This window comes from Rattus norvegicus, chromosome X (genome assembly GCF_036323735.1).
Source record: "Rattus norvegicus strain BN/NHsdMcwi chromosome X, GRCr8, whole genome shotgun sequence".
In the NCBI taxonomy this organism is placed as follows: domain Eukaryota; kingdom Metazoa; phylum Chordata; class Mammalia; order Rodentia; family Muridae; genus Rattus; species Rattus norvegicus.
In genome coordinates this window covers 13,595,756-13,667,844 of record NC_086039.1, presented here as the reverse complement: position 1 = coordinate 13,667,844, position 72,089 = coordinate 13,595,756, and the positions used below count along the sequence as shown (strand labels likewise).

General features: G+C 47.3%; 1 long non-coding RNA gene and 1 other non-coding gene across 2 annotated transcripts; both read left to right on the top strand.

Annotated features, from left to right (window-relative positions):
• The first annotated feature begins 22,874 nt into the window (after positions 1-22,874).
• On the top strand, positions 22,875-32,122 carry LOC120099268 (uncharacterized). Its single transcript, XR_005498341.2, has 3 exons — positions 22,875-27,842; positions 27,944-28,280; positions 31,880-32,122. It is a non-coding gene; the product is annotated as an uncharacterized LOC120099268 (long non-coding RNA).
• Positions 32,123-66,883: 34,761 nt separating this feature from the next.
• LOC120099399 (U6 spliceosomal RNA) lies at positions 66,884-66,987 on the top strand. Its single transcript, XR_005498588.1, has one exon. It is a non-coding gene; the product is annotated as a U6 spliceosomal RNA (small nuclear RNA).
• The last annotated feature ends 5,102 nt before the right edge of the window (positions 66,988-72,089 follow it).

Sequence of the window (72,089 nt, the reverse complement as noted above, 5' to 3'; positions counted from 1 at the left end):
AGGAAGGGGAGGAGGAGGGAAGAGGAGGAGAGGAGGGGGGAGGACAAGGGGTAAGGGAAGGAGGGGCAGGAGGGGGAGGGGTAAGGAGAGGAGGGGGAGGAGAAGAAGGAAAAGGAGGAGAGGGGGAGGGGGAGGGGGAGGGACAGGGAGAGAGACAGGGAGAGGGAGAAAGAGAAGAAATGAGTAGACATTGGAAAAGAAAGAAGGAAGCAATGCAGGTATTGGGAAAAAGAGGGAAAGCACACAAAGGGGAAACATCGACAAATAGACTCAGCAGACCCTTAAAGCAGAGCTAACTCCAATGTTCCCCACTGAGCCCTGTAAAACAGAAAGGGAAGGACCGCCACTAGACAGACTAGTTCTATGAAGCCAGCATTACTCCAATATGAAAACCAGATAAGGACTCGATAACACAAAGTCTATAGACCAATGTCCCTGATGAGCATAGATGCAAACAGTCTCAATAAAACTTTTGCAAATGGAATTCAAGAACTCGCTAAGAAAAGCATACACCATGACCCAGCTGGTTTCCTTCCAAGGATGCAAGGTTGGCTCTACAGCTGTAAATCAATGAGTGTAATTTAGTACATAAATAGACTTAAAGACAGCCGTGGCAGGATCACCTCCATACAGTCAATGCCCTGAAGAAGCTGGGACAAGAAAGAATGTGGCTTAACTTGGTAAAGTTAAGTTATATGTGCTATATAGGGCAAACACTACATCCTTAATTAATAACTTCATCTCCAGGGAGGTGGACCAGGCAGTAACACTGTTTTTATTAAAAAGAGAGAAAAGTTGGAAACCAGAGCTATCAACTTTAGTATGCCTCGGCAGAATTCCCAGGACAAGGCACAGGGTCTCGTGTAACCCAAGTAGCTGAGGATGACCTTGTATGTCTGATCCTCCTGCTTTTGCCTCTCAACAGTTGGGATAAAAGGAGTGCTCTACCACAGGCCAAGTTAGGGCTGGGTCATAAACCCATGGCTCCAAGGATGCTGGTAACTGAACCACATCCCTAGATCATTGGACATTTTAAATAAAATCCTCTGTGGTGCTGGTGTCACACTTTGAGACTCACACTTTTAGAAAAATCTCACCATCTTAGTCGAGAAGATGCGGCATAAAAAGCTTTCATTTACTGAGAAAGAATGTCAGGCTGGGTGTGGTTCTTGACATGGCAGCATTCACACCTATGTAAAGGAGCATTCATGGTGTGAATGCTGCCCTGTCAAGAACCAAGTGCCCCAGACTCATGGCAATCACAAGGCCTTCCCCTGGTCTGAGGACAGATGCTGAGAAACATTTGACCTGTAGCTAAAAAACAATATGTACAAAAAGCAACAACTGTCGCAGACCACCCAGGGGAGTGCTAAGTTTATCAAAACTAGGTAGCCACAGTGAAGGACATTCTGCCAGGCTGGGCTACCTGAGTAGCAAGCAGAAGAAGGGGTTCACCTCCTTTTCCAGGGACTGCTGACCAATTCAGTTTAGTCACCCTACCTAAGGATGTCTAGCACCCATGCCTGGCTCGTCAACTTCCCTAGTAGGGGCCTTTTGGAAGGGGTTGATTTTTGAGACTATGTCTCACTATGTGGCCCAGGCTTGCTTCCAACTTCTTTCATAGCCTGGGCTAATCTGGAGCTGCCAATCCCCCTGTCTTTTTTTTTTCTGAGTGTTGGGATTGCAGTTACATGCCACCATACTTAGCCCTTGATAGTTTTTTTCTTCTGCTCATCTCTCTTCTAATTCATCCTTAGCCACTTGTACATCATAGTCCTTTTCTCCATTCCAAATCGAGGTTGGCAGACAAAATCTAGTTATCCATCACACTGTTACTCTGGGGCTATAATCCAGTGGTACAGCACTACTAGCTCACACAAAGCCTTGGGTTCCATCACAAAATAATAAGAATATCTATTTCGGTGGGGAAATTGGTATTGGAATTTCTGCTTTCTAGGGTGGGAAGTTTAAGGAACCCCTAGTTTACAACACAGCCATCACTCTTACTGTAAAGCCTTACTGCCTAGAAAATATATCTTCTAGCATTTCACTGGCATAGAGAGAGAAGTAGCTCAGTTAAGAGTGCTTACCCAGCATGCTCCTGGAAGCCATCCCCGCAAAACACTGCATAATGCAGCTCTGGAGCTGTATGCTTGTAATGTTAGCACTGAAGACATAGAGGCCAGAAGTTCAAGGCCATCCTGAGTGATACAGCAAATGTGAAGACATCCCAAGTGACGTGAGACTCTTGCCTCAGAAAGAGAACATTTAATTGAGACTGACGGAACACATAGGACATACGAAATTCTGACCCAGGGATCTCATTCCTTGGCATAGCCAAGAGAAATTAATTGATTCACTCACACAAGGACATGAACATTCAAAGCACCTTGATTCACCAGAGTCAAAAAGAAAAGAAGGAAGGAAGGAAGGAAGGAAGGAAGGGAGAAAGAGAGAGAAAGAAAGGGAGAAAAGAAAAGGAAAAAAGCCAAAAATTTCATTAGTGGGACAATGGATATTTATATTGTGGTTTTTACCTGGCAATGGAAAGGAAGAAATTATGGATATGGGCCAAAATGTAGGCAGACAGAGCTCAGATATGATAGTTACTGAATGAAGAGAGATACAAAGGAGTCCCTGTCTTCGGATTCCATCTACAGAAAGATCAGTGATAGAACTTAGGGTAGTACTTGTTCTTGTCAAGTTAACACAAACATGGACATATCTGGAGGATGGAATTTGACTGAGGAGTTGCCTCCATCAGATTGGCCTGAAGGCAAGTCTAGTGACCATTTTATCAATTGGTGATTGATGATGGATGTGAGAGGGCCCAGGATTGCCTAAGGATGCAAGCTGAACAAGCCAGTAAGCAGCACTCTTCCACAGTCTCTGCTTCAGTTCCTGCCTCCAGGTTCCTGCCTTGAGCTCCTGTCTGGACCTCCCTTCACGTCACACATAAGGCGTAGGGTGGAATAAACCCTTTCCTTCCCAAGTTTTTTCAGTTATGGTGTTTATCACAGTAATAGAAACCTAATTAAGTTCTTAAAGAAGGGAGAACAACAGTGACTAGGAAAGAGTATAAGGAATCCTCTGGAATAGTGGGAAAGACATAGATCTTGATCTAGGAGGTGATCCCGTGATCTAGATATATGTAAAAACTTATTGAATTATTCCCTTTGAGGACAGTAAGCTTTAAAATACATAAATTACCCTTTAATTAAAAGTTGTTATAATGTAATTGAAAACATCATCTTAAGCCATCTGTTCTTGGATGATATTTTTTTAATACCCATGAATTGAGGTTTAGAAAAGTTTGACAAATGAATTATGCTTTTTTCTTTGAAATGGCCAAAATAAAGAAATGGTTCTTGTCAACTTTACACACACACACACACACACACACACACACACACACACACACACACTCGCTCACATTGGTACATACTGAACTTGTTTGTACCTTAAGCCATGCTCATGGTCAAACACTGTATGCATCTTCTTAAACCCACAATAACCCTGAAATGTGAGGCTGCTATAACAACTGTGTCATGGATAAGCAACTTAAGGTTGGAACAAACTGAGCAGAGGCTAAGAAGGAAACTCAGCACTGTTGCCACCCAGGCTGAACTGCTGTTTCACCCATGAAACAGACTAGGCGGCAAAAGGCATCCTATGCATTTATGGAGACTGATTCTTAAAAAGCCTTTTTACTAATTGTTTTTAAATTTTGTTTATTTGTTTAGTTAGGATGCGTCCACGAGGAGGCCAGAGGCAACATGTGGAACTCAAATCTCTCCTTTCATCCTCTGAGTCACAGGAATCAAACCCAGGTCATCAGACTTGGCAGCAAGGAACTTTACCTACTGCTGACCCTTGGTATCTTTTTTTTGTGCCATGGCTCCTTCATAGACTGGTAAAGCCTGTGGACACACATACCTCCATTCTCAGAATACAGCACTAAATGCATGCAATAAAGCATTGTGCAGGACTGAGCATGATGTTCAGTGATAAGGTATGCATTTAGCATGAGCGAAGCCCTGGGTTCCATTCCCAGCACCAAAAATAAGACAAACCAAAATAAAGCCCATAGAATTGGAAACAAACCAAGTATTTATTTTATTATATTTTGACAGGCATCAAGTATGTGGCTGGTGATACAGTCACTGCGCGTGTGTGTGCGTGCGCGTGTGTGTGCATGTGTGTGTGTGTGTGTGCATGTGTGTGTGTGTGTGTGTGCATTAAATAATGAGTTAAATGAACGGCTCTATTTCAAATGGTCATAACTGTAAGGCATTATAACTATATCTGTGATTTCTCTTGGTGACTGCTGTAGTTTTACTATAATCTCCTCCCTCAAGCTTGGGCTAAAATTTAATCCTACTGTGAGGTTTTGAAAGGGTGGGAATACAAATCGACTATGGTATTTAGAGATGGGGCCTTTGGGAAATGCTTAGGATTAGATCATCAGGGTGGAGACCCATCAATGAATCGTAGTGGCCCTAAAAGAAAAGGACAGGGACTGAAGAGATGGCTCAGAGATTAAGAGGAATAACTGCTGTAGCAGAGACTCTGGATTCAATTCCCAGCACCTACATGGTGGCTCACAACTCTCAGTAACACCGTTTCTAGGAGATCCTTCTAGCCTCTGGCCAAGCATGCATGCAGTGCACAGATATACATGCAAACAAACACTCATCCACATCAATAAAGTAAAGTAAATAGAGAGAGATAGAGATTCGAAAACCCATGTAACACAGCCTCTGCCTCTTTAATAACTTGGGGCTCTACTAGCAATAAATCTATCACCTGGGCACAGTGGCTCACACCTTTAATTGTAACGCTTGAGAGTCTGAAGCAGAAGGACTGTTGTGGGTTTGAGACCAGCCTGGACTAAGAATGAAACCGTGGTGGTGGTGGTGGTGGTGGTGGTGGTGGTGGTGGTGGTGGTGGTGGTGGTGGTGGTGGTGGTGGTGGTAAAAACAAAGATATAGCCCCTAGCACTTGCTTTACCAAAACTATGAACCCAAATAAACTGCCTTTCTTTATGAAGTAGCCTGCCTCCTGTTTTTTTTTTCATTAAAGGTCATGGAAAATGGATTAAAACAGTAACAAACTCACAATCACCATCATCCTGATTTGTTTTCTACTTGGACTAAAGAGAATGTTCCATTTCACTTAGGTTTGGGGGGGGCAGATAAATGTGTCAATGTTTTCTGCCTAAGTTCATAGCCTTCCTCATGTCTATCAATTTAATAATCTTACCTTCCAGGAAGTATCTAAAGGCCATAGAAGGAAGGGGGCAGCTGGCTTGGGCCTCAGGTCACTAGGTGACTTCACTTCCTCTCTGGCTTTGGTCCTCTCCTCTGGAAGGAGATCCATATTAGGTGCTGTTCATAGTCCTTGGCTTAGTACTTGTCCCCCAAAGTTCCTTATTAGCTCCAAGGGCTGTCTTTAGCCAATCAACAAATACGTGTTGTGGACTTTCTTGTGTGTCAGGAAACTCCTGAGTGGGACCCTCAGGTTTCCCCAAGTGCAATGGGATCTCCCCTTCCAACCCAGGGGCCATTAAAACCCTGAAATGAACAACTTCCTGCCCAGGCAGCCTCCCAGAGGAGTGTCTAGTGGCTCTCTGATCACAGCCTTCCTGGTAAACATATGCTAGTGTAGTCTCTGATTTCCACAGAAGACCTGGGAGGACCAGACATTGGTCCCTTCATTTGTAGGCCAGGGCCTTGCATTTCCAAACTCTTGTCTGCAGATTCTAAACCCCAGAGAACCAAGTTAAGAGAGACCAGAGAGTGTCTAACACAGGTCCAAGTCAAAGCTGGAAACCTTGGGGAAGAGGGGTAACACAAGGGTCAAACATGAACCCAGAAAGAAGTGACTATCAACTACCTAGTCTCAAAACCATGCCTGAGAGAGAGACAGAAACACACAGAAAGAGGCAGAGAAAGACAGAGAGAGAGAGAGAGAGAGAGAGAGAGAGAGAGAGAGAGATGAGAGACAGACACACATAGGAAGAGAGAGAGAGAGAGAGAGAGAGAGAGAGAGAGAGAGAGAGAGAGCTGGTGCAGTTTGTCTGTACCACAGTGGACCCCTCAGCAGGGAAGGGTCCATGAGGTCCCATTTATCCCTAAGGGAGTATTGGCAATCACAGGTTGAGATAAATCTTTGGTGGTCTGGTGGACTAATAAGTCCCCCAGGCTCAGGCAAGAAAATCAGTTGGCCACACACAAAAAGAAACCATAAAATTATGAGGGAAACTGGTTGAGACTAGTTCTAGCAGAAGACGGGGAAGGATGGGGGAGGAGTAAAAATGACTAAAATCCATTAAATACATGTACAAATCTTTCAATTTTTTAAAGTTGTGTGAGTTTGTGCATGTTTGCTGGCATGTGTGCAGGTGGGCGTGTGTGTGTGTGTGTGTGTGTGTGTGTGTGTGTGTGTGTGTGTTGCCTTCATGTATATATGTGTACCACACATGTGTCTGGTTCTCTGAAGTCAAGTGACTGTGGGGTCCCCTGGAACTGGAGTTAGTTATAGCTGTGAACAACCATATGAATGCTGGGAACTGAACCCATGTTGTTCTCTAAAACAGAAACAGGTACTTTTAACCTCTCTGCCATTTCTCTAGTCCCTCTAATTTTTTTTAAAGAGGGAGATCTGAGGGGAAGCAAGTGCTGGCCTGTGTCACAAGACTCAGCCAGAGATGGATTTTGAAGGTTGGCAGGACATGAGCTTGTCAAGGCCAAGTTTGGTAGGACAGGCAACACACAATGTAGGGCCTGGTCACTTTTATACCTTGGGCCTTTTTAAGACTATGATGCTTGGGTTCCATGCTAATAAGTTGAGCAAGGTGGGATCCTAGCAAGGGGAAGCTCCTAGAACACCCTCTTGGAATTCTGTTAAAGCCTAGACTGCAGAGCTGAACACCAAGCAGTAAGAACTGGGGGAGGCTTTCAAGTCTGTAGAAGCCTCTGCCCCTGCAGTCTATGGAAAGGTTGCATTATGGCCAAGACAAGGCTGAAAGGCAGAAGCCTACAGAGCAGACTTCTGGATGAAAGGGAGAGGGCCTTGGAAGATGAGTGAGTTGGGTTCATTCTGGGAAGAAAGACTGCCTGGCTTACCTTCGCAGGGTTTAATGGTGTAGACAGCAGCTGTAATGTCTTGTCCTTTCTTTTCCACTCAACAGAAACAGAACAGCTGGCCTCCGAGTTGTGAAGGGCCTAAGGGTTTTGTAGGACCTGGCTTAGCCTAACTTGCTCACCTGCCTAAGCAGAACCATTTTAGAACCTTCAGCCAAATTCTGGAAGGATATGATATCACCCTGGTGATTTACTGGAAACCCTTTGAGAGCAGGTACCAAACCTCCAGCCTCACCTCTAGAATGGGACTTTTGAGACCTTTGCTTATGTGACTTCCAGGGCCCTTGCAAGGTAAAGACTTGCCAGAGTAGGGCCTTGGAGGTGTGGGTGTCCTGTGACAAGAATGGTTCCTGATTTTGCTGTAGCCAATTTTATCATCAAAGTGCCATCCCAGCATTTGCTGCCAGCCCTACACATTCACCAAGCTGGACTGAGCTGGGCATGACATAATCACAGCACTCAGGGACTGAGGCAGGAGGATTAAAAGTTCAATGCCAGCTTTGACTACACAGTATGTTCAAAGCTATCCCAGGATACTTAGTATGATCCTGCCTGAAAAAAATGAGAAAGGTGAAGCTCTGCTATGCTCTAACACTGAACTGGAGACTGGGGTGTAGCAAAAAGCAATTTAAAGCAAATCTCTAGGGCTAGGGATGTATCGTGCTAACATAGTACGCTTGGGGCCCTAGATTCAATTCCGAGTATTTTTTTTTTTGGTTCTTTTTTTTTCGGAGCTGGGGACCGAACCCAGGGCCTTGCGCTTCCTAGGCAAGCGCTCTACCACTGAGCTAAATCCCCAACCCCGCCAATTCCGAGTATTAAAAATTGAGGAGGAGAAAAGAAATAGATAGGTGGATGGATGGATGGATGGATGGATGGATGGATGGATGGATGGACAGACAGACACAAAAAAAATGAAAAATAAAGGAGATGAGTTGGCAGGTAAAGATTCTAGTGCACAAACTTCCTGACTCCTTCTATCCTAAAACCTGATTTAAATGCCATGTGTGGGGGCTATGGTGAGGGTGTGTGGGGGCTGGGGGATGGGGGGGATGGTACAGGTCATGGCACGCCTTTAATCCCAACACTGGGGAGACAGAGGCAGGCAGATCTTTGAGTTCAAGGCCAACCTGGTCTACAGAGTGAGTTCCAGGACAGCCAGGGCTACACAGAGAAACCCTGTCTGGGAAGAGAAGAAAACAAAAGTGAGCAGCCAAAAACCCAGGTGTGACCCCAGAACTCCTAATAGGGATGGGAGGCTGAGAGGGGAGAATCTCATGGGAGGTCTCGGCCAGCTAGCCTGTAGTGTATATATAGCCAGGAGCAGAAACAAGAGACCATTGCCTTCTGAAACTTGTCCTTCAGCCTCTACATGCATGAGAGGACACACACACACACACACACACACACACACACACACACACACAATGTATATATAAATTAAATATAAACAAATGTCTGCCCCTGGGGAGGCTACTGTGCTCGCTGTTAAGAGAGAAAGGTCAGAAATCAGATAATCAAATATACTACATTGTACCTGATGTTCAATAATACCAAGAGGTCTAAGACAGTAAGGAGGACAGGCTAGGGAGAGTTCATGACCTTCCAGAGTTCCAGGCCACTTCCAAAGAGCAGTAGCCTTGCCAATGGGCACTAATTCTGCTATGATTGGGGTAGGAAAGTTTAGGAGGGTTGTTTGGTTGTTGTTTTCTCTTTTTAATTATGCTCATCAATGCTGGGGGCTGTGTATGTGAGTGCAGTGCCTCTAGAGGCCAGAAGAGGGCGTTGGATTTCCCCAGAACTGAAGTCACACATGAGTGTGAGCCACCAGCAATGGGTTCTGGGAAGAAAACTCCGAGTTGTCTGCAAAAGCAGCAAGTGCTCCCTCCAGCCCAGCTTAGATTTCGAGAAGAGGACCTGCCTTGGCAGGGGCATGGTATTGTCCTCACTGGAATTTAGCTTGAGAGAGGGGGAAAGCAAAAGCCACAGAGGACAGCCACCCATAAAAACAGTCTAGAAGTGTTCTTTGCCATGTAGGCCAACAGGGTCTACTAAATCAGTACATGTCACCTACGAAAGAGACAAAGGACAATTAGGGGATAGCAAAGGATGGGCTTTTGGGTGGGAAGTAGCTGTCTACAGAATTGGGGGGGTGAATGAAGAGATGGGAGGCAGGAGATGGCAGGTGGCATTTGAAGGAACTCAGTTGGCTCAGTCATTACCCTTGCCCTCTGCTAGGGAAAATTGAAGTCCCATGCCCATAAGCCCCTAGAAATCCTAGAGACCCTTGTACCTAATGATAACCCACACAGTGGAAGCTTGCTTCTAATAAAAACACTTAAAGATCAAATTTTCCATGTAAATAGTGGGGGGGAATGTACTTGGGACTCAATCTCCCAAAGGACAGTTGAATCAAAACTAAATTGTTGTTGTTGTTGTTGTTGTTGTTGTTGTTGTTGTTGTCGTTGTTGTTGTTTTAATCCCAGGTATTACAGGAACTTAAAATAATTGAGTTCAAGCAAACAGTTAAATTGATAGGGTGTGGTGGTGGTACATACCTGGAATCTTAGCACTCGGGAGGCTGAGGCAAGATAGTATGGGCTACATAGGAAGGTTCAAGCAATGTGCTAGGAAGTTTGATTGGAAATTCAAAGCTTCTCTTTTCCCCTAACCGAATCATCTAGTGACACAACAGTCTGTACTTGACTTACACACCATCATAAAGAGAATAACTCAAAATGCTCAAGGGCTGCGTCAGCTGTTTTCCAAGAGATCTGCTTCTGAAAGCTCCTTTGCCCTCCTGGCTTGTGGATGGGTCCTTCCACTGAGAATAGTGCCAACCCACTCACCATGCCCAAGGCTGGGATGTGGGCCAGGGGAACAGTGCTTGTAGCATTCACAAGGCCCTGGTTCCATTAGTGTTTGGGATAGGGGTAGGGAGGTTGTGAAGCAGACCTACAGTGAATGAATGAATGAATGAATGAATGAATGACTCCTTCTAAGTTGGGAGCAATAGCCAGAACCATTCTCACTGGTTTCAGGAAATTCATTCAGCAGCTTCAGGCCTACATGCCTGCTAGTGTTGGGCTATGACCCTGGAAAGGCCAAGGCAAGATAGATAGATGATGCACCTAGCTGATCAGAAAGGAAGATTATCTGGGTGGGGGCAGATTTTATACAGTTATTTCATTAGTGGCTATTTCTGTACTGTGATAACTTGTCATAGAACCACAGTGACCTAGACAGTAAATGTTTTGAGAAAGATACAGAGACCTGGACCTAGATAGACCCAACCCTCCACTCTGTACTTCAGTTGCAATGTCCACTAAACACCTCCAGGAATTGCCATCTAAGAAAAATAAAGATGGCCGGAAGGTTCCTATCAGGCAATGGCAGTTCTTAACCCCCAAATCTTTCGGACTCGCTCTCTTCGGTCTCCTTTGTGTTGCTGTGTTTTTCTTCAAGGGCCTGACTCAAGAGGTGGAGTATTACCCGCTCAGTGCTCCGCGCCCACAAAGCCACATTTATGTAATCATTCCAAAACTCACAACTCCTGAGAACTTTGAGGAATGTTATTAGGCCCTGGAGGCCAGAAGGGCCGTTTCCAGGGTAACAGCAGCTCCATACAAGGCAGCCAGCAAGGCCTTTCCCTCCCTCCACTCCTTCAGACCATGTTCAGTGACAACCCATGCCTAGAGCTCAGGAGCCACATCTTATAGCCCTCACCCGCCAGACCAGGACTCACCGGAAGGGCCCATCACTAGCCTACGAGCACCATACGGCCACCCCATCCTACTTCAAATATGTTCCTGTGGGTCAGCAGTCTGCAAGGCTGGCTGCGGTTTGGAAAGTTAGAGATGTGAGGTACTCCAGCCAGCATTTGTTTTTTCCACAGTGTAGCCCCAGGCGAGCTGGCTGCCTTTTGTTTTGTGCAGAGGTGGAAATGAGAATTGTCTGTAACAGAGCGAATGCTCTTCCCAAGTGCTGTAGCAACTGCCTCGGGCTGCCTGTGAGACCCACCACCCCTTACCTGGGCTGAGCCTTCTTACTTCAGTGGTTACCCATTGGGTAAAAGAGAGTTGGAAAGGAAGAGGGAGGCAGGTAGGGAGCATTTCACATTGACTTTTCTCCCTATGGTGTGAGGTAGCCTGATAAAGCCTTACAGTACCACTGAGGACCCATAGTTCTCATTCTCTCTCTCTCTCTCTCTCTCTCTCTCTCTCTCTCTCTCTCTCTCTCTGTGTGTGTGTGTGTGTGTGTGTGTGTGTGTGTGTGTGAGTGTGTGTGTGTGTGTGTGTGTGTGTGAGAGAGAGAGAGAGAGAGAGAGAGAGAGAGAGAGAGAGAGAGAGGAACGCATGTACTAACACACTGCACTGCACACACATACCACCATAAACTCGTATCTCATGGAAATCCAAGATTGGAGCTCTATGTTCTCAGGGCCAAGACAGATCATGACCATGGGACATCCAGATGTGTGTTCTCCTATCTCTGGATGCCCCACGGTCTCTGTTCCCACAGTCACAAAGCTCAGTCTTATGTATACTTACAAATTTCTTAAGTGATGCCTGGAAGAAGCAGCTGTTTGCTCCAATGACACCACCCCTGTCTGATTCATATGGAGTCACCCTTCCAGATGACTCCTGCCTCCTGGGAATAGACGTCACTAACAGGAAACCCCTGGGACTGGGAGATTCACCCTTGAGAATGAGAGAACCCAGGAGAGAGTGAAATAGAACTCGAGAACTCAGGAAACAAAAGAGACTAGGATGGTGCCCGGTGGCACTATTTAGGTTCAGTGACAGTGCAGGGAAGGGACAGACTTGGGATAGAGGTAGAGGGTTCAGGAGATGTGCTGAGACTAGCCCTTGGATGAAAGAGATCTGCTGGCACAGAGACGAGTGAACAGCCCGGCCATATGTGAGCAGAGAGGACCACACATAGAACCCAGGTCTGCTTGTTTCGTTCAGAGAATTTTTTGAGCCATCCAACATCTACCTATTATGCATGGCTACTTATTATGGGCAAGGCACCATGGGCAGAACTCCAGGGGACTCGTGGCTAATTAGGCAGGACAAAGGGCCAGAACAAAATGACATATGATCTAAGTTTGGGTGTCACCCCACCACCACCAGCAGCAACAGCAGCAGCAGCAGCAACAGACCCTGAAATAAGCATCTGGGTATAATTTTTTTCTCTTTGTTTTTGTGGTGCTTCGGGTGAAACCTGAAACCTTATACATGCTAGGTATGTGTTGTACCACTCTGCTATACTCCCACCCATAGGGCAACTATTTATCTGGGAAGAGGCAGGGAAAGAATTGGACAGGCTACTGTATTTTGTGTTTGTTTGTTTGTTTTGGGTTTCTCAAGATGGGGTTTCTCTGTGTAGTCCTGGCTTTCCTGGAATTCAGTCTGTAGACCAAGCTGGCCTCGAACTCAGAGATTGACCTGTCTCAGTCTCCTGAGTGCTAGGATTAAAGGGACGCTACCACCACCTGACTGAATAGACTAGTGTTATGGGCAACTAACTGGAACTACTCCAGAGCAAGGGGGTGGGGGTGGGTGGGTTAAGCAACCCCAGTTCCCATCACTCATTGATAGAGGCCTACTCCTGGAGAACATAATTTCCTGAGAGTGCCTGTCTGCTTCCGGTAGTCACAGAGGACTCAGGTGGTCAGAGACGGCCCGAAGGCACAGGGACACAGGTGCTGGCAGCTGTGTGCACAGAAAGGATAACCAAAGGGGGATATAGACAAGGTACCATGGCCTCTCCTCCACATGTGGCTGTGGAAACCCAAAGAAGATAGGGACTTGTATCCTTAGGAAAGAGATCAAGATAGAGATGGGTCCCAGCACACACCTTGGATGACCTAGAGGGGCTTCAGAAGTTGGCATTGGGGAACTAGTTCACTATTTCAAACTGAAGGGAATAACAGGAATAATAGCCAAATAATGGAGCGGCTGAGTCTCAGAACCTGCTTTGCCCGATGAACAGTGGCAATTAAAAGAGAAATCCAGCCACACTATGAAGGACTGACTTTATCCTTCATTCCACAAACAGTGGGGGACCACTGAAGGTGTCTGAGCAAAGATGACATTGAGTTGTGTTGTAGAAACATTAACCCAGTCAAAAACCAAGGGGACAACTTGGAAGTGAGGAAACTAGATTAAAAAAAAAAATCCCCAAGTGAATATTTGTTAGCCATCATGGAGATGATTTTAGCAGGCAGGAAGATGAAGGGGGCACCCTGTTGCTCTGGCCCCAAGGGAAAGGCCCCTGAAAAGAATTGTGTGGGAGCTGCTGAAAAGGGGACCAGTACGTCAGCTGCTTGGCCTGATTGTTCCCTCTGGCAAAGATTTGGGCCCACTCATTTCTCTCCTATTTGCTTTCCTCCCAAACCGCTTTTGGCCTCTGGTTTCCGAAAGCTTTGCTCAGTGCGTTTAAACAGCATTTCACAGCATGGCCGAGCAATAACAAATGGCGCCTGGTGGCTCGCCTGCTGGTGGCTTAAAAAACAATTGATGACTTTTAATCAGCTGAATGAGCATGGGACAAATGACAGCATGGCCTGAATGCGGCCCAGACGTCATCGGCTGACATCAGTGGGGAGGAGGGAAGTGCCCTTCTGGCAAGCTTGGGAACAAACAAGAACAGCCTCAGCAGGTCTCTCTCTCTCCCTCTCCCTCTCCCTCTCCCTCTCCCTCTCCCTCTCCCTCTCCCTCTCCCTCTCCCTCTCCCTCTCCCTCTCCCTCTCTCCTCCCTCCCTCCCTTTCTGTCTCTGTTGTCTGTTTCTGTCTCTGTCTCTCCCTCCCTCCCTCTCTGTTGACTGTCTCTGTGTCTTTCCGTGTGTCTCTCTGTGTGTCTGTCTGTCTCTCTCTCTGTCTGTCTCTCTGTCTGTCTGCCCACCCCCACCCCCCTCAGAGCTACCTCCAGGAGCCAACTTCAAAGCCATCACCTGTACTTTTTTGGTGCGTGGGGGGTTGGAGAGGATGTAGAAGTGCAGCAGAAGCAGCAAGTGTAAACCTCTGGGAAGGCCACCTACCTGCACATCCTGTCATGAAATCTGCCAGGCAGAGGCTGGAGCCCTGCCAGGTCAGACTCCTGTTGTCACCTGGTAACCATGGGCAAGTGGGTTCCCCTACAGGCTTTTCTCGCTTAGGGAAAGGGAGTCCTTAGCCCAGTGGAATGGCGCATGCCTAAGAATCCCAGCATTTGAAAGACCAGACAGGAGGATTGCTTTAAGTTTGAGGCCAGCCTAGACTACAGATGGGAAGCTTGGCCAGCCTGAACTACATAGCAAGACCCCTGTCTCAAAAAAAAAAAAAAAAGAAAGAAAGAAAGAAAATGGAGTTGTTTTTGAAAAGAGTTGTTAAAAATGCTTCCTCCTGGGCAGCAGCTTGCTTAAAACTGGGCAGGACTGACTGGAGCGGACTGAGCTTAGGAGCATCTTTGTTTGCTCACCCTCTTCCATCAGCACTCCCTGCCTCCTGTATCCACAAACCCAGAGAAGACTTGGCAATCAATTCCACTAAAGGAGGAGCACAAAGCAAACCAAAAAAAAAAAAAAAATGGCAGGAAGGAAATCAAGGCACAAGGCAACCTCTGCGGGACTGTAACTCGGTCATAGAGTGCTTGACCAGCAGGCCGGAGCTGCTAGGTTCAATCCCCAGGAGCAGGGACAGGGGAAGAAAGAAAGGAAAAGCAGCTACGTTGTGTTTAAGATGCAGGCGGGTCTCATGCTGGCCGTTTATGCGCATTATCTCATTATCTCCGACTCACGTGTGGATAAAGAAACAGACTCTAGAGGGTTTAGGAATCTGCTTACGGTGCGGTGCTACTGAGGGGGTAGCTCATTTCAAAGTGCCCATTCTCCCTCCCTCCCAGCTCAACCCATGGGCACAGCAGCAACTGAGAGAAGAGGTTGGGGCAAATGAGGCCTGTCTCAGGAACATATCCATTAAATTAAGAAGTGCCAGAAATCTGACTGGGTGGCTAGAAGTGATTCTTTCCAGCCACCATAGAAACCCCCTCCCTCATGAAATCTCCCTGATCACCAATATGGAGACACGAAGAAGCTCTTCCCAGGTTTTTCTTGGTTCGCATCCTGGGTGTGGCCCACAGAACAGGACATTTTCCCCTTAGTACACATCCACATACATGTATATAGAAAAAGGAATCTTTAGCCAGATTCTTACACACACGTGCACACGCGCACGGCAACAGGCTCTCTTTGCCCCTGAGAACCATCACCCCCACCTACCCTGGCTTCCGCTGGGTGTCCCTGGAAAGAGTTGCACTGTACACACCTATCTGTAGATGCTCAGTTGCTGGTGCTCCCTTGAGTACCTGGAAGGGAGGCAGGCAAATAGGAAGGACAGAGCAATTATTAACAGAGGCTTCAGCTGAGCCCACGGACTGTTCTGGAGATACTGAGATGTCAAGAATTGAAGTAAGAGGACAAGTCCTTTCATGTCCCCATATAGACCAGTCACAGAATGGAATGACTTGCCAGAAGTTAGAAGGTCAAGGCAATCCGAGTACTAAGGGCAATTCCAAGTGGGAAATAGAGCACACTTCCCCCAACCTTGCATCCACACCCTGTCCAACAAGACTCCTGCCCATTTTCCAGTGGCAACTGGAAACTGGTCCGTTCTTTTGAGACCCGTAGTCAGGAATGAATACCGTGGGCTCACCACTATTTCTGTGTGGGGAGATGGCCCTGTTTCAGAAACATGGGCTAGCTCCTTCCTGTCTGGGCAATGAGGAGTAGACATTGATCCCTCTTTCCCACCTCAGCCCCAGCCTGTTCCCAGAACACACTGATGTTTCCCCTCAACAGCTGAGTGGATGGATGTTGCCTGGGAGGTGCCCGTAGGCTGGTGGGAATGTTCCAGCAGGCCCATGGGAATGTTGCAGCTTCCACGATTTCCTCTCTATCAGGGCCTCAAAGTGTCTATGGGGCTATACCAATGACAGGCAAGCACAGGAAAAGCTGGCTTCTACAGCCAACCTGGCAACATCTCTTGGGCTCAGGCCAGGAAAGTCCCATCCTTGTTCCCTTTTCTGCCCGTCGTACTGCTTGCTGCATGTCCATTTCTTAGCGACGAGGAGAAGCAACTGCATTTAGAGCCCTCCGTGCCAGGGAAAGCCCAATGCCAACCACACTACATCGCCGTTCTTCTGAAGGAAATTACTATTGATCCCATGGCTCTCCTCCCCATGCTGTTTGCCGGGGACAGCCAAGGATTCCCGTGCCAGCTGGGCTCCCACACGGCTCAACTGTTCCTGTACCAGATGGCCAGACCAACACCCTCTGGCTGCCGCACGCTCCCTGGGAGATGAGGCTCTGACGTCTCTCAGCCTGGCTTTTCATGCGCGAGGACAAGGACGAGGGGTCAGGGCTAACAGGACCAACCAGGTTATTCTAAAATCAGCATTTCCAAACCCCAGTGATTAACGGCATAACCAACAAGGCAGGACAACTTGTTCCACATCCTTCACTTTTGCTGGTCTTTTGACAAGCATAGGTTGAAGGCTTCCTTGGCTTGGCGATGCAAAAGCATAGAACCCACTTCCTACTTCCAAACAAGTTGCAATCTACTGGGTACAGGTTGGGTGACTGCATCTTTTATTGATGATCAGACAAGTGCACTTCTGAGACTGTGAAATGGGTGCTACTCAGAGTTAATCCAGTGTAATGAGCAAACCAAGATGTTTGGTCTTCCCAAATGGTCATAGCATGACCAAGGTGGGGGACTGGGGATGAGGGGTGGGATATGGTACTGTTAGGTGGTGCCACAAGGTGGCGCAATTGAAATGCCAGCTTTGCTTTGCCTTTGTTTTCTACCTTGATGAAAACTGATTTTTTTTTTCTCATGGCCATTCAGCCAATAGAACCCATCCACGTGTGCCAGAGCCAAATGATGCTGGTTTAGAAGAGCCAATCATTAAATTTTCAGAAAACCTGCAACCCAGTTGTTGAACACGCCATTAATAAAAATTAAGATAAATTAAATTAAAATAATTAAAACTTGAAATGGGATAAATCATATTAAGAACAAATTCTCCACATTCACATCTTCCTGCCTTGCCACAGTCTATAATTCTGTCTGCCATGGAGTCTCTCTAGTCTAGACTGTGTGGAAGTGCTGCCTCTTTCATGCCTTCCCCCCTCTGCACCCCCAGCACCACACAGTCAGCACGTTGTGTGGGAAGCTCCAGACTAGCTGTGGTGGGAATATTTACATCAAGGCGATCAGCAGATGCTACAAATCAAGGCTTGGGTGGAGGCAGGGATCCCGTTGTTAAGCATTTACCGTCCCATCACTGGGACCATTATTTAAGCTCCATAATTTATGTGGCTGACTTCATATGCCATGAACAGGTCTATCAGATTCTCAGAGATTAGAGTGTCCCCTTGTCTACTCCCAAACTGAGGAAGTTGAGAAAGGTCTGTCTCTTCCATAACCTCTCTGAATATTCAGAAAAAGGAGAGTCCACGTAGATAAACCAGTTAGTGCTCGGTGACATGGCAAACCTGAGCAAGAGACTTCAAGTCAAGGAGAGAAGACGGAAAACGTATCTCCCACCCTTCACCCTTTACATATGCACAACCAAATAAGAAACTCACAGAAACCTCGTCTGTGATTGGTGAGAGGACCCGCTAGAGGAGGCAGGGATCTGGAATGGATGGCACAGAACAAGAGTCAGTTGAACTTGAAGAAGAGACTATTTACAGAGGTGTGGGTGGGCAGATAAAGAAACACATGGCAGCTTAGGGGAAGCATCATGGGATAAATAGGAAACATCTAAAGACCAGAGCAGCTGGCCCACCTCAGCAGAGAGCTCTAGGTGAAGGTTGGGGTGAACAGGGAGTCGTAGCCACTGGCAAACTTGCTGCCCAGATGGGGAAACAAAAGCTCCAAAATCTAACTCCTCCTACTGGCCTGATGGCCCAATGGTGCCTCCCATTGGCCAAACCCAACAGGAAGCCAATGGCCAAGGTGGTGTGATCCAATTAAGGATCAACCTACTCCACTCAGAACATGGTACAGAACGTAACTGGGGGTGAGGGAAAGTGTTTGCCCAGCCAGCTTGCTTCTGCCCTCAGTCATTAGGATCCAAGAGGACACGCCTGAGACCACTCACTTGTATGAGGCCTGGCCTGGGATGGCAGAGCAAACCACAGACTGGCTGTGAGCCCAGAAGCAGGCAGGCCATGTGGCCTGGCAATGCTGTGTGGAAGTGTTTGAGGAGCCTGTCCAAGCCTATCTAACCAGTGGCTGGGCACATGGCTATTCCGGGATTTACATGAGCCCATGACGATGTCTGGGCACAGGTGAAGGTTTCACCTGAATCCTAATAACTTCAAGGTCTGGACCTAGCACAGTCCCCTTCTGGGATCAGTGTGGGGGCCCTACAAGTAATCTGTACCTTCAAACTACTTTTCTTTTCAAAAATGAAAAAGCACAAAACCTGTAGTAGTTTTAGGCTCCCACACTTGGATCTTAGCCGGCAACTATAAACAAGGAACTGGATTGGTCTCTTCCCAGGGCTAAATCCCAAACCGGGTCCAGAAGTGGAAGTGAGGTCATAAGGGGCTGTTATTCCCAAGAGCATCTCCCAAGTGCTCCCCCGCCCCCAACACAGGGTTAATAGACAGCAAAGTAGGCACAGGCCTTTTGTGGGCCAGCTCTGGAAAGCTGGCTGCCTCCTCACTCAGCTCCGGAAGATTCCCAACGAACATTAGCATAGTAAAGGCTGTAGATAAAGAAAGCGTTTGCCTTTGTTTACCGTGGGGGTTGCCCATACTTCCTGGAGCTTAAAGCTGAAAGCGAAACGGCAGAGTAGGCCTCTGATAAGAGGGTTTTAGGCTTGGGGCACAGCTCGAGCAAAGCTGCCCCCAACCCCCAGCCTCGAGACCAGGGAGAAGATACCAGAAGCTGCTTGCAGCTGGCGGGAAGTGTGAGGAGGAGGAGCGGGAAGGGACGGTCTGGAGGAGAATGAAGAGCAAGTCTTTGGTCCCCAGAGCCCTGGGCAGCTGCACGTTGAAGCTTGCACTGCGACTCCCACCTTCAGAAGGCCTGGCCCCTTCCTTCACCTGCATTCTTCCTTCGGGGGCTGCTAGCTGGGTATGGGTAGAGGTAGATGCTGGTTGCAAAGTGAACAGGTCCCTCCGGGAACCCACCCTAGAACTGGTAGGACTCTAGTGCACAGAACCTCCGGGCCGGAGGCAACCCTGCTCGACTCTCCGAGGGGACGAAGGCTTCAAGTTTGTGTACAGACAGCACGGAGTCTTTGTAGGTACCCCTACCTCCCTATCCCCAAATTCTGCCCCCGCCCCCAATGAGCTGCAGCTTGGAGCCTGTAAAATTTGATGGGCGGGTGAACCAATTAGCCCTAGAAACAGCTCTTCAGCCAGGGCCACTGCTGGGATCTGGCTTTAGTCCCAGGTCCCTCAGGTCAGCTAGTGAATTTGCAGAGATAGCCACTTTACAAAAAGCTTGAATGGTAGACAGGGCATCAGACTCCAGTAACATATCTCTTCCCTCTCTACCACACTCCCACTAACTTAGGGCCTGCCTTTTCTCCCCGGGGACTGGGATGTATGATGGTATCTCCCAGGCTAGAGAGGGAGCCGGCCAGGGTTCTCCTTCTAGACTGGAATAACCACCCTCCCCATGTCAACGATGACACATTCCCCTAGCTAGTGACCTCTGCCCCTTCCCCTTCAGAAAACAGTCCTCCACTTCATCTGTCTTTGGGCAGATGACTGCTTTTCCTGGAGCAGGCGGGGCTCTAGCAGTGCCTTTGTTTCCCAATTATGCCTTTTCTGCTCTGCTTGCCTTCTTTGGATCTGATTTTGCATTGACCGGTCCTATTCCACCACCCTATCCAATGCTTCTTTCCAAGTCCATCTGGGGAATCAGTGTACTGATTTGTAGGACTTGCTCAAAGCACTTGATGGAAAGAATTATGAGTCTCAGAGTTGAGGTCTGGCTTCAGTGTGGACTTTGCCAAGCTACTAGACTAGTTGATGAGCAGGGCCAGCCTTCTGGAACACAGGAACCCTGGGCCGAGATGGGCCTTACTATACCTAGGAGAACAAGACTAAAAGAATTAAAACAAGCCACAGGCAGCATAACAGCCGAAGTGTGGTATCTAGCCTAAAAGGCTACAGGAGAGCATCTGTACCTAGAACTTTCTGGAATGGGGCAAAGGAATGCTCTGCTTTATTTTCTGAATACTCCTATACATATAATGGCCGGCTGAAAATGGAGAGAAACGTGTTGTAGCAGTTCAAATCCCCTAGGAATAATTCCCAAGATGGAAATAACTGCATAAGAAATGTGTTGGGGAAAATGGTGGCAAAGAATACAGGGTAGAAGGTATGGGTGCCAGCCAGTTGTTTTGTCAACTTGACACAAGCTATAGTCGTCTGAGAAGAGGGAACCTCAACTGAGAAAATGCCCTCAACAGGTTGATCTATTGACAAGCCTGTGTAACATTTTTTTCTTGATGATTGATGTGGAGGCCAGCTGATTGTGGAGAATGCCATCCCTAGGCTGGCAGGCCTGATGAAAGTATTTATGCTGAGCAAGTCATGGGGAGCAAGCCAGTAAGCAGCATCCTTCCATGGCCTTTGCTTCAGTTCCTGCCTCCAGGTTCCTGTCCTGAGTTCCTGCCATCATTTTCCTCCAAGATGCACTGTGATCTGTGAAGTGATATAAATCCTTTCCCCCCCAAGTAGCTTTCAGTCATGGTGTTTTATAACAGCTTTTGGTTGTGGGAAGACTTTGGGTGTCATGGGGAGGAATACTGGTTCTAATCTTGGTCTCAGGATCTCAGCCAAGTTTCCCCTGCTTTATTTTCTTAGGGAGAAAGGAAGAAAATGTGCCTACCACCTCATCAATCCATTTCTCCTCCTCCCTGGGGCCTGTTAACAGACTAGATTCGGGCTTACTTTACGTGTGGTTATTTTTAAAATCATAGTAGTTGTCGGGCATTTCCAACTTAGGTACCATAAAGAATCTAGTGACTAAGGTTGGGGAAAGTCTAGAGTCCCTTCTATTTATAAGTAGAGAAGGGACAGGAGACCGGACCAAGACCATTGAGCCTTTGATTTGATTAGTGGACAAAGTCTCCAGAGAAGTAGAGGAGCTTGATTCTCAGAGAAGAGGGGTACAATTCCCCATGATCTTGAGGAGCAGAGAAATGAAGAGGTTCAAAATTCAAAACAGGCTTCCCAAGAGCAAAGCTTATCATTCCAATCATACACACACACACACACACACACACACACACACACACACACAAAACCAGCCAGCAAGTCATGCACGTGCATGCATACGCACAGCCATTTTGGGCATCATTAATAATTTATATTTGTAGACATCTGTACTGCACAAATATTAAAGCATTATCGCATTGTTTTAATCACAACTGCTTTGGGAGGCCCTTGTTCATCCTGGTAATGAAGCCCGCTCAGCAATCAGACCTGCAAGAGGTTGAATAGCTGGTAGGTGGTTCTTAACCTTTGGGGCTGCCTCAGACCCCCTTAAGAATCCTCCTTTTAGAAAACTGCATTCCTACTCAGAATTGTGTCCGTACTTCCAGGGATTGCAGTTCTCTACTCCAAGCTCTGGCACAGTTCTAACATACACACCACCGCCATTGCCACCATTGCCACCACCACCACCACCAATGAGAAGCCTAACTAATGTTTGAAACTCAGAGTGTGGGATAGAAGATACCACAGCAGGACTGAGAAGTCTCCTAGACCACAACAGGCACAGAAAGGGTTAAAGGGGTGTAAGGGTTTGTTTTTCACCTCTGAGAGCTGTTATGGGTCATTAAGAACACACACAAGGCCCAGTGAGCATTCCATTCTGATAGGCCTGCCTCCAGCACAGAGCCCTGCTTCTCCACAAGATAAGTCCTGTATGTGAAGATGGGTCCTGCTGCCCAGAGAGGATGGATGGAAAATCACCCCAGATAAGGCAATTGCTACTGCAAGAAAGGCACCTCTGGAGGGCTGCTAAGGAGGGGGAGCTTCTCGAAGGGGCAGCCTAAGGAGCTGCTGTTCTGGGCAGTTTTGGAGGAAGAACATTCCCCCTTGGGGTGCACCCTCTTGCCTGGCAAAGGGGTTATTCTGAGGAGCCAGGTCCCTGCAGTTCAGGAGTAGGCCCCCCTCAAAGATGCCTCAGCTGCCTTCTGCTAGAGCTACATAATGCTTACTCCCTCTTCTCCAACAGACACATCCACCAGGGCCTTCGGGCACCATAGTCCTGGTGGTACCTGTGGTACCCAGGTGGTTCCTGTCCCTGTGCTGGTGAGGAGAAAGGCCTGCGGAAAACACCATTACTGATAAGTAACAGCTCCTTTCAGGTTTAACGACACGTTGCATCCATCCTAAAGCTCTCAAAAAGGGGGCGGGGGGGGGCATCCTTCTCCAGGTACAGCGCCTCCCGTCTGTAAATAGGAATGGCAGGCTGGTGCGCGCGGGGGTGGGGGCGGCGCAGCGCGAGGGTGTAAATTAACTGGGGGCAACAGAGTAAATACATTACACATGGTATTTATTATGCGTCCGGACCTCGGAGGGGTTCTCCGACTCCTGGACACAGCAAATCTTGTCCGGGACGCCGCAGGCCTTGCGGCGGAGACCGCTGGCGAGGGGAGCCGGGGACTGCGGGGGATTGGGGAAGGGGGGGGGGTTGGTGATAGCTCCGCGTTGTCTAGCGATCGGGACCTCCCTTCCAGCGACTGCAGCGGGAAAAGGGCTCAGGCTCTGATAGTTGTGGCACCGAGAGCTGCCGGGGCTCCAGGCCAGTCGGGGAGGGCTGCGGGGTGGGAACCGGCGACGCGCCGAGCCCCTTAGCATTCCGCCGGCGCGCCCGCCATCGCCGCGTGCGCCCCCGCGCCCCGCTGTAATTACCCCGATTACCAAATGAATCTGGCGCTTTTGTGCTCGCCAGGCGGTGGGTGCGGGGAGGCAGTTCTAATAGTTGTCATTAAGGCCGCGGGAGGCGGGGCGCCGGGGGAGGGGGGTGGGGAGCGCGGGCTGGGAAGGCCGCCGCTCCCTCGCTGGCTCGCTCGCTCGCGGGCGGTCCCGGGCGGCGCGCAGGCCGCTGCTGGCTGCTGAGTAATGATTTTTTTTCTAATTGGAGGCGAACAGCGGCCCTAATGGATGGAGCCGCTCTCGGCGCGCTCGCTGCGCCCGCCCCTCGATCGATACGGCTTGCTAACACCGCGGGCCCGAGCTCCCCGGCCCTTTGTGGTCCGAGATACTGCAGGGGGCCCCCAATCTCCCGCCCCCTCACCTTGAGCCACCTCGGCTTCGCTCGGTGTCTCGAAACTAACTCCCCAAACGCCCTCACGCACCACCCGCCATCTCTGAACATTCCATTCCCTTACTCCTTCTGGGACCCCAGAGCTCCAGCTCCCCCTCTCCATGCACTCTTCTGCCTTTCCTCAATCGCCACTTCAGTGTACCCCACCTTCCTGGACACTCTATCCTCTTCTGCCCTCCCACACGTCTGCCAGCTTAGCCAGGAAGAACTAGAGGGATAATGTAGGAAGCCTACTGGCCCTGATTTCCCGCCCCCATCCTCTCTTGGTCACCACACTCCCACCGACAGTCCTAGACCTGGAGGAAAGCCAGAAACCGGAAGCTGCCTCTGAGGGCTTGGGCAGACTGGTCCAGGAAGAGTTCGCTGAGTCTAATCACATCCCCAAGTTCTTTCCTTCCTGGGCCCTCTCGGGTTCCAAAGCCCAAACCCACTCTAACTCAGACCGTTCAGCCTTGTGGAGGGGCAGACACAGGCACCACAGGGCCCGCTCTGTTAGAAGACCCAGTGGTGTGTTTTGCTGGGAAACTAGATAGGCCAGACAGATCTTTGGAGGTGAAGGGTCAAACAAGCTTGTGGTTTCGCAGGTCCTGTTCCCATACTGACACTAACAAGCTGGTGACCTTGGCCAAGGACTCAGCCTGGGAAACAGCGGTTTATCCTGCACTTAGAGGAAGCTCATCCAGTCCCATAAGCTAGATCCCTGGGATACATTTTTAATAGCTAAGCCTGCTCAGTCTTCCCTGCAGGTTACAGACCTTTCCAGATACGGGGGTGGGGGGGTCCCCTCCATCATCAGTTCACTTCTTCCTCCGCTCATACACACCAGTTATTTCCTGGCACAATAAGTACTTGATTGTTTGTGTATTGCCAGGCTTTCCCCACTACTACATAATGTCTACAATGTATGGGATTTTTATCCATCCTCTATCCTCAGTGTCTAAGGCAGCCTGGAACACAGTAGGCACACAATAAAGTGTTAATTGCATCAACAAATGGAAGGAGTCTGCACTGGTGTAACTTCTTCCTTGATTCCTGGGAGTACATTTTTTTTTTCCAGAATGTAGTCCCGGCCCTGTTTCTTCTGGTCTCTGCTTTTCCATCCCCTGAATGGGGAAGTCTTTTTCACCTCAACTTGAACTTCGGTGGCGAAGCCTGCCGATATAGTAGCTTGGGAAGCAGAGGAAGAGCTATGGCAAGTTCTCTGAAGTGGGAGCTGTAGTACTTGTATGCCAGTTTAGAATCATGAAGCAGATCAGCACTCACTCATAGCACCAGACATGCTGACTTTCCAAAAGAACGCCATAAGGAAGGATTCGGAGCGGCTGTGTCAGCCACAGACACCCATTCCTCAGACCATCTAGAGAGAACTTCCCAGGAAAAGGGCAAGTAACTAACAACTTCCAGCTCTGAAGCCTAAAAGCTTTGTCTCAGCCTTTAGGTCAAGGTTCCTCAGTGCGTGTACGGAGCACAGTCCTTTGTGGCTAGCCATTTCTTTACTGGGTAAGCTTTCCTGTTATTTCCCACTCATGTCCCTGAGACTTCCTTTCGTCTAATTCCTGGAGGATCCAATTGACATGGGCAGAGAAACTGACTCCTTGCACCATAGTGAATCCGCTCTGAAGCACTCTTATCCATGCACTGTCTCATCTTCCCCCCTCCAAAAAGATCCAGGTAAGAATGGGGTCATGGTTAAATACCAAATGATTTGTAGCAGACAACTAGACCTTGATGGACTCAAAGTCAGGCCTAAGTATATGTGACTACAAAATTCAGGCTCTTGATCTCTAGTGGTGACTCACTGGGGACTGGTTGAGATGGCAATGTCCTAAAGATGGTGTCGAGGCACACAGAGGTGGATGGCACTGGACCAGGAGACCCTAGAGTCCTTCAGAACTTACTAATTCTGTCTCTGTAGCTTTGTAAGATGCACATGTACACGTGAATGTCATGCAAACCCCATGTTAGGAAAAAAGAGATTGAGATTTCAATTTGGTGTCCAGTGGAGTGACCTCAGGCAAAAGACCTGATTTCTCCAAACACCCTAGTTTCCACAGCAACCGGAACAACCTGATTCCCCTGATGAGCTAGTGCCCTGGCCACTAAATGTCCCTCTCCATGACAGCCTCATCCCCTATCAATGGGATGCCTACTCCAGATGCCCAAAGAAAGAGATGGGTTTTGTCCTCTGGCTCTCTAGATGACTTGAGTATATACTCTTGGTTGAAGAAACTGGTGTTGGCAGCCCGAGGACCTCAAATAGAATACATAAAGAAGACCTAGGTAAACAGCTCTGATTTTCCTGGCTGCTTCTGGAGAAGCTCTGGGTCAGAGGCAAGCTGAGGGTAGAGGAGACCTACCTCTCCTAGCTACCACAACAGGCAGTTACCCTGCAAAGGATCCATCTTGGCCCTGTTGGGTAGAGGGTGCAGTAGTTGACAGTGACCTCTTAACTGTCTGCCGAGGCCCATTACCCTCAGATTACTTTCCTTACCTAATGCCACCCCCCTCAACTTTGCCCTGCCGACTCAAGACCTTTTACCTTTTCCTTCGTCGGGGGGGGGGGCATGTCTAAAGAAAAAAGGAAAACACAGAACTCCAGGAATTGCTGTTTGACCTGAGGACACAAAAAACTCAGCCAAGGTGAGATTGACCCCCAATGCCTTGGGTGAACACCTCAACCACGTAAGTGGCCTTTTATCATACCCGTGGCTCATTAGGGTTCTGGGTCCAAGCCAAGGAATTGCCAAGGACAAGACAGACAGCACGTGCTTGCAAACTCAGCAGTGCTGGCTTCCCTCTGAGGCCTTTCTTACTGTGGGAGCCAGGGAGGAGTGAGCCAGGAGCAAGCTAGAAGTGGGGGTGAGTTGCGCTGAGCTAGAGCTGCGCCTGACAAGTGACACTTTGACGAGAGACACGATGACGAGTCCCAGGGGAGGCTGTGGAGTCTGGTTCCTGCAGACAGTGTTTCCCCTAGGGCAGTCTCTTTCGTGCCTGAGAGTGCTCTGTGTGTGCGTGTGTGTGTGTGTGTGTGTGTGTGTGTGTGTGTGTGTGTGTACGTATGAAGCTGGCTTCTCTAAGTAAGATTGAGCTCTACAGCAAGCTTCACAGAGGAGCCCCGAAATAGTGTGTGTGTGTGTGTGTGTGTGTGTGTGTGTGTGTGTGTGTGTGTGTGTGTATGTTGTCCTTGGACATCAAGAGCCTGCATAGCAAGCCAGCCACTTGCCCTTGAATTTAAGAGGTCCCTCCTGGAATTGCTCTGTCCTCCTCCTCCTTGGTCCAAAGGTTGGTAAGGGAGAGAAGAACAGCCCCCAGGCTGCTGACTTGTCTGTTTTAGTCTCAAGCCACAAGGAACACAACAAAATGCAGCCTGTCTTTCCAGAGGGCCTGCAGTCTAGGTCCTGTCAACTATAAAATGGTGTTCATTCTGAAGAACCAAAACAACACACGAAGTCTTTGGAAGGAGGCAGCAAGTGCATATGAAAATGTCTAAGCCAGCAGAAGGCCTCTGAGGTGGTGGACTTCTGTCTTGAGCAGGACTTGTGGAGGGTGTCAACAGTTTTCCTCAGGGCACTGGCAGGGGACTTGGGGAGGTAGATGGAGTGAATGTAGAAGAGAACAAGCAATTAAACAAGCACAGGGTAGAACTGTGTTTCTGCTATGTGGCCCTCCCAGGTCCCCTGTCAGAAGCTAATAAGCAGCCTCCATTTTTTCCTTCATGGTCTAAGATGAGTACACCAAGGCAATTCGAATCAATCCCTCTCTATGCTACTTTTCTTGTTGCTGTGACAAAATACATGACAGAAGCGACTTAAGGGAGGGGAGGTTGGGTTTGAGTCACTGCTTCATGTATTTGGGTCCGTTACAAAGGAGAAGGCATGCCACAGGTCTTGGTGACTGGAACATTAGACAGACACCCTTTTATAGTGTTGGGCCAGGAAGCAGAGAGAGCTAGGAAGTAGGGTTCATCTATGTCTTCAAAGGCCTTCTTCCCCTAATGACCAATTTCCAGCCTGGCCCCACTTCCCAAAGACTCCCAACAGTCGTGGCCAAATGATTAAGATAAAAGCCTGTGGAGACGTTTCAGATGGAAACCATGACACCCTGTTAGATGACAGTACATGTCTCTGGATCCTCACCTTTGCTGAACCAAAGCATGCTGTGTAGTGTACTGTCCCTGGAACCTGCAAGGACTCCTCCACCAATGACCAAGCCTTTCACATACATGAAGCTGTGCTGTGCTACCCAGTGCTGCCTAAGAATGAAGTGACTGAAAGCAACCATTGCTTTTTGCTCAAGATGTTTGAGTCAGTTCTTCTCCACCTGGCAGCTACAACCCATGCCACAGGTGATTGACAAGGCCTGGGGCATCCCGGTACCTCAGGCACAGCTTGGGCAGCAGGGGCTAGCTCCTGACAACCATACTGCTCTGTCTTCTCTTTCTCGTAGGATGGCTAGATGTTCCTACATTCTATCTCACAGACCCAGGGTCCAAATTTCCGAAGCTCCATGGAAACACTTCCAATGTGTCCTTATTGGAGAAGTCAAACCCAAAGGCCAATCTGGGCTCTAAAAGAGAAGAGATCATGTTTGTTTGTTTGTTTGTTTGTTTGTTTGTTTGTTTGTTGTTCTAACATGTATGACTTTTGCCTCTATGTGTATAAGTACACCAAATGCATTCCTTGTAATCTCAGAGGTCAGAAGAGGATGTCATGTCCCCTGAAACTGGAGTTATGGATGGCTGTGAGCCACCAGGAGGGTGCTGGAAACCAAACCCTCAAGAGCAGTAAGTATTCTTTTTTTTTTCTTTCACATTTTTTTCTTTGTTAGCAGTAAGTATTCTTAACCACTGAGCCATTGTTCAAGCCCCAGTGACTTCTTGAAGGGAGGAAGCCAAGTACAGTTCCTGGGAGGAACTGTTCACTGCCTTCTTTCAGATGGCCTGAGAGAGACAGAAGCAATCACCACTCCTGAGTCTAAACCTGAAGAGGAGGCACTAGGCCACACCCTTCCAGAAATGCGTATGTCACAGAGGTCTTTCTTCCAAGTCATTTCTCACCTTTGAGCCTGGCTTGGGACACTTAGGGGCTTGCCGTAAGGCCTTCAGTGACATCTGGGGAATGGAATATGTAGATATTTCAAAGGAGGTCCAGGGGAAGCAGGCTGAGGCCAAGGCAAGCTCAAACCTCTGGGGGCATCCCCTAAGTTGAGTTGGGTAGAGGTGGGGTGAGAGCAAGGGGGCAGGGGCTCCCAAGAGTTGGTACTCACAGCCTCCCTGTGTTTAAAAGCCATAAGAAAGTGCTTCCTGGCATTAACAATGCCAGAAAATCTATCACATAGCAGAAGTAAGCATTCCTTAAGAACTTGGAAGACTTCTTTTCTCATGTCCCAGCTGGTCACTTTTTAGCAAGTAAGAGAACTTAGGGTTTTTAGTAGTCGGGCCTTGGAGCTCTGGGCATCTCTCATTTTGCCTCGAGTTGTGAGTTAGCTCTGGCCATGTGTGTGCCCCTTTATTCCTCTGTCTTTCAGTTATTTTCTATATCAAGTCTATTATATCTTCATAAGAAAGGACAATAGACGCAAAATAACAAAACCTCCCAACAGACTTGTTCCCTGAAAATACCCTTTACGTTAACAGAAACTTCACAGACAAGTGGAACAGCACTTTCCTCACGATACTTGGGAGACTGAGGCAGGAGATTTGAGTTCTAGTTCAGCCTAGCCTGTGTAGGAAGAACCTGTCTATTAATAAATTAGTAAATAAATAAGAAGAGGGTGAGGGGGTGGCGGTGAAGTGATTCATCCTGTAAAAGCGCTTGCTGCCAAGCCTGAAGGCCTGAGTTTGATCCCTGGAACCCATCCATAGTGGAAGGAGCAAACCGATTCCATCCATGACCTCATCCTGCACTCTGCAGCAGGCATGTGACACATACCCATGTTACACACATTCAACAAACAAAACGTTTAAGAGAGAGAAGGAAAAGCCAAGAATAGCATCAATGTCCAATAATAATAACGCTGCTAAATTCTGATGACTCCATAGGGTAGAAAACCCTACAGCCATCTCCAGTGAGTTTTATACTGATAAAAGAAAGGCTGGTTCTACAATAAGGGGTGACCTCAATCAGCTCTTTAGCCAACCCCAAAAGTCAAATACCATCCACAGTCCCACTTTCTTTTTTATTTTGTTTTTGAGGTAGAGCATCACTGTGTAGTCCTGGCAGGCCAGGAAATGCGAATGTAGGCCAGCCTAGCTTTGAATTCAGAGAGATAAGCCTGCCTCTGCCTGCCAAATGCTGGGATTAAAGGTGTGTGCCACCATGCCAAGCTTCAGTGCCCCACTCTAAAGTTGGAAAAGTGGAGGCCTACAGAAGGGAAACAAACACGATTATCATTGATCCTATAAGGGCACATGCTTGAATCCAGACAGCGGCGTTTCTGCCCCACCTACTGAACTGCTGTAATGTGTCCACTTTATCACAGCCCCGAAAAAGTTGTGTCAAGTGTGAGCAGGCAATTATCTCTAGCAAAGGATCGTGAGCAAGTGACATTGATATCATCACGTTTTTCTGTATATTCCCAATTTTGTATAAAAAGGATAAAAAGAAATGGAATTCCTGACCAGCAAAACCTCACCCAGTGAAGCCAAGGCATGGTGGCACACACCTGTAATCCCAGCTCTCAGAGGTGAGAGGATGATGGATTTGAGGCCACCTTGGACTACAAAACAAACAAACAAAAACCAGACAGGTGGGCTAGGATGTGGCTCAGCTGGTAGAATACATGCCTGGTATTCTGGGTTGGAAGTCAAGCACCCAAGAATCACATAAATTATCGGATATGGTAGCTTATGCCTATAATCCTAAGGAGGTGGAGGCAGAAGGATCTGGAATTCAAGGTCATTTTTGACTAAACAGTGAGTTTGGAGCCAGCCTGGGATACATAAGAACCTGTGTCAATAACAAAACAATAAAATAAATTTCGCCCACTGGCCTTAAGGTTGGAAAGTTTCCCTTTCTTCCTGAACCTGTCCTTGCCCTGGCTCCTGCCAGGGCCCCCTCTTGGCTCTCTTCCTGAGGAAGCAGTCCCGGCTGGCTCGCCGTTTCTTGGCAGCCTGTCGCTGTCAGTATTTGACCAGACCTCACAGGTCCCAAATGACTGCTGAGAGGCAGCTGCTTCCCCCACACAGAGCCGCCCCTCCCAACCACGCAGCGCCCGACTTTCAATGCCCCAGCATCTGGCATCCACGTGTGTCTTATCCCCAGCTAAATCACTGGGCGCTTTCAGTGCAAACGTGACTTCCACACATCTTGCCTGAGCCCACATCACCTGCAGCACCCGTGGTCTCCACAACCTCCCAAAACACATTTACCCATTTTGTGGTGGATACGTGGAAGCCTAGACAACGCGAACTGTGCAAGAGAGGACCTGCACACCAGATCTCCAGGTCCACCTTGGTGGGGAGGGATAAAACAAATACAGTAGGGTTCAAACAGCAGCCACCAGGGGTAGCAGCTTGAGAATGCTGGGAAAGAAGCAGACAATGAACACTAGAAATCCACTGGAGAGGCAGAGTGTGGAAGCTCGATCCTTACAGCAAGCCTACATCCTCACTCTATGTGACATTCAAGTGCAAGCCCCAATAGGCTTCTTTGTCCCTGAGAATGTCCCCATTGATCAGTCAGTATACATATTTATGGAGCCCAAGGTGACAAGTTACAAGTTACAAGTCACGGGTTCATAAGAATGGAGGAAGGACTAGAAAGCTTTCGCACGCATGCGCGCGCGCGCGCGCACACACACACACACACACACACACACACACACACACACACACACACACTTAGAGATTTGAGAGACTTGTTCTTATAGATATGGTATGATATTTTACCTCTACCTTTTATAAGGATAGATCAAAAGTATCTCGTGTGTGTGTCTGTGTCTGTGTCTGTGTTTCCTTCAGCTTGCTTTTACTTCAAGCTCACAATCCTCCAAGTGCTATGATTGTAAGCATATATCCTCAAACCCCACTGTCTTAGTGCAACCCCAATAAATGGTTTGTAAGCTAATGGACACAGTGGTATATGGTTATCGTTCTAAAATTTGTCCCTACTCTGAAATTCTTCCTCTTGCATAAGACTTTGCATTTTCTCACTCAAAGTGGAAGACATCTCTTGCCCCTTTATGGTGAGCCTGTATTTATGACTTCCTTTGGACAATGAGCTGTAAGCAAAGAGGCAGCAAGCAAAGGTTTGTGATGTGGTCATGAGATCTGGTTAACTGGTGTTCCTGCCAGGATGAGGAGAAGAGTAGGTCTGGTTGGCCAGAAGGCAACTGAGTCAGCCCCAGCTTCTCACCACAGACCTTCCCTCTTCCCTCTACCAGGCACCCTGGCTGCTGTATCAAAGGCATGAAGCCAAGAACTCTCCATCTACTCAACAGCTCTACGTGTTCAATTCCCTTGACCAGACTCACAGAGTCAGCAAACAGCAAATGAGGGTGTAAATTCAGCAGTTGGGCTCCAGAACCTTCCAGATGGGCCACCTGGGTGAACTGCTCCCTGGTGACCTCAGTCACCAGAAGAATTTAGGCTTCAAGCCAATGAGAACACTACTTATTCAAAGAAAACTCATGTCTGTGTCTCATTTCAATCCCTGCCTGGTAAGGACTCCAGAATATTTCTACCAACTTCCTCCATCTGCCTACCACTATCTCCACCACTACCGCCATCACCATTACCACCACCACTACCATCACCACCGTCACCACCACCATACCCCAACCCCCACAACCCCCACTACCACCACCACCCCCATACTTACTGTCTCAGAAGAGGTTATGAAACCCCTACAGGGGTAGTTGGAATCAACCTCCCAGTGCGTTTTACCTTCTCCAGATAGATTTTACTTTTTAGTAGAGTTTCACTATATTTTTCTGGCTGGCCTAGAACTTTCTATGTAGACCAAGTTGGCCTTAGACTCACAGAGACCCACTACCTCCACCTCATTAGTGGCGAAATGTAATGTCATGTACTATCATGCCTAACTTCTAGCTAGAATTTGAAACCTCAAAGAACTAATGACTTTCCAACCTCTTGCCAAGGCTGTGACCATAGACCCTTGGTATTGACCTGTAAACATCCTGGTTGGTAACAGGCATCTTAGGACAAGGCTCTCACATTCCAACATATATGTATGTCCATGTACTTCTCATGAAGATAAGTACAAAGACCCCATGCCATGTTGTTGATGGCCTTAAAGGTCTCCAAAAGAAGGGATAGGCCCAGTGCTATTAGAAAACAAATATGTGATGTGTTGAGGGTTGAATTGGGGGCTTAATTGCTGGGTAAGCATCCTGCCACTGACCTTTGTCCTCAGCACTCTTTTGTCCTTTATATTTTTATTACATTTCATTTATGGGAGGGGCATGCACAGTCCATGGTGTGCATGCAGAGGTCAGAGAATAACATACAGGAGTCAGTTCTCTTTTTCTCCATCTGAGTCCTCCAGACCAAACTCAGGTTGTCAGTAATGGACGCAGGCACCTTTGTCTTTTTATTTGGAGACAAAGTTTCACTAAGTTGCTTGGCTTGGCTCTGAATTCACTTTGTAACCTAGGCAGGCCTTCCCCCTAAGCAGCTGGTATTCCAGGTCTGTGCAACCAGGACTGGCTAAAACATGCTGTTTGGTTGGGTTTTGTTTTGTTTTCTTTTGTTTTGGGGGTTCTTTTTTTTTGGTGTTTTGTTTGCTTTGTTTTGTTTTTGGAGACAGGGTTTCACTGTATAGCCCTGGCTAGCCTGGAACTTACTCCAGAATGCTGGCATTAAAGGTACCACCATGTCAAGCTCGAATGTATCTTTTATCTATGATATTTTTAAGTTATAACAGGTTTATCAGGGGCGTGTCCCCATCATGAGTTAAGGTGCAAGTACACTTCAAAAGATTAAAATGATAAATTTGACATGTGTATTTTACTACACACTACTACAACAATAGTAAACAAAACAAAACAAAACTTTTGGCAGCTTAAAACAGCTCTGCCAGGGCTGTGAATTCACCCAGGATACACTGGACAGCCCTGAGAATTCACCTGGACTCATCTGTCTATGGTCAGATTGGCTGGCCCCTTGGATGCAGAATGTGCATGTCTCCTAGTTGGTGCTGTGTGTCAGCTGGGTGTTACCAGTGACTGATAAACATCCCTTCTCCTGCCTCAAGCAAGCAGTTGGCAGTTGTTAGTTCTAAGAATGGATATTTTTAATAGTGTTTGAAGGTGGGACCATTAGGATTGAGCAGAGTTAGAAGGGCCCCCATGATAGCATTTCTGGCTTTATAAAAAGAGGGAGACCAAAGCTTGCACAGTTGCAAAGTTGCAGCATGCCTGGCTACTAAAGTGTTATGATACAACAAGGCCTTCACCAGATGCCCAGCAGATGTTGGTGGCGTGCTTTTGAACTTAAATTCCACAACTGTGAGTTATATACATGTCTTTTCTTCATAAATTACCCAGCATAAGGTATTTTGTTATAGTAACAGAAATAAAGCATGAGAGGGCAAATTCCAATGCACAAAGAATTTTTGTTTATTATTTATTATTTATTGAAACAGCGTTTTGCTGTGTATCCTTGACTGACCAGGAACTTGCTGTATAGAACAGGGTTGTCTCACAGTACCAATGATTCTCTTGCCTCCACCTCCCAAGTGCTGGGATTATAGACATGTGCAGCCAGACCTGGCACTCAAGGACTCTTTAAACCTTTATTAACCATAATTAACAGTGTCTTCCTGGGCAAAGCAAGTCACCCAGAGAAACCCAGGATCTGTGTGAGCAAGGGCTACCTGGGAAATGAGTGCAAGGACTTGTGACCAATTTAAGAGGCAACGTAGACTACTGTTAAAACTGTGAAGGGAGCATAGGGCCATCTAGATATGTTAATGTTCAAAGCAGAAAAACAAATCTGGTCAAGTAAACCAGCAACTATATTAGCCAGTGATGACACAAGGTACTCTCAGGCTAAAATGCTGTTTTCACAAATGAAGACCACAAACAGGGAACATTCTTTTCTCTCTCTCTCTCTCTCTCTCTCTCTCTCTCTCTCTCTCTCTCTCTCTCTTTTGTTTTCTTTTTTTTTAACTTGAGTATTTCTTATTTACATTTCAAGTGTTATTCCCTTTCCCGGTTTCCGGGCAAACATCCCCCTAATCCCTCCCCCTCCCCTTCTTTATGGCTGTTCCCCTCCCCATCCTCCCCCCATTGCCGCCCTCCCCCCAACAATCACGTTCAGTCTTAGCAGGACCCAGGGCTTCCCCTTACACTGATGATCTTACTAGGATATTCAATGCTACCTATGAGGTCAGAGTCCAGGGTCAGTCCATGTATAGTATTTAGGTAGTGGCTTAGTCCCTGGAAGCTCTGGTTGCTTGGCATTGTTGTACATATGGGGTCTCGAGCCCCTTCAAGCTCTTCCAGTTCTTTCTCTGATTCCTTCAACGGGGGTCCTGTTCTCAGTTCAGTGGTTTGCTGCTGGCATTCACCTCTGTATTTGTTGTATTCTTGCTGTGTCTCTCAGGAGAGATCTACATGCGGTTCCTGTCTGCCTGCACTTCTTTGCTTCATCCATCTTGTCTAAATGGGTGGCTGTATATGTATGGGCCACATGTGGGGCAGGCTCTGAATGGGTGTTCCTTCTGTCTCTGTTTTAATCTTTGCCTCTCTATTCCCTGCCAAGGGTATTCTTGTTCCCCTTTTAAAGAAGGAGTGAAGCATTCACATTTTGATCATCCGTCTTGAGTTTCATGTGTTCTAGGCATCTAGAGTAATTCAAGCATTTGGGCTAATAGCCACTTATCAATGAGTGCATACCATGTGTGTTTCTCTGTGATTGGGTTACCTCACCTAGGATGATATTTTCCAGTTCCAACCATTTGCGTACGAATTTCATAAAGTCATTGTTTTTGATAGCTGAGTAATATTCCATTGTGTAGATGTACCACATTTTCTGTATTCATTCCTCTGTTGAAGGGCATCTGCGTTCTTTCCAGCTTCTGGCTATTATAAATAAGGCTGCTATGAACATAGTGGAGCACGTGTCTTTTTTATATGTTGGGGCATCTTTTGGGTATATGCCCAAGAGAGGTATAGCTGGATCCTCAGGCAGTTCAATGTCCAATTTTCTGAGGATCCTCCAGACTGATTTCCAGAATGGTTGTACCAGTTTGCAATCCCACCAACAATGGAGGAGTGTTCCTCTTTCTCCACATCCTCGCCAGCATCTGTTGTCCCCTGAGTTTTTGATCTTAGCCATTCTCACTGGTGTGAGGTGAAATCTCAGGGTTGTTTTGATTTGCATTTCCCTTATGACTAAAGATGTTGAACATTTCTTTAGGTGTTTCTCAGCCATTCGGCATTCCTCAGCTGTGAATTCTTTGTTTAGCTCTGAACCCCATTTTTAATAGGGTTATTTGTCTCCCTGCGGTCTAACTTCTTGAGTTCTTTGTATATTTTGGATATAAGGCCTCTATCTGTTGTAGGATTGGTAAAGATCTTTTCCCAATCTGTTGGTTGCCGTTTTGTCCTAACCACAGTGTCCTTTGCCTTACAGAAGCTTTGCAGTTTTATGAGATCCCATTTGTCGATTCTTGATCTTAGAGCACAAGCCATTGGTGTTTTGTTCAGGAAATTTTTTCCAGTGCCCATGTGTTCGAGATGCTGCCCTAGTTTTTCTTCTATTAGTTTGAGTGTATCTGGTTTGATGTGGAGGTCCTTGATCCACTTGGACTTAAGCTTTGTACAGGGTGATAAGCATGGATCGATCTGCATTCTTCTACATGTTGACCTCCAGTTGAACCAGCACCATTTGCTGAAAATGCTATCTTTTTTCCATTTGATGGTTTTGGCTCCTTTGTCAAAAATCAAGTGCCCATAGGTGTGTGGGTTCATTTCTGGGTCTTCAATTCTGTTCCATTGGTCTATCTGTCTGTCTCTGTACCAATACCATGCAGTTTTTTATCACTATTGCTCTGTAATACTGCTTGAGTTCAGGGATAGTGATTCCCCCTGAAGTCCTTTTATTGTTGAGGATAGTTTTAGCTATCCTGGGTTTTTTGTTATTCCAGATGAATTTGCAAATTGTTCTGTCTAACTCTTTGAAGAAATGGATTGGTATTTTGATGGGGATTGCATTGAATCTGTAGGTCGCTTTTGGTAAAATGGCCATTTTTACTATATTAATCCTGCCAATCCATGAGCATGGGAGATCTTTCCATCTTCTGAGTTCTTCTTCAGTTTCTTTCTTCAGAGTCTTGAAGTTCTTATTGTGCAAATCTTTTACTTGCTTGGTTAAAGTCACACCGAGGTACTTTATATTATTTGGGTCTATTATGAAGGGTGTCGTTTCCCTAATTTCTTTCTCGGCTTGTTTCTCTTTTGTATAGAGGAAGGCAACTGATTTATTTGAGTTAATTTTATACCCAGCCACTTTGCTGAAGTTGTTTATCAGCTTTAGTAGTTCTCTGGTGGAACTTTTGGGATCACTTAAATATACTATCATATCATCTGCAAATAGTGATATTTTGACTTCTTCTTTTCCGATCTGTATCCAACAGGGAACATTCTTACATGGGATCTTTCCATAGAAACCAAAACAGAGCATGCATTCCCAGCTCTTGGGGATTACTGTCAAAATTTAGATAAGGAAGCCAGGTGCCCTCAGCTCTGTCCCAGTCTGATTCAAAGAGGCGCCCAGTTTCTCCTACCTGTAGTCCTTATAGGCAGTCCATGGTCCCAGACTCTGGCTCATCTTCATTGGAATGACAGAGGTCAGATCTGAAGGGAGAAGGCTCTGTTATGAGAAAACTGACAGGCAAAAAACCAGACTCCCTCCATAGTGTGTCAGCTTTCCTTTCTGTCCTTCTCCAGGAGAGTGGGGCTAGAGAACAGTTGACTGTTCCCTCTCATAAGGGACCCCACCTTCTGTCTGGGAGGAAGTGGGTAGACATTGTCTTCTCCCCATGACTGGATGAGTCAAAACTGGAAGACTAGCCTCTACAGCTGGCCAGGTAACAAGGAGGAGTCTACAGTGAGGGTTCAGTCTGTGTAAGTCCCCACTGGGTGACCTTGAGCAGATCACTGTGTCACCTGTCCATTTCCACATAGAGATAAAACAAGAGCAAGGTACCATGCCCCCTCTCAGCACCAGAGTGATGTTCCTGCACTCTGAACTTTGCCTGAGACAGTCCAGAACACAAACACGTAGGTGTCATGGTTTCCCTTTCAAAATGTCTGTCCCTCTCAAACCACAAGGGAAGAAGGCATCTAGTACCTATGCCAGGGTAATAAATAATGGAAACTACTTTCCAACTGATCGTGTGTGTGTGTGTGTGTGTGTGTGTGTGTGTGTGTGTGTGTGTGTGTGTGTGTTTGGTTTTGATCAACTTGAGTTGGACAGCTAGGGTTATCTGGGAGTTAGAATCAACAATTAAGAAAATATCTCCATCAAATGCTTATGATCAAGTTTACTGCATATTGTATTGATTGATGCTTGTGGAGAGAGTCAGTCTAGTGTGGGTGATGCAATCCTTGGAGGTAGGTTGTCCTGGGTTCTAGGAAAAAGCAGGCTGAGCAAGCCATGAGAGGCAAGTTAGTAAGAAGCACCCCTCCATGGCCTCTGCAGCAGCTCCAGCCTTAAAGTTTCTGCTCTGCTTGGGCTCCTGCTCTGATTTCCCTCAATGATGGAATTGGATCTGAGAAATGTAAAATGAAATAAATAGTTTCCTCCCCACATTGATTTTGATGGTGCTCTTCTATCACAGCAATAGAAACATTAACTAAGACACCAACCCATGTCTGGGCAGCAAATCTAATAGTCTGATTTCATCTCAAAGGCAGGCTCCCAGGTACATGCACACCTTTAATCCAAGCATCCAGAGGGAAGCAGAGGCAGGCAGATCTCTCTGTGAGTTAGAGGCCACCTTGATCTACATAGCAAATCCAGGCCTGCCAGGGTTGCATAGTGAACCCCTTTCTTAAAAAGGAACCGGGGACAGGCTCATGGGCTCATGACAGTGCACTTTCTTAGACCTAATGCAAGGGTGCCTCATGCCTCCCCAAACTCTTCCCTAAATCCCTTGAACTGTCCACCCACTGTCGTCTAAGGATGCCCCAGTTATCCTGGAAATTCTATTTCTAGAACTGTGGCAGATGGCCAGGCAGGAGGAAATACTGGTATGCCCTTAGGGTAGGGATGGAGAGTCACCAGCCAAATGGGTGGTTTATGTGGCCAGGGCAGCAGATTCCAGGATAGAGCGCCCTTGGGAAGCCAACAGCTATGGTTATCGAAACCCTAGTCCATGAAGAGGATCGTAAAAGCACACACACACCCACTTCACGTCCCTTCGGGGTTTGGCAGATCTTAGCATTAAACACACACACTCATGTGCTCTCAGCTGACCTGCACCACACACCTGACTAACTGGATGACACAACGCAGCATGTTTTCACATGCTGACCCCATGAGTGTGAGCATGCCTCTACCTGGCTTTGTAGGTTTATTGCAGCTTAATTGGTCTCCCCTCCCCCAGTTCCATTATTTATGTTTACAAGCCAGCCACTTGATGTTTCCCCTTCGTTCCAGAAGTAGCTAGATGCCTCTGCCTCCTGACTATTTATTTTGGAAAGATGACAAGTAATGACCCAGATGACTGCTTATGTGTCACCATGGGGACACTTGGAAGCTCTCTCCTCTGGGTGCTTTGTGTTCTACAAAAGTGAGATCCTGGTTGTTCTTTGTAGGTTCCCTGCCTGCCTGGGTACAGAAATATGGCCCTTAGTGAATTGGGAGGGTGGCTCCTAGGGGCTCACAGGCACAGGGCTAAAGGACACTGAGAAATTCCTTCTACCTTTGAAGATTGTCCCCATTGCTGCCTTTCTGCAGGTTTGGAAACCTGGACAGAGAGCTTCTCCTCCCAGGGCCAGTGGCCAGATCTGGGCCGAGGGGGAGGTGAGAACCAGGCTGCAGGGAGTGGGGACAGAGCCGCCAACGCGGCTGCCTTGGCCCCCTGTGTATAAAACTCCCTTTGTATGCAGGTCGCCGGCTGCTCCCCATGCCAGGTGCAGCTGCCAGGATTCTCAATGCGGTTTGAACACAATTTGCCAGTGTTGGTTCAGCCCCGCTGGCTTCCAGTTGGGGGGCCATATGCTGCCTTTAATCTGCCTGTGCGATTCTCACCCATGTCAATAGGCACAGGAGGGTGGGTGGCTCAAATGGCCCAAGAGCTAAGGCTGGCTGGTGCCCTAGCTGCTGCCAGCCAGTCGGGCTCTCCACAGCATCAGCAGGTCCTCCAGGAGACTGTGGCATGGGATGGGGTTGGGGGGGGGGGGCAGGCAAAGAGGGCCTGACAGCAGGCGGCAACCTCATGTTTGGCCATAGCTCGTGAGAGCCTCTGGGTTGGGCTATCCCCAGGACCATCACTGGCCCTTCCTCTCAGCAGAAATCCCTGCCAAGGAAGTCGGCCAGGGCGGTGCCAGCACGCAGTCCAGACTTCGCATTTCCCTCATTCTTTCTTTAATTGGATTTTTAGTCCTGCTGGGCAAAATAAGCTTTCCACCAGCAAAGCACTCTTGAATCCTCTGAACAACGCATGGTGGTGCCCAGCGGCTTCAGGCAGAATGTTGCCTTCCTTCCGGGCCAAAGCAGCCATTCCTTCTCCCCGGGAACACAAGACACTTGCACACATATACACATCCCATCATGCTCAACCACACACCTTCTGCCACGTCCAGGAAACTCGACTTCCCCTTGGAGAACTTTATTTTGAGACCTTCTTGGAAAATAGCTACTCTTGCTTACCTCCCTTCCCCCGTCCCAGGTGGGGGTGGGGAGAGCATCTTGGAATGGCCACTCTGGCTTATGGTCTGAGTTGAGACTGCTTAGGCACCAGACACTGGCCAGGGTTGGGCATGTTCTTGGCCTGAAAGTCAGAGCCCTCCTATTGAAAAGCCCAGTTTGGTCACTCAGCTACACATTAAAATACCAGGAACTGTCTGCCACCCTTCCTAGACAACCATGCCAGCAAGTGATGTGTCTGTGGAGGGTCATGGTGAGGGAAGGACTGGAGTCTAACTGAGGATGTCATCCAGAGAAGTGGCAGTTTACTGGCGACACTCAACATGAGCTGCTTGGAACGGGGCAGGTCGGGGGAAGCAGAAGGAAGGGAACTAGAGGGATAGGGGAGTGGAAGGATCTGGAAGAAATGAAGGACAGCAGGGAAGAAAGTACTGAACAGGAGGTCATAGAAAGGCTAGAGAGTGGAAATGGGTGAAGAGAGAAGAAAGACAAAGGGGAAAGGGATGGGAGGAAGAGAAAGAAGCAAAGGTTGAGGAGAAAAGGACAGAGTAGGGAAAGAAGAGAAAGTTGAGGTGGGCTAGTCTCATCCTTTCTAGGAACATTTCCACACAAGCTGTCTGTCCCATGGCAGACAGGCAGAAGGGTGGACTTCCCAGCCGCAAGCAAGCATGAAGCAGACTTACAGGTGTCACTGGCCAAGGCAGCACAGAAAGCCTCTCTTCCTCTGCATTACTGGAGGACAGAGGCCCTGAACCCTACCCTGCTTTCTCCATTGCTGCGTTCTGAACCCCCCCCCCCTGCTTTCTCCATTGCTGCGTTCTTCCCACCCAGTAGACCTGCACTGTTAGAGTCCTCCAGGACCACCAGAGCAGCCCCTAGTCTCTGCTGTTAAGGTCCCTATTCAAATTACAGCAGCCCAATCCCACTGGCAGGCCTGAAAGTTACTGATGGTCAGACGAATCACAATGTTTCAGAGTCCCTGTTAACAAGCACCCATTAAAATTTGACAGCCAGGTGGTATCACTGAAAGTCCTCAGTTTGGGGTGCGGGGGGGGGGGAGTTTGAACACTTCCTGTTGCTTCAAGACAAGGCTAGTTTAGGTGTCCCTTACATTTTAAGTCTGGGAGAACCAGACCTCGAATCTGGGTGCTCCCCGGTTAATGGAAACCTGGGCGTTTATTTGCTAGGCCACATCTGAACCAGACTTCTTAACGAACCTATCGTTGTGAGCTCACTGTCAGTCAGCCTTCCTTTTTTTTTTTAATCAAAAGATAAAACAGTCAGTTATCAAGGATTAATGACTCTTACAGCACCCATTTGAGACTCATATTTGTGTTTTAAAAGAAAACGGAAGGGAGAAAAATGACCAGACTCTGTTTCCGTAAGCAATTTAAATCTGCCCTGGTAAGTTGAATTCATTCATTCATTAATTCAGTCATATGTCTGGGAGAAGCCAGCGGGGGCCCCTTCCATCATAAGAACTTCTGACTGTGAAATAAACCCCGAGTAACCAGATTAACTATGAAGGATGTCTCCGTCAGGTTTTAGGCATTAGTTCAAGTGTGGTCTCTGTGTATTCTGGATTCTTATAGCGAGGTTGCTGATTCGGGATCCCAGACAAACTGCAGCAAGGGAAGGTGTGTCGGATTCTTACCCCCATCCCCCTCTGGTGTCAAAATAGAGCTCTCATAGGCAATGACATTATTGTGCATTGTTGATTTAACTGAGAATATCAATATTTTAAATAGATTCCCATATGGTTCATATAGCTTTGCATAGCACTGCATGTGTAAATAGCTCGCCACCTCTGAACACACACAGAGACGTATGTGCACACCGGAGCATGAACACACATAAGCCCCCTATCACACATACATGCAGTGAGTATGACTACCAAAATATTCATTTTTAGACAATTTCAGGACTTGGTTGATAGCAGATTGTATGACACCGAGGCCTTTTATTAAACAGCCCTATATAGAGTCTGGCCATTAACATACAAGTGGCTTACCGGAAATGTACCCTCCTGCTTTCTAAGTCAGCCGTGTCTCTTTCTATTCTCTCTCTTCTTCCTGAGTGTCTATATGCTCTGAGGAATGAGAGCTAGCACTATCACATGAGGGCACTTGAAATCACAACCAGAAATGTCAAGGTGTTCCTTCCCTCTGCGGCAACAATGGCCCACACTCGGGTGACAATACTGGCCATCTTGGAAATTAAATTATGTCTTCGATGCTGCAGCCCATCTGGTGGATGGCTTCAATGGGAGGCAAATACTGATTCTGGAGAGAGTGGGGGAGGCTGGAATCAAGGAGGGGACCAGGAAAGGGACCCAGAATCAGCAAACCGATTCAGAAAACCCCTGTGAGGGGACTTTGTTCACTCTGATTTCACCTTTTCCCTCACTGAACTCCTGACTTCGTGTGGTGATTTTAACACCTCATCTACCAGCCCTGTGGCAAGTTGGGCTGGGGTGGGGGTGAATGGAATGCTTCAAGGGAACTAACCTCTTCAGCTCAGTTTCCACAAGGAAAGGTGTCACTTGGAGACCTAGAACACTTGCTACCTTCTGTTAGGTACTGGTAGTTTAGGAAGAAAGAGTAGGAGGGGTGGTCGTTTAAAGGAGTTTGTACAGAAGGTTCAAGAAGTCCCCTCACCTGCACCTCTTCTCAATAATGGAGCTATGAAGTGTTAACATTTAGAAAAGGTGGCGGCAGCAGCCATTCCACCAGCCCTGTATTGGTCATTTCCTTCTAGAAATCAAAACCCTCAAAACAAATGAAGGGAGGCCCCTCATTGATGGCTCGGTGAGTAATGGACTGAGTTTGATTTCCCTGGATCCATATAAAAAGGCCTAATACAGCTGTCACACATCTGTAACACCAGCACTCCTGCTATGGGGAGATAGAAGGCAAACAGGAGAATCAGCTGGAAGCTTAAGGGCCATCTAGTCCAGAGTATGCAGCACAGTGGCATCAAGTGACAAGAACTGACTCCTGCTGGTTATCCTCTTGCCTCTACACATGTGCCATGACCTGCACGTGCCCATCCCCCCTTACCCACACGCCAATGAATAAACGTAACAATTTTTAAAAAAAGAATTTCAATGCAAAACAGAGCAACTATTTTAGATCAAAGCCAACTTAAGAGATGTGCCAATAAAAGGCAACCATGTCACCTTGAGTTGAGTCTTGAGCCCCGAAACCCCATGGGGTGTTTTGTTTGTTTGGTTTGGTTTGGTTTGTTTCTTTGTTAATTTTGCTTTGGGGTTTTTGCGTGTTTTGTATTTTTGTTTTGCCACAAAAGGAAAGTAGTGAGACACTTGAAGAAATACAGATGTCTGTAGATAGGCAATAGCAGTACAATTTTATTAATTGAACTCCTGACTTTGTATGGTGATTTTAACACCTCATCAGTATTAATTTCCTGCTCTTCGCAATTATAGTGTGATTGTGTAAGAGAATGGCCTTGCTTCTTAACAGGTCTGCGTTAGAGGAAAGGAGTCCTCATTGACTCCAAAGACCCTCAAGGAATTGATACAGACTGACGCATAACAGACTTATATACATGCAAACACGAACACATAAATACATAGAGCCTGAGAAAAAGACTGAAAAGGAAAATTGGCAGGCTTAACTTTTGAAGAGTGTGGGGAAAGGGTGGTTCAAAATTATTCACATAATTTCTGCAACTTTTCTGTGAGTCTGAAATGATTTCTGAAGATGGATATTGATAATTACCTCAAGGACAAAGGGGCTGCCATCACACAGACATGGAGAATGTGGGACAGCAGAGAGTGGGACGACAAACGCTGTGGTCAGGGAAGAGAACAAGACCCACCACAAGCTGCCTTAGGTTGTACGCAATGTGTTACCCTTTCGGTATTTTTCTTCAACAAGCACAGGCTACGCTGGTGGTTTTGTGGCTTCGTAGCAATCACAGGCTGTTCTATTTTGGGTGCTGAATGAGTGAACGAACGAACGAACGAATGAATGAACGAAGGAAAACACATGTTCCTACCTCTCATACCACGTCATAGAGAAGCCAGCTCTACAGGTCTGACAAGGACTCTCTTGACTGGGTGAGAAAGCTGGCATAGCTCCCTGCATTCATCTGAATGCTTAGGCAAGATTCATTATTTAAGTCGCAGCGCATCCCCCAAATAAACACGTGCGTCTTTGCAGCCTGCAGCCCAGGAGCACTATTAAACACGCAGCAGCAAAAGACCCAGGCCTGTGCTCCCGCGTGCAATTTCCAGCCGGCTCGCTATTCTTTTGTCACCGCCTTTTTATTGGTTTTCTCAAAGTGGTTACAATGCTGTTATTGTAAAACCCTCACACCAGAAGAGCGAGCGAGAGGCGGCAGTGACTCGGAATGGAGCAATTTCTGCTGGGAGAGCCTGCAGCCCAGGGTGGGGGGAGGCTACCTGGCAATGGGTGGGTGGGTGGGTGGGGGTGGGGAAAGCAGAGCCTTTTCTTTCCTCAGGTCCTCCTGACAGGCTAGTCAATTCCCCCGGAGCTGGAGCAGCCCTTGAGTTCCCTAGAGAGTAAATGGTCTTGGCGTTTCCTGGACTTTGAAGCCCATTTGAAGGATTCCACCACCCCGCCCCTTCTGAGTGCCACTCTGTGGAAGCAGGCCTGGCCAGTCATGGGGTACCACCTGGAGGACAGAAGCCACATTCGTGGGGAGTGGAGCTTCACCAACATCCCCATTCTTTTTCTGTACAAAGACTCTTTTTCTCACCTCACTGTGTTGTATGGATTGAGGTATGGAATTCACATGTAATAAAAGATGTGCATTTTCAAGTAGCCTGGCTCAGGAAACAGAGCAAGCCCCGCCCATTCTTAGTCTGCAAAGGTGGACATGGTCTAGATCTGTCAGTTGCAGCTGTTGGGCACTTCAAATTTTAATTACGTTTCATTTTAATTTAAACAGCCACGTTAGGCTAACGGTTGCTATTTTAGACAACACAAATATAGAACATTGCCATCATTCCAGAAAGTTCCCTCATGCCCCTTCCAACCAGCACTCCTTAAGAAGTAATAACTCTTGCTAACTTCTAATACCACACACCAGGGTTCTCTATTTTGACACTATGGAGTTCAGGGTCACCCTTCTAGATAGTAGCAGCAGTGCGTATGTGCATGTGTGCATGTGTACACACACACGCACACACACACACACAGAGGGAGAGAGAAAGAGAGAGAGAGAGAGAGAGAGAGAGAGAGAGAGAGAGAGAGCGCATACAGTTGTAATGGGCAAAAATGTCTAGCGACATTGCAAAAGGTCTACCAAGAGGAGATGGGGTAGATATCTAGCACACTCTGAGAACCCGTACTATATATTAGTTTGGCCTACTCTTATACTTTGTATTGGTGGAAAGTGTATAGTGTTTATCTTGTGACCAGCTTCTTTTGCTCTGCACATCTAGGATTCATGCATATTGTTTTGAACCTATAGCTGACTTCTCTTTTGTTCCCATGTATATATTTTGGGGTTGTGTTTTATTTTTGTAGTTTAGTACTGGGAATTGAAGCCAGTACCTTAGATATTCTAGGCAGGCACTTAACCACCGAGTTATAGCCCTCCCTGTGTTTATTTATTCAGATAGGCTCTCTCTATAGAACCCAATCTGGCTTCCAACTTTAGATCTTCCTGCCTCAGCCACCTGGTGGCTAGGATTATAAGCACCCTTCATTATGGCCAACCTAGTCCCTTATTAATACTAGGTGGTATTCTTACTTGACTGCATGGAGGTGTTGTGCCTGTTTGCATCTCTGGGGTTCCTGGTTTGGGACTGAGAGACTTAAGACAGCCAAGAACACTCCCATGTAGGTCTTTGTCAGGACACAGAGTTTCATTACTTCTAGGTCAAGTCAGAGAGCAAAGGCTAGATCACACAGAGGCATGTGTTTAACCTTATCAGAAACTCTTTCCCTGGAGTAGTTGGCCTTTTTTCCCACTCCTACTAAGGACACATGAGAATTCATTTCCCTCTGTCCTGACCTCCATCTTTCTAATTTTAACCATTCTGTGGCTAGTCTAATAAAGGTCACAAAGCCACCCACAGGAAGAAGACAGAGAACAGAGCTACAATAATCAAACTGTAAGGGTTTTGCATACCCCAGGCCTTCATGAGCTCTGAGTCCAGGGAGGTGAGTTTGCTTTGGAGCCCCTTACAGGGGAAGATTGGGGATAGGCTGTTTCCTTGCAAAGTGCTTTTCTGCTCCACAGTGTGTGGGAGAGGGAGAGGGATACAATGGGATGCAGGCTGTGGGCATGGCAAGAACCGGGAGGCCATTCCAGTTACAGAGGGGCATATCAGGAAAGATGTGTTCCATATAAGACTAGTCCTCTCCCTCCCCATCACCCTATTCCAACACGTGCACACTCAGTCACCCCTCTCCAAGAGCCTTGTCTTACAGAGGACAGGGTGATATTGATGGAGGAGGGACGAGGGCAAGAGTGTCTGCTCATCTGCCACATGGGGAATTCAAAGCGTTTGGCTAAGGACTTACCAACTGTTAGCCGGAAAATTCTGTCCAAGCTGTAGATTAGAAGAAGACACTAGAAGAAGAGAGTCCAGTAAAGAAATGAATCCCAACCCCCACTTCCGTGGAGCTTTCTGGTCTAATTTCCTATGGAAAATAAATAATGCAGCCAGGGCCTGGACACAGAGAGCTGCCTGCGTCATGACTGACAGAGTGTGACAGGTTAATCCAGAGGGGCTTACCAGAGGAAGACCGAAATCCAAATGGGAGAAGCTCCTGGAATTAAGCCTGAGGCACAGGAAGCACCCACTGTCCTAATAAGAGCAAGTGTCTGAACACGGCTTTCTGATGAGGGCCTTGTTAACTGCATGGGCCCTGACTATTTTTGTCTTGGGGAAATTTTATTTCCACCCTTGTCTCCCCTCTCAGGGGGAAAAAACCTCCTCTATTAATCTGTTTTTAGACTCATAAAGAAACTCCTGGTAATGAAGCAGCGACCTCCGCTGCTGTAGGCAGTGTCAGTGTCTGTGGCCACCCGCAGGAAGTCTCCCCTTGTATTATCGTGTAGAGGCTGATGTGTCGGGGTTAGGAGATAGGGTGTCTCCTGAACGTGGTCTCACCTGTTCTGTCAATCATTCAGGGAAAAAAATGGATGGAACTAGAAAAGGGGCCCTCTGCTATTCAAAGAGTAAGCCTTAGTCAATCAAGAGAAATACATGTGTCTGGTTCTCTTGGACCTAAAGGGCTTGATTTGGAAATACTCTTTTTGTCGTTGTTTTGTAGGGCTGTGTGGTAGGGGGGGTATTTTCTAGGGTGATGGGGTGCTAGGTGAGCACTGAACCAATTAAGGTTCACCCCTAGCCAATGAAACTTTCTCTTTTATCCTTTGGTTGTTTTGTTGTTGTTGTTGTTGGTAGTGGTGGTGGTGGTGGTGGTGGTGGTGGTGTTACTGCTGCTGCTGTCTGGTACTTGATTGGAGTATGTGCACACACACATACACACAACCTTGACTGTTATTCCTCAGGTGCTGTCCACTGCTTTTTGGGGGGGGTGTTTGTTTGTTTGTTTTTCACACAGGCTTTTTCACTCTTGGCTGCCCACTGAGACCCTGTGATTTTCTGGTTCCGCCTCCTCAGGATTGGGTTTAGCTATCTATCTTAACATATCTGGCTTTTTAGGTGGGCTCTGGGAATTGAAATCAGGTCTTCGTGTTTGCAAGGCAAGCTTTAGCAACTGAGTCATCTCCCAGCCCTAATTTGTTTTTTGTTTCACTGAGACTGAGTCTGGCTATGTAGTGAAGACTGTTCCCCAGGTCAGAATACTCTTGCCCCAGTCTCTAGAACGTGTCCCACCATGCCAGCTGTGGCACTCCTTTTTAAATACTTACGTTTTTATTTATTTTATGTATATAAGTGAATGTATATATGTGCATCGCGTGTGTGCCTGAACATTAGAAGAGGGTATCAGACCCTTTGGAACTGGAGTTACTGGTAATTTTAGCTGCTGTAGGGGGATTTGGAGACAGAGCCAGGTCCTCTTTAAGAGCAGCAAATACTTTTAACTACAGAGCCATCTTTCCAGACCCTAGCTGGAACATTCTTAAGAACACCTACAAGCAGATGTCACCTCTGAGATGAGATGTCAGCCAGCCAGGACTTCATAGAGGGACAGCAGACAGAAGATGAGTCACCTCTGAGTTGTAAATGCGATGCTGAGGCTTGTGCTTCTTTGTTACCTCCTGTTTATTACAGTGTGCACCCCTGGCTGGCCAGACGGCTCTGTGGGTAAAGAGGAAGCCCTTGCTACTAAGCCTGACAACCTAAACTTGAACCCTGGGACCCACATGGCAGAGAGAACTGGCTCCAGAAAGTTGTTTGCTGACCTACACACACACACACACACACACACACACACACACACACACACACTAAATAAAGGTAATTTAAAACGTGTGCTCCGTGGAGGGGAGGGTCTTCCTCCGTCTGTCTTTTTCACAGCTGTATTTTAGCCATGTACATGGAACGCAGCTCAGTAAATATTTGTTGAATGGATGGGTAGCATAGACCAACCGCTCTGAAAGCTTGGGCCTCTGTTTGCCCTGAGTTGCTTAGTCTGGAGAGACTGAGCCTGGTGTAGCTGAGGAAGACAAAACCCCCAGGACAGCCAGCATACCAGTCTCAGGATGACTTGACAGAGATGCTAAGGGGAGGGGAAGGAACCTGTCCCGAGTGCCAGCCATGTGTTCAATCCCTCTGTACCAACCTGATTTCTGTTCAGGGAGGTGTTCCTGTTCTTAAAGGGGCAGGGAGATTATTCTCTCAGACACTTTCCAGACCTTTAGGTTTCCATTGATGGGAAAGCTCCAAGCAGACCCCTGAGCCTTCCTTGTAGAATTTGCCCTTCAAGGGTGGGAACCATGGGCCCCACCTGGTAGCATCATCTTTTATCACAACTGGTTCCCTGGAGGCTGTGGACTTCTGCTTTCTCTTTGTGTAGGACAGAGACAGGCAGGCACTGTTGAAATTTGCTTAAAAGCAGAAGAAGGCAGCCTGGCATTGTGGCTCACTATAAACTCAGTGCTTCGAAGGTTGCAAGCCCCAGGCCAGCCTGGGTTACACAGTATTGTTGAGATTTTTGTCTCAACAATGAAGCAATAAAAGGTGACTAGGAAGAGGACTCACTTGGTAATACGTTTGCCATTTAAACGAGGACCTGAGCTTCGGTATCCAGCAACCATGCAACAAAGTAGACACGCAGGGCAGGGTGGGTATGGAGGTAGGAGGAGCCCTAAGACTTGTTGACTAGCTAGCCTAGCTGAATCAGTGAGCACAGACTCAGTGGGAGAGCCTGTCTCCAAAAATAACACGGAAAGGGATGAGGAAGATGTCTGGCCAACCTCTGACTTCCACACATGCATGATGTGCATGTACAGTCATGCGTATCCACACATGAACAGAGAGAGAGAGAGACAGAGACAGAGACAGACAGAGACAGAACAACAGGTCCCAGGCAGCATAAAAATCCCATTGAATCCCACATTCTGATTCAGGAATACAGTGTGTCAGGATACAGGGGGTAACCTGGCCTTCTGAGGCAGGTTAGGGAGCTAAAGGAGTGCCACCCAAGGGTATCATTTCTATTTAAGTACTCCCCCATTCCTGCCCTGAGCTCGCTGCTGTCATCCTTCTCCATGAGGCAGTTGCTAGCTCTCTCCCATGAACCATTTTCCCCTGGATTTCTGCTGGGGAGCAGAAGACTCAGCTCCTAGAGATTCTCCTGCTGTGCGTGAAGCTTGGACAACACACAAGGACAGCATGCTTGACAGTCAGCAAATAATAGGGCTCTGGGTTTCCACCTACTTTGGGAGCCCCCCCTGGCAACTCATCAGGAACACCCCACCACCACCATCTGGAAGGGCTTTTGAAAAAAAAAACAAAACAACAATTCAACAGGACATGGTTTTTGCAAGGTAACAATGGTTGTCCACAGCAGCCTTTAGTACAGTGGTTCTCAACCTTCCCAAGGCTGCCGCCCTTTAGTACAGTTCCTGATGTTGTGGTAAACCCCACTCATAACATTATTTTCGTTGCTACTTGTCAACTGTGATTTTGTTATAAATTGTAATGTAAATATTTCGAGAGATAGAGCTTTGCCAAACGGGTTGCGACTCACAGGTTGAAAACCACTGCTCTAGAATGTAAGCCCCTTAAAATAGGGGTCTTTTCTTTGTTCATCACTGAACAATCATTTCTGTACCTAGTAGAAACTTGTTAAGTGAGTGTCCAACGGGCTCATAACTAATAAACAGACTAGGACAATCCTATTATATCTGCATAAAAAAGTGACCCTTTAACAGTGCAGCTTAAGAGTTGTGATGGAGCCAGGTTTATCTAGGTGAGGAATTCGCACAGGACCGACACTGCTTCTTCTCCCAGCTCCACTATGTCTGGGGCTCCCAGATCTGGTGTTTGGGCTGAAATGACTGAGAGGCTGGGCTCAGCTGGGACTGTCGATTGGATCGCCTCCACGTGGCTTTACAGATTATGCTCCACCCTAGCATGGCTAACTTACATGACAGCCACTCCAAGGCAGAAGCCCAGCTCTGTCCTGCTCTTGACTGAAGAAGTCATCAGCACATCTGATATTAAAGAGGAGGAGACACAGACAGATCCCACTCATCAAAGCAAGGTTTGATGCAAAATCTTGGAGTTACACTGTGTAGTCTTCATTCTCAGGCACTGAGAACAGAACCCAGAGCTTCATACAAGCTAAGCAAGGGCTCTACCATGGAGCTATAATCCCAGCTCCACTCTATATTTGGAGGCTGGAGAGATGGCTCAGGGGTTAAGAGCACTGGCTGCTCTTTTAAGACATCCAGGTTCAATTCCCAGCATCCATGTGACAGCTCACAGCCATCTGTAACTCCAGCTCCAAGAGATCCCTGTGCTTTCTTTTGGCCTCCATGAGCACCAGAGATGCACATGGTGCAAAGACAGATGTGTAAGCTAAACATCCACACACACAAAAAACAAAAATAAATGAATCTTAACAAATGAAATAAAATCTGTGTGTTTTAAAATCACACCCAAAAGAGAGCTAGAGAGATGACTAGGTAGTTAAGAGCACTTGTTCTTATGCAAAGGACCTGTGTTTGGTTCTTTTTTTTTTAAGATTTATTTATGTATATTTATTTATGTATATGAGTACACTGTAGCTGTCTTCAGACACACCAGAAGAGGGCATCGGATCCCATTACAGATGGTTGTGAGTCACCATGTGGTTGCTGGGATTTGAACTCAGGACCTCTGGAAGAGCAGTCAGAGTTCTTAACCACTAAGCTATCTCTCCAGCCTCTGTGTTTAGTTCTTGATACCCACATAATGACTTCCAAGCATCTGTAACTCCAGTTCCAGGGAGATCTGAGTCCTCCTATGCCTGGAGGGTGCTAAGCACACATTTGGCACACATACATACACACAAGCAAAACACTGGTACACATAAAACAAAATCAGTCTAAAAAGCACTTAAAATCACCCCCAAAGGAACCAGAGAGGTAATAGGGGAGTAGATATGGCCAAAGTATATGATCTTCATATGTGGAGGTGTCAAAATGACACCTACTATCTTGTTCATTTAAAAACTAAGCTAAAAACAAATACAAACCCAAATTAAATAAATAGAATAACCAGGCATGGTGGTGTATGCTTGTAATCCTCCCACTTGAGAATTAAAGGCAGGAGGATCAGGAGTTCAAGACCATCCTTAGCTACACAGTGAGTTCAAAGCCAGCCTGGGCTACATGACACTCTGTCTCAAAACAAGTTAAATAAAACCACCTCAAAGGGTAAATAGCAAGAAAGCTATAAGGGACGTTAATGAGATAGTTCAGTTAGTCAAGTGTTAGCCTTGGAACCATGCGGACCTGAGTTCAAAATTCGCATCAAAATGCCAGGCTCTGTAGTATATGCCTATACTTCTAGCTCAAGGAAGGCAGAGACAGGGAGATCCCTGAAGCTGGTGGGCCAGCTGGGAGCTAATTGGCTAGTTCAGGCCAGTGAAGAGACCCTGTCTCTAAGGAGGTGAGGTGGTTGCCGTTTCTAAAGATGATACCTGAAGCTGTCCTCTGGCCTCCCTATGCATGTACACACACACACACACACACACACACACACACACACACACACACACACAGAGAGAGAGAGAGAGACAGAGACAGAGACAGAGACAGAGACAGAGACAGAGACAGAGACAGAGACGGGGCTAATGAAAATCTTGAGCGTTGTGCACTCATTCTTTTTCACAGAGCTAATATTAGATGTGTAGCATGTTAAGCTCTGGGTTGGACCATGTATGGGGTCTTGAGGTAAATAAAATGTACATTCTGTCTGCCCTCATATACCCTGCACAATGCTTCAAACTTAGACTCCGAAGGCTCTGTTAAGGAAACATTCATAATTACAGATGGTGAGTGCTTAGTTGGGGGAGACGGTACCCTGAGAGGACAGAGGCTGACTTTAGATCTGAAGTCTCTTGCTACCCTAGAGACTATGTCTGAGGCAAGCTTATAAGTGAACTTCCTTGGGAAGGTAATCCCAGCATCATGGATAAGCCAGGGAGGAAGCCAGAGAGAGTGGCCCGAACAGGCCATCATTGTGACTAAATGTCTCAGTCCCCTAGGACACAGAAGGTTGACAGTGCAGACTACACTCAGATTGTGCCACCTGAAGGATAAGGAATCTGGCGTTTACTGCTTAAATCCTAATCATTGAGATACTTATACTCAGGGACACTGGGTCCAAGAGTCTCAGGAATGGCAGAAAGAGAAGAGGATTCCAAGGGAACAAGGCTCTCACCTCACAAATGAGTGATCTTCTCAGGAGATGAATTCAAAGGTCAAGAACACAGGATCTGTACCCAATCTGCATGTTTTCTGTTACATGTGGATGTGGTGGTTTAAATAAAAATGGCCCCCATAGGCTCATAGGGAGGAATACTATTAGGAACTGTGGCCTTCTTGGAGGAAGTATGTCACTAGGAGGTGGGCTTTGAGATGGCAGAAGCTCAAGCTTGGCCAGTGTATCAGCCTCACTTCCTGCTGTCTTCAAATCCAGATGTAGAACTCTCAGCTACCTCACCAGCGCCATGTCTGCCTGTGTGCTGGCACGCTGTTCTCCATGATGATAATGGACTAAACCACTGTACTATAAGCCACCCCAATTAAAGGTTGTTCTTTACCAGGGTTCCCTTGGTCATGGTGTCTCTTCACAGCAATGGAAACCCTGATTAAGACTGTGGATTCTCAACAAACCTCACCAAGATGCCAGCACTTCATGCAAGTACCTTAGTGTTTCTAGATTTCTCCTTTCTGTGAGTTTACAGTGATCATCAGTCACCGTGGACCACCCGCCATCTTCTCACCTACATTTTGTGCAAATGGAAAACAGGGCAACATTGCTTATGGGTAGACAACCAAGGTGGGGCTGTCTGTGTTCAGAAGAAAATCTTTCCCTGTGGCATCAGGTGAACAGCCCAAAGCTCTGACCTCATTTCTTTGGCATGGTCTAGGCTGGTAAGGCTTTTAGCCATCATTTACACAGTCCTGGGCCAGGGGACCTTTGTCCCCAGTGCAGACACCCTGATAGGAAAAGTTAGTACGAGGCAGAAGACAGGAAATCAGAGATGGTGTTACTGACACTTGGATTTATCCTGCACCTAGGCTGGCTGACTGCAACCTAAGATTCCAAGAGCGGGCTCACATGGCTAGATGCCACGGCCCCAGGATCACAGGCACACTGTGGGTGAGGCCCTGAAAATGCTAATAAGTCAGAGCCAGTGATGGGAGAAATAAGGGAGCAAGAGGAAGAATAGGTATTGTTAGGAAGGCGAGGTAGCACTCTTCTTTTCAAACTCAATGGAATTTCCGTAAAATTCTCAAATAGTGTTGGTCTTAATGACCCTCTTAAAAGCATCCTTCTTCAATTCCATTGTGACCAAATATCAAGTGCATGTGGTACCTTGCATCAAGTAATGTTGGCTTATTTATTTTTAAGTCAGAAATAACAAGACTGTATAGTGACTGAATGAGGAACACAGTCCCTGGACACTTGTCAACTGTCTCCCTGCTATGACGCTCACCTCATGTATGGGTTTGCCTGCAGGCTCTGAAGTGTTCTCTCACACAATGCATCAGCTCTGGTTCTGTCCTGGGTCACTGTCGCCCTAAGAACACCAAAATGGGGGTGGGGAAGAGGAAGGGAGAGGAGCAGTGGAAGGAAGTGGAAAACCAGAGAGGAATTAAGTGGAAGGAGAGCCAAGAAGTGCTAGAAAAGAAAGGAAAATGAAAGAAGCGAGGGAGGAGGGGGAGGGAGGGAGGGGGATGCAAGAGGAGGAAGGCGTGGGGAGAGAATTCTACTGGGGTGGAAAAGCAAATTCCTCAGCCTGCGATAAACACAATCCCAGCTGCAGCAAGATGACTGCAGTGGGGGAATCATTCAAACTGTGAATTCCTGAGAATGGAAAATGAATTCATCTGCGCTACTGGATGGAAAACTCAGGGATTGTGGTGGTTTGGTAGACTCAGTATCGCATGTGCCCTGTACCTGAGCTTGGTCACAGTAGTGGGTGACAAAGGGGACAGGAGTAAGGGTGTACAGCCATGCACCCAGCAGCTTCTCTGGTTAAGTTGCTTCAGAGGGGGCAAAAGGGAAGCCAAGGCTGGAGGAAAGGAGTTAGAAGCTGAAAGCTGAGGTGAAAGACCAGGAGGCTTCAGCTGAAGACAGGCCTGAGAAGCCCTGGTGGCGGGATCACCTGAAGATGAGACCCTACAAGTTTGGGACAAAGAGGGGGGCAAAAGGAAGAAAGCTACCAGACATGAGAACAAAAGGCTCTTACACAATGGGCATGGTAGTGCGAACCTCTGAGCGCAGCACTCAGGAGGCACAGGTGGCTAGATCTCTAAATTTGAGGTCAGCTTGGTCCACACAGTGAGTCCCAGGCCAACCTTATCACACACACACACACACACACACACACACACACACACACACACACACACACACACACACACCATGCATACACACATGGGAAGTAACTCAATGGTTGGGACTGCCAGAAAGACCTGGTTCATCCCAGCACTTAAACAGATAGAGTTGTGCAACTCCCCCCTCCAGAACTCACTATGGGCTCAAGCTAGGGGTAGTCTCTCGTTACAGAAGGAATGGTATGTCCTCTAAATTCATGGAGGGACATCTTAACTCTTACGGTGATGGGATTAGGTGATGAGACCTTCAGGAGGTGAGGCAGTGTGGTGAGGGTGGAGGAACCCTCACCAATGTGTCTAGTACCTTTGACAGAGTCCTCAGAGTTCCTGCCCTCTTTCCACATACAAGGGTGCAAGGAGAAACGACCTAGAAAGGAGTCTCCCCAGAACCACCCCTCATGGTAGTCCTAAGGGTCCACCCCCAACCTCCAAAACCATGAGGGATAATACTTCCATGCCTTGTAAGTCACCGTGCCCACAGTATTTGGCTATTGTAGCCCAAATTGACTAAGACACTTTGCAACTGGTTAGCTCGCTCCCCTTCTCACCCTACTTCTGCTCTGCCCTTAGGGCGTGTCTGGGGAGGATTTCCCCACAAATCCTCACTTTGGTTTGCTTTGGGGAAAACGGAAGTAATAGGTCTGGCTGGACAGTAATGACAGTTGTCACAGGAGGTCCCTCACTGTGGTACTAGAGAGCCATGCAGAAGAGAAAACAGAAACTAGGATATGGGAAAGGACTTGCCCACAATGGTACAGCAGGTGAGCGGAACTGCCTTCCTTAGCCTAGTATTGCCAACTGCCTTGATGGCCCACTGAAAAGAGATAGGGTTTGCCGGCAGTCATGTGAGAAGCCCTATAAACTTTGGAAAGGAGCTGGCATTTCCTGGGCCCCGCTGCCAAGGCAGTCCAGGGCTAGTTAGGCAAGCAGAAGAAAGACAGGCAACATTCCCATCCAAGACATCCGAGAAGAGATTGATCCCTTTCCATCGACAGACTTCTCTGAGTCAGGCCTGCACAGCCCCCAGAGATCTGCAGCTAGAGGCCTACTGGTTAATCAAACCCTCAGTCTCCATGGTTTCTAAAGGACAATCCCCCAGGACAGGACTTGCTAGGAAGAGACCAGAAGCTGCAAAAAGCACCCTATGAATAAATGGTCAGGGTTCCATCCGGAGACACCCACGGTGGCTGATGAGTCATCCCAGGGCCAGCTGTCACCACAGAGAGCTATATATAGAAGGGACAGGCCAGAGGGGTGCTGGGACCTAAAGCAAGGGAGAGAAGCAAATACCTAGGATGTGAGGCCCCAGCTGGGGGGGGGCAGGGCCAGATCACTTGGAAACTGTATCCTTAGCTCCCCAAAAAGAGAATGTGGGTCAACAATTCCCCAGCATGGGACTGTGTGTGTGAACTGGAAGCCACTAGCAACGGAGCTGGACTCCAGCTCTGCCAGCGCATTAATGATGAATAGTGCTGGCCACAATAACGCAGGGAGGCTGGTTCCCTGCACTCGTCACACAGTCCCTCTCCAGTTCCTCACAAGTACACAAAGCAGGCGTCTGCATGCCATTGATTAAGTAGCTGGATGGAGTGCGGCCTCCATGCTTGGTTCGGCTGGACTATCACCATCCTGCATGCTTGCCACCAGACGTACATGGCTATTGAGTTTGAGATGTGGTCAGTCTAAACTGAGATTTGCTGTTAAGTGTGAAAGTCACAGGGGATTCTAAGGCTTAGTTTCAAGAAAATAATGTGGAACAGCTCATTAATATTTTTTGCCTTCATTACATGCTGAGATGGTAATATTTTGGATAAATGGTGTTAAATAAAATATACTATTCAAATTACCCTCACCTGTTTTCTTTTGAACGCTGTTCAAGGTCCATTTCTACTGGACAGTGCTGGGTTACAGGCTAGAGGCCAGAACCTTCAGGAAATCCTGGCCATGCCTTCTCCTGATGAGTGCAGCCTGCTTCCTGGTTCAAGGCTGCTTTGCAGACAGTGCCAGCAGCCGGCTGCAGCTCTGCTTTCGTTTGGAAGATCCAGGCTACACACAAAATCCCCTGAGTGTCTATGACCCCAAAACTCACCCTGTATGCCTTTGTCCAGGGGAAAGGGACAAATCTTCTCGGGAACTGTTTCTTCCCTTCCCTGGTTAGCCCCCAAGGAAGCCCCACCCTGTGTGTGACTAAAGAGAGAGAGAGACAGAGAGAGGGGGCGGGGAGAGAGAGAGAGAGAGAGAGAGAGAGAGAGAGAGAGATATCAAGCTGCTTCTCAAATTGAAGCAGCTCTTTTCCTCACATGTACTACCTCAGAGAGAGAGTGCAAGGAGTGAAAGGCAACAAGAGAGGCTTGAGAGAGACAGATACAAAAATGTCACTTCTGCTGTCCACCGAGAACCGAGAAGAGGAGGAGGAACATGTTCGCATGTGCATGTGTTGACCTGAGAAAAAGGTTCAGGAAGGATGCAGGCACAACAGGGTAGAACAGAAAAGAGATGGGGCTCAGGGGGTTCTGAGAGCTGATAGGTCCCCCTTTGTGTCACTTTAAATTATTCACATCAGAACAATGGAAAGAATATAGCAAAATAAAAAATGCATGGAGACTAGGAGGGTCTGGATCCCTGTATGGTGGAAACAGCACAGGAGGAGGAAGTCCTCAGAGTTGACTGTTTGCCTTAGACAACAGGTCCAGGATACACAGAAGTATCCACAGTGCTCCTCACTCAATCCTCTTTCAGACTGGTTGACATCTGGACCTATTTTGAGGTAAGCCCTCACTGACCAGGCCAGGATCCCCTGGACGACCCAAATTTAGTCTCATCAAAGCACCATTATGTGCCTGCAGGTGAAGCTATCCCTAGAAAGAAGCATTCTGAGAAAGTGGACCCACCCTCAGTCATGCCATTTGGGTCATCTACAAAGGATATTTGGGACAAATGTCTCAGGTTCACATGACTAAACATCACAGACTAACTGGACCTGGTGGCACAGGCCCATGATCCCAGCTATGCACGAAGTGGAGAAAGAAGGACTAAAAGTTCCAGGCTGCCTGGCCTATAGAGCAAGGCCCTGTCTCACAAAGGAAAAAGAGGGCTGCAGGTGCAGCTCAATCACTTCTCTAGCATGTGTGAAACCCTGGGACCAATCCCCAACACTACAAGAAAGGAAAGAACATGGCCAGCTGAGTAACTGAAACATCAGGTATTTACTTTCTCATAGTTCTGAAGGCTAGAGGTCTGTGTTCAAAGGTCAGCTCCTTCTGCGGCTTGTCTCCTTGATTTGAGGAAGGCTACATCACTACTACCTGCTTTTTGTCTGGGAGAGGGGTTACAAAACAGGGTGTTTCTGCATGGTCCTGGTGGTCCTGGAACTCACTTGGAAGACCAGGCTGGCCTCAAATTCATGCCTGCCTCTGACTCCCAAGTGCTGGAATTAATAGCATGTACCACCATGCCTGGCTGAGCATTTCGTTTTGAAAACATGTACATGTGTACATGCATGTAGGAGTGTGTGTGTGTGTGTGTGAGAGTGCATGTGTGTGTATGAGTGCATGTGTGTGTGTGTGTGTGTGTGTGTGTGTGTACGTGCATGCATGCGTGCACTGAGTGTAGGAGTGCACATGCCACATAGGACTACCTCAGATGTAGATCCTTCTCACTACCTTGTTTGAGGCAGGGTCTCTTGCTGTTTGCTGCTATGTAGCCAAGGCTGACTGGGCCAGTGAGCTTCCAGACAGTTTTCTGTGTCTGCCTCCCATTTCTGCTCAGAAGATCTGGTATTACAGATGTGTTAGTTAGCACATCCAACTTTACACAGTTCCAGGGCTCTGAACTTGGGTTTTCACATTTGCATAGCAAGCACTTTACTTACTGATCCATAATCTAACCTCTGATTATGACATCTCTGTGTTCGAGCTCCGTCTTATAAGGATGTGGGTCATTTTGAATAAAGCTCTCTCTAAGGACCCCATTTTAACTTCATCATCTCATCAAAGGCCCCACCTCCAAAATCAGTCACAGTTCTGAGGTTGTGGAGGGGGACACTTCAGTGTACTGGAGGAGGGGGGGACAATTCAAACTCTAACAAGGAAAAAACAAATTAAGGCCAAGCCAGACTTCTGCACCCGATAAAGCTCAGAATCCCTTGCTGTGCTTAGAGCCTCCTGCATGTGTACATGCAACTGAAGGCAATATTCCTTCAAACCAAAGGCTTCGGCTGAGAGCTCCATCTTCCACGGAGCAGTGTTTTATGTCCCCGGTCCCCAGGTCCAGGAGGAAATCTATGATGGGACCAGAATAAAAGCTGTTAAACAAGGTTCTGTTCATTTAGTAGGTCTTCACCAAGGAACATGTCTCCAGAATGAATTAGGGCTTAATTTATGACCAGTTGAGATTTGTGTATGATTTTAAAAGGGTGGGAGGGGCGTGGGAATAAGCAACAAGCAAGATAGCTCAGCAAGTCACAGAGGAAAGATAACTGTCTCGCAAAAGCTGTTCTCTGACTGTCACATGTGCCCACACTCACACTCAAATACACACAAACTCACCATACACATGCTCACACACACACACACACACACACACACACACACACCACTACCACCACCACCACCACCACCACCACCAACAACAACAACAACAATAACAATTAAATTAAATGGAGCTCAGGAGTTTTTTTTTTTTAATTAACAGAATGCCTGCCTAGCACACACCTTCAAAGCCCTGGATTCTAGCCCCAGCACTACATAAACTGGGTATGATGGTACACATCTGTAAACCCAGAACTAGGGAGATGAAGAAAGGAGAATCAGAAACTCAAGGTCATTGTCAGCTACATACAAGTTTCCATCCAGCCTGAGATGAGTGAGATTTTTAAAAATGAATGAATGAATGAATGAATGAATGAATGAATGAAATGTAAGATTTAAGAAGGAAAAGGAAAAAGAGCAGACCATATTTCCCAAGATGGCTGGCTATAAGATCTTCCATAGCCCATGCCTTTCTTACATTCTGATGTTAGCTTGTTTCCCCCAAACAGGGTCATACTCTATACCTCAGACTAGCTTCAAACTTCCAGTGATCCTCATTTGTTAGTCTCCCAAGTGCTAAGACATGGCCCTTCCCATCCAAGGACTGGGGAGATGATTCATGCAATACCCATGTAAAAAGCTAGACACTGTGGTATACTCTTGTAAGTATAGCTTGTAGTTCCGGTGTACAGAGGCAGAGACAGCCAGGTCCCTGAGGCTGACGGGCCAGCCAACCTAGCCTAATAGACAAGCCTCGGGACCCAGTGAAGAACACTGTCTCAAAAGGGGGTGGGGATTGTTGAGGGAGTGAGGAATAAGAGTGATAGAATGGGGCACTGGAACAATCTAAGTATATCATACAAGTCTACGCCATTGTCAAAGAATGAAGCATAAATACAGAAATGTTCAAAAACTTTAGAAAGAGCAAAGGTCCCAGCCAGCCATGGATGGTAGCATGTATCTATGATTCCAGTACTCGGGAACTGAGGGCTAAGACAGGAGGATGGCAAATTTGAAGCCACCCTGACTACCTACAAAGACTTTGTTTTAAAAGCATATTTTTAGCAAACTATATTTTGAAGAGTTGGAGTCTGTGAGTTCAGTTCTCAGCACCCTCATAGGGCAGCTTACAATTACCTATAATTCCAACTCTGGGATCTGGTGTCCCCTTCTGGCTTCTCTGGGGACATGTACTTATGTGGACATACCCATGCAGAGATACTTATATACATACACAGAACTTTTAAACATTATGATTATTTGTACTTTCCCGTGTAGGGGCACAGGTTTTTGACAATGGTGGAAGTGTCATTATGTGACTCCCTTTACTTTTCAAATACAATCACCATGCTATAGGGAGGCCCATTCTATACAAAGAGACTGTAGGGATGCGCCAGGTGAGGCATCTCAGCTAACAGCTGACGTCATTGGTTTACTAGGACTCAGCTCCAGGCCAATTGCCTGGGAAGAAGGAAAGATGCTAGGAAGAGACACAGAACTGGACAAAACTCTTCTAACTGGGGGCAATTAAGTCCCAGTACAATGCGGCACTATAGCAACATGGCAACTAGTTAAGTCACTAACTTTTATTTTAAATATATTTGATTAATTTTTTGTGTGTTTTTAATGTGCATGGTGGGTACATACATGCCATATCATACATGTAGAGTTCAGAGGTGTCAGTTTGCAGAAATTGGTTCTCTCTTCCCTCTGTGTTGGTCCCAGAAATCAAACTCATACTGTCAGATTGCATAGCAGTCCACCTTAACCCTCTGAGGCATCTCACCAGATCCTACGTCACTAAATTTTAGGGTAATTCATTACACATATGATTGGCTCTTTTTCTTCTTAAATTTTCACCATAATTATAATTATAAGAAGAACACAGAGTCCAGTGAGATGGCATTTGCCATGCAGCCTGACAACTTAAATTCAATTCCTATGTCCCTGTGGAAGGAACCACTGAAACCTGCAAGGTGCTGTTTGACCTCTGACTCTTTTCAAATCCTCTGTCAGGTGTTGTAGCACATGTGTGCACATGTATGCACATGTTCACACACACATGCGCACATACAAGTAAATGAACAAACAAACATAACCGGAACAGAGATCATACACAAACCCCCACCCAATTGGACCTGTTTCCACATTCCTGGCAGCTGGCCTGGACCTAGATACTAGGTGCCAGGCTGCCAAAATTCATAGCCTTTCTTTACTACCTCTTAGTTGTCCAAGCTAGGATAAAGAAATGAACACTGCAGCCTCGGTTACCACGTCTTGCAAATAAAAACCACAACTGAGCCCTTTTCCCTAGGCAGTGGGGTAGAGCCCAGGCACCAGGCTGCATGAAGAACTCAGACCATGCCGGGCCTGTGGTCAGCAATGGGTAACCATTTGCTGAGACAATGTTACTCAACATCTCCCTCTCCACTTCCTAACAGGTGGGCTGACAAACATGCCATTTCTGGCAGCCACACAGCTGACCATCTTTTTCCATTCACACTGAGGTCACCAGCTTGGCCTGACACTTATTTGCTTTGTAAAAATGTCAGCAGCTGGGCCCCAGTCCCTTCCGCACAAGCTTGTGGGAAGTCAGCGCCCCCCCTTCCCCCACCTCTGCCCTGTGTTTAAGTTCTGTCCTTGTCACTGTCATCTTATTCCTTTGCCTTACAAACCGCAGATTAACTGAAGACAAAATACAGACTCAGCATTGACCTCAATACCTGATTTTTGAAAGTCCCTTGGCCTGGCCCACAATTGTGGGACACAGAACAAGCCGACAGTCAACAAAGACAGTTGGCAGGGCCTGAAAGCCCCTCCAGCTTGGCCTGTTTATACAGTATCTGAAGGGTACCACCCATAACATGCTCTGGTCCCTCTAACAAGCGGAGGACATATGGAATCCACTTCCTAGAGGGGACTTCCACAGCCCCCAGTAAGCAGGCAAGGCCATGCCTGGACACTTGCAGCTTCCATGAGCACTGTTTGCTGCCCTGGCCACCCTTCTGGGTGTCAGCAAAGCCAGAATCCAGGCCCAACCTAAAGTAATGGAAAAGCAAACGGCAGAAAACAAAGCCAGCCTCAGAGACCCTTTCTATTTAATCTAGGCCCGCCTGAACACTTGATTCTCCAGTTTCCTAAATCCCTGTCTTGATTCTCCATGCTTTTGCCACTGTCACGCTATGGGGGAGCCCAGCTTTACAGGGACCACCAGCACATTTCCACCCATGGGACTTCTTTCTCATTCTTCCATTTGTATAAAAAGCTTCTCTGCCCTGTAACCCCTCCCCCTCCCCACTGACCCTTGCTCCCCCTTCTGGGTGGCCTCTGCCTAACCTCCACGAGGTCCCTCAGCACCTGCACCCCTCTTTCCTGTGGCTCTAGGCTGTCAGGCTTTCTATTAGTCCCTCCAGCTCAGAGAAGTCCTCACCCAATCCCTTGAGTTGCCTTGAAAAATGACCTCCAGTCTCAAATGAACCAATTGGTTCTATACAAAGGACACCTGGAACTTTCTTTGCACACCAGCTCATTCATCAGCAGGGGCACTGGCGGTAGTTGGTCGAGGACAAATCCCATTGGATGAGACACTCTCCTCTTTATAGGATGCCAGGCATCCTTGGCACCCCTGTCTAGTAAGACCAGTAACACACACACACACGCACACACACACACACACACACACACACACACACACACGCGTGCGCGCACGCGCCTTAGTCTGGCAACCCAAAACTCACCTCCATTTCCTAATACCTCCCCAGAGCAGAATGGTTCCTACATAAGGAAACAGTATTCACCTTAGAATCAATAGTTTTTCCTTCCCCACTACTCCCAGGCGCTGTGTCCTTACAGGACAGTGTCCCTCATGGTCTTCAACCCAGAGCAAGGCCATGGCCGCCACAGCTACTCACCCACTGTGAGCAAGAGCTCCAGGCTTTGTGGAGGAACTAAGTCCCCAGCTATAACTCTATAGTAAGGATTAAGTGTGGGTGGTCCCTGCAAGTTAATTCTCAGCAAAGCTCCTGCAGAGAAATCATTTGTATAAGCCCACACCCCCATCTTCCTTCCACTGTTGACGCTGTTTCAAAGATGAAATAAAACAGAACCCAAGAGCCAGCATTGCTCAGAAGAGCTCCAATGGCGCTATCTATTCAAGGCCCACTGAGTCCGAATTCCCAGGTTAGCCCTGGGCTCTCAGTGCAGATGCCTTTTCTGTGACACTACTTGCCTGTAGCTGAGAAGGGAGGAAGGACTAGATAGTCTTTCAAAGAAAGAGGACAGGAAATGAAAATACCCACCCCCATCAGGCTTCTCTGTTCTTCAACATAGTGTGAGACTACACATGTCTTCCACCAGTCAGTCCCTCAGATGGTGTTACCCAGACCACTTGCCAATCTCCTGCCAGACACCCTGGGCCATTTTACATTTTGAAACAATAGTTTTGTTTTTGTTTTTGTTTTTTTTTTTAAAGATGATGTATGTGAGTACACTGTTGCTGTTTTCATGCACACCAGAAGAGGGCATCAGATCCCATTATATATGGTTGTGAGCCACCATGTGGTTGCTGGGAATTGAACTCAGGACCTCTGGAAGTGCCCTTAACTGCTGAGCCATCTCTCCAGCCTGAAACAATAGTTCTTAACACTGATAGCTTCCTACTGATGTCAAAAACTCCCCGTCAGATAGGAACAGTCCAGGAAAGAAGACTTCCTTTCTGATGGGACATTCTTGTGTGGATGAGGTGCAACCTATACTGGCCCTTGGTCATGAATATGTGACAATCTCTCTTGAAAGAAGCCATGGCGAGCCAATAAAGGTGGTGGCCCTTGTGCATATCTCCACTGGTTTAAAAATGCAGCAAGAGATAATGAGAGAAAGCTTTCAGAGGCCACTGTGGCTCCTGAATGTGTCAAATTTATGTGGGCTGCTAAAGAGAGGAGTCATAAAGCAAAACGACCTTGATGGACTCAAAACCCATGCCCCAATGTGCAGCAATTGGAGTCGATGGCAGTCACTGCGGATAATAATGCCGCATTGTCTTGTACTTGCTCTGTGTTTTACGTGGCTTCATTGGCTTTTCCCAGCATTAGGACATCTGTCTCCCAACTACTCCATGAAGGCAGGCCAGGTTGGTTGTCCCAATCAACGTGATGCCTGAAAGGATTCAGTGGTTGGTAGCATTGGCACAGGAGGAGAAGATGGGGGCTGGTTGACCCCAAGTCTAGCATTCATAGGAATTGAAAGATGTAAATACACCATCTTGAGGTAATTGATGCTTGATTTGTGGGAAAGCTGTACTCTGGGGTCAGGTGTGAAGATACACACTTATAATCTCAGTACTCAGGAGACTGAGGCAGGAGGATGGACATTTCAAGGCCAGCCTGGCCTACATAGTGAGAAGGTATCTCAAGAAGTAAAAAGCAGACTAGCAAGACATCTCAGTCAGTTGAAGTGCTTGCTACCAAGCCTGATGAGCCAAGATATAGCACACCCACACCCACTCACACAAATGAATAAATTAAAATGCAATAATAAAAAAATAAAATGTTCTAAAGAAATAAAAAAAAAGCAACATTGCATTCTGGTTTTCTAACCGAAATCGCTAAAGATCTAAGCCAAATGCTTCCACAGCTCTGTGGGACTTAGAAGACAATGCTCGTGCTCTTTTCTGAAGTCAGTGCCTGGGAGCCCAACCTTTCTATCTGAGGCACTAGCTCCAAATAGAAGGGCAAGTTGTATAAACCAGACTTAGTGAGTGAGTCAAGGTCATTGCCACCACGCTTGGCAACCTGAGTTTAATGCTCAGGAAGCATGTGGAGAGAAAAAGCTACCTCCGTGCATACAGCTTCATATACATACAACAGAACATTGTATTTACAGGAAAAAAAAAGACTCCTGGAGCTGGAGAGATAGCTCAATGGATAAGCGTTAGTGGCTGTTCTTCCAGAGGACCTAGGTTCAGTTCCCACAAGCAACATGGCAGCTTACTGCCATCTGGAACTCTAGTTTCAGAAGATTCAATGCCTGTTTTTAACTTCCATGGGCACTAGGCACACCCGTGGTGTACAGATGTGCATGTACATGTATTTGAAGGAGAAGGAAGAAGGGAGAGGGGAGGGAGAAAAGGAGGAAGGGGAGCCAAAGAAGAGAGAGCAGGAGAGGGAAGAGGCAGCAATTGGAGTCGAGTCATTTTTCTCTGGGGGATGTGGCCACTGGTAGGCTACCTATAACTCAGTATATGACTCCCACACCCATGTGAATAGGGCAGGGTTATAAACAGTGCATTAAAAATAAATAATAAAATAAAAACAATAATGGAGCTTGGCGTGGTGGTACACACTTGCAACCCCAGAACTTGGAGGGGGAGGTCAAGAGGGTCAGGAGGTCAGCCTGGGCTACACAGTGAGTTCCAGGCTATTTGACCTATGGAGTGAAAATATGAATGCAACAAAGGAAATAAAAGTGAGCTAAACACAGTGGACACTGAAGCCCCGCCCACATTTCATCAAACATCCACATGTACCAAAGAGAGCTCACTATTCTTCTAGCCTCCATGCCATCCCAGCACACAAACCTGCTACCATACAATTTAGGGTTTTTGTTATAGCTGACACAACCCTGTCTGCTTCCTGTGTCCTTGCAGCACAAAAAGGGACAAATGGGTTCCCTCACGTCTCCTTGTAAAGGCACTTATCTCGCTACCAGAGAGAATCCTTATGAACTGATCCCCTCCAGAAGAGTTCACCTCTCGATACTCACTGCATTAGTCACTTTTTTCATTGTTATAACCAAATACCTGACTGGCATGACTTCCATGAGGAAGATTTATTTTGGCTCACGGTTTCAGAAGGATTAGTCCGTGGTTGCTTAGTCCCGTGCATTCAGGCACAACATCACATCACTGATAGTGTGTGGAGAAGCACAGGTGCTTGCCTCATGGCAGACAACAAGCAGGCAGAAATGAGGACCATAAAAATGGCCAGAGCAGTGTTCACTTTGTCAGCACATATACTAAAATTGGAACCGTACAGAGATTAGCATGGTCCCTGCGCAAGGATGACATACAAGTTGGTGAAGCATTCCATATTTTTATGGAGGTACCTGAGGAGAGGGGAGGGAGAAGAAAAAGAGGGGAGGACCAGGTATTAGAAGGGACAGGGAAGAAGTTCAGAGGGCTAGGAGAGTGAATAGAAATAAGTAGCAATGGGGGATGGGGAACTTGGGGAACCACTAGAAAGTCCCAGACAACAGGAATGACAGAGTCTCCCAGGTCCCATTGGGTATGACCTTAGCCAAAATACCCAACAGTGGGGAGATGGAACCAAAAAAGATCACCTCCAAGTAGACATGGCCCCCCAGTGGGGGGATGGGGTCACCCACCCATCTAAAAAATTTTAACCTAGGATTGTCCCTATCTAAAGGAAATGCAGGGACAAAAATGGAGCAGAGGCTGAAAGAAAGGCCTTCTAGAGACCGCCTCATCTTGGGATCCATCCTATCTGCAGACACCAAACCCCAGACACTGTTGCTGATGCCAAGAAGCACTTGCTGACAGGAGCCTGGTATGGCTTTTCTCAGAGGCTCTACTAGCTAGCACCTGACTGAGACAGATGCAGATACTCACAGCCAACCATTGGACTGAGTCCAGGAAACCCAATGGAAGAGCTATGGGAAGAACTGAAGGAGCTGAAGCAGTTTGCAACCCCATAGGAAGAACAACAGTATCAATTAACTGGACCCTCTCAGAGCTCCCAGGAACTAAACAATCAACCAAATAATATACATGAGCTGGTCCATGTCTTCTGCTGCATATGTAGCAGAGGACTGCCTCATCTGGCATCAGTGGGAGGAAAAGCACTTGCTCCTGTGGAGGCTTGATATTCCAGAGAAGGGGAATGCTATATGGGTGAGGTGGGAGTGGGTGGGGGAGCACCCTCTTAAAGGCAAAGGGGAGAGAGATGGGGTGGGGGTTCTTGGATGGGAGACTGGGAAGGGTGATAACATTTGAAATTTGAAATGTAAACAAATAAAATAATTTTTAAAAGGGGGGGCAGAGGAAGGTCTAGTCCCAAGGACCTGCCCTCTGTGACCTATTTCCTCCAAAATCCTGGCCTCTCACAATGCCATCATATTACAAATCCATCAAGGGAAATCCATTGATCAGATCAGAACCCACACGTCTCTAGAATCACCTTCTCAGATACACCCAGAGGTATGCTTTAACAATCACTGAAGTGTCTGTCTCGCAGGCCAATCAAACTGACATGACTATCTAATCATAACCCTAGGACACTGGGTCTTAGGATCTAAATAAATTTGGGAGAGACACAAACATTTACAATATGGTAATAGACAAGCCTTGCTATTCAAAGTCACATCAGCATCATGATTACTGGTATCCCATTGGCCAAAGCAAGTCATATGACTAAGTTCAAGGTCAATATGAATGGAGCTAGGAGTCCTTTGGAGCCATATTTGCCACAGCTTAGCAAATGCACCTTAGTAAAAGCCTTTCTTCACCTATATCATGACGGTATGGCCTTGTTTCCTCTCTCAGACCTTTGGCAGAAGCATTACCCTGTATTGGCTTACTCCTTGAAAAATCAGGCATGTCTTTATTGTATAACCTATGACATTCAATTCATTTTGAGGTTTATACTGAGAGACACAAGTGCTGGTGCGCATAAGAGCCCTAAACTGGAAAGAACTCAAATGTCCATCATCAGAAGATAAAGTAATCATAGCGTAGCCACCCAGGTAGGTGTTCTACACTTAAAGTGAATAAATTACTACTACATGCAACAACAAGACGAGTGTCCTAGACAGTGTTGAGCAAAAGAAACCACACACACAAGAATACATAGCAAGCATATGAGCTACTTACACGGAGTTCAAAAACAGACAAGCCAAGTCGGTGACTTCAGAAATCAGAATAATTCAAGCAAGCATAGTGCCAAGCGCCTGGCATTCGAGTTGTTCTCTGGGAGCTTGAAGTGGAAGGATTACCTGATCCTAGGAGTTCAGGCCCAGCCTGAGGAAATATGGGGAAGACAAAAAGGACAATGGTGGCCCTGGTGCCAACAATGACAACAGAATATCTTTGGAGAACAGCAACCTAGAGATGGCACAAGGGGCTTCAGGGGAAGTTACTAGAAGGCCTGTGTCTTGGCCTAAGTGGCCATGGTTGTATTCCTAGGTGTAAAGGCATAAGATCCGTCTCTAATAATGCTGTGTGTGTTGTCTTCGTTGTCTCCATGGGACAGAAATAACAGTAAAAATGCATTTCCTGCACAGCTGCTGTGGGCAAGCTGGCAGACTTGGGAAGGAGTTCGAGGAGTCAAGAAGGGAAGGAGAGGGGGTAGGGTAGAGGGGGAGGGAAAGGAGGAGGGAGGGAGGAAGGGAAAGGGGTGGGAAGGACCTCACCAATGTCCCATCTGGCTTGTCCTGGCTCTTGCCTGCTCTTCCTGGCACAATGAGCAGGGGAAATCCCCTGCGCAGGAGTCCAGAAGGGCTTCCAACCCCTGGTGGAAGGTCTTTGGGTCAGGCGTGGAAGTAACTCAACAGGGGTGGCAATGTGGGGCTCCTCCTCTGTAGAAAATGCTTTGAAAACCCTTTGTCCCCAGAGTTACACCACGAAACAAGCTGGTAATGAACATCAGAAAACAACAATAATTAATATTGGGTGGAATAAAAATGGATTTCAAATCCTGCAGCTAATTTTGCCAGGAGACTTATTCCTGAGGCAGGCAGTGCTCTCTCCTCTTATCAGACTGCAGAGTAAACAAGGAAGCCACAGGGTCAGGGTGAGCTTGTCACTCCTTGAGAGGAGAAGGGTGGGAGGAGGGAGAAGGAAGACGGAAAGGATGGGGAAGGGAGGAAGAAAAGGAGGACGGAAGATGGAGGAGAAAAGGGAGTAGAAGAGGAAGTGGAGGAGGAAGGGAAAGAACAGTCTGAAGAGGAAATGTCCTAGGAAATGTAGCCCCTCCCACTCTAGACCCCTCAGCTTGTCTTCCCTAAGCCATGATGTCCCTTCCCCTGAGAGAGCCATGGGGGGGGGGGGCAGCAAGACTGCATAACAGTGGAAGAAAAACCCTTGTTAGAGAAAGGATTCTAGTTGGAGCCTAGAGGTTGCAGAGAAATTGTTGTCTTTCTAGTTCCCGTTGCAAAGAAAGTCTCAAGTAATTGCTGGCCCTGGCGCCCCAGCCTTCTTTTCCTCCCCTAACTCGAGCAGGCTCAGTCCTACAGCTACTATCATGGCATTTGAAAAATGACCATCCTTCCAGCTTCTTCTGTGATGGAGTCCAAAGGGAGCCTGGGTCTCCTCTGTTAGCATTTGATGTAAAAGATGTCAGTGTGATACTAGCTCTGAGCTCTAGGGAGAAGGGGTCAGAGCTTGTATGGGAAGGTCAAGTCTATTAAGACCTAATCGAAGCCAGGGTCCTTGCCAACTTCAGCTGTAGCCATTGAGAAAAAATACTTCCTTTCCCACTATGTCTTTCCCTGTGTGTTCCTAGTTTCGGGTCCTAATGTTCCTGCCTTCTCAAGACTTCTCTAAGTCCATACCCAATCTTTCAAATAAGGTTCCAGGCTCCAAAACCAGTTAGCAATGTCATCTACCCTACCTACATTTCTTATGTCCTGTCTCTATCAGCAACAGGGGAAGCCCTTACGTCATTGTCTGTCTTGGTTTTTGACTGTGAGTCAGTTTGTGTCAGGCTCCATGCCTTGACCCCTAAGGCAGCTGGATAAGCGCTAGGGGCCTTCTTTGGTTCTCATGACTTATTGGCTGCCTGTGTTGACAAATGGATTGCTCCCTTTTTGACTTCAGCAGTGTGGATTCTTCTCACTAAAGGCTAAGTGCTCGCTGAGTTGCAAGTTTGAGAAAATGAGGCCACTGTGGGGCTATTTCTGAGGAAAAGAAGGGCCCGCGGTGCCAGCACCAGCCCCATCCACCTCCCACAAGAATTGGGCACCATTATTTTTACATTGGGGAAAATTCCATCTCCTATTTCAAGAAAAACAGCTGAATCCGGCTGTATTGCCAGGGAGTGTGTGCACTGTGTGGGGAATGTGAAGGATTAACTCTTACAGATGGGACACAGCAAGGGACCCAGGTAGCTTCGATGGCTTTGCAATACCCGACAAGGTTCAGTTGCTGAACTTATGCTGTTAGCTGTGAGATACCTGGAGGACAGCCCTGGGGTGGCACTGTGCTGGGCACACAGATAGAGAACAGGGTACAGTGGCAGCCTCCTCCAAAAGAAGCAAGCAAAGATGGGGTTCCTAACATCCCCATCTTTGTGTCTCATTAGGGTGTGTCCCTATCCTCTACCACAGATGTCCTTATAAGAAAGGGGAGTAAGGGACCAGGCATGGTGGCACAGGAACATTGGGAGGCTGAGACAGGAGGATCTCAAGGCCAGCCTGGGCCATGCGGTAAAACTGTGTTTCAAGGTAACAGAAAAGCAAGAAGGAAAGGAAATAGTCAGGACACAGATAGACAGGGAAGGCCACGAAAGGATATAGGGAGAGGTCAGTCATCTGCCAGCTAAGGCAAAAGGCCTCTAACCAGGTGTAGTGCACATGCCTGTACTCTCAGCACTCAGGAGAAGGAGGCAGAGAGATCAGTTCAAGGTAGGTTCAATTGGTAAAGTGCTTATCTAGGATATACAAAGCTCTGAGATTAAGCCCTAGCACACCATAAACCGAGTCTGTTAATACATTCTTGTGATCTCCACATTTAAGAGTTAGAGAAAGGAGAATAGGAAATTCAAGGTTATCCTCAGCTACATAGAAAATGTGAGGCCAGCCTGGAATATATGAGACTTCTCTCCCCTTCCAGAGAAAACCAACCACTAACACCACCACCACCACCACCACCACTACCACCACCACCACCACCACCACCACCACTACCACCACCACCACCACCACTACCAACAACAACAACAACAACAACAAATGGTCCCTTGGGACTAAGGAAAAGTACTTCAAATGCAAGTCTGAGGACCTGTCCTAGAATCCTCTGAAAAAAAGGAAATCTGGGTGGGTAGCACTCGGCGCCTTCATAGTGAGATGGGAAATGTAAACACGAGACTCTCAGGAAACTGTAGGCTAGAGCACTTAATGTACACAGCAGAAAAAAAAAACACAAAAAGACACCCTGTTTCCAAATCAGGGAGAAGGCAAGGAC